This window comes from Micrasema longulum, unplaced genomic scaffold (assembly GCF_059751315.1).
Source record: "Micrasema longulum isolate JH-2025_06_02 unplaced genomic scaffold, ASM5975131v1 h1tg000206l, whole genome shotgun sequence".
NCBI lineage: Eukaryota > Metazoa > Arthropoda > Insecta > Trichoptera > Brachycentridae > Micrasema > Micrasema longulum.
Window position 1 is genome coordinate 311189 of NW_028277411.1, and position 54199 is coordinate 365387.

Genomic DNA, 54199 nt, shown 5'->3' on the forward strand with positions numbered 1-54199 from the left:
AAGTTTATTTTATTTAAGCGCTGTGGTTTCCTTGATAACACACTACGAGATTACCCTTGGCTGTTGAGAAATAACTTCGCCCAACTTGGCGGTAAACGTGATTAGAACGCGGTGTTCCGAACACAAAAATTATGCGTATTTTAGAATTTTGCCAGGATGAACATCGTTTTCCGTGCACGAAATGTGTCCAAAAACGTTATGGTGTATAATCGTGCATAATGCTATTATCTATTTTTCTTTATAATATAAAATTAAACGTAAAAAATGTATTTAAAATACGTAAAATAAGAATATATAAGAATACATAAGAGAACTCTTAAAAAAACAAAAAACACACAGTTTACCTTGAAGATGGCTCCTGCAATAATCGTCGGAACAAATCCAACTTACAGGGGATCACTAAAAAAAATATACATATTGAAAACAGTGACCGTTAAAGCCCACGCACCTACTCTAATATTTTATATGTACGAGTATATACTCTAAGGAAACAAGCGGTTAAAGTATTTCAAAATATTCTCAATTTTTTTTTGAGTTACAGTGAAAAATTAATTACTTTGAACTTGTTTTAATGTAATGAGAGGATTTTTTCACTTTTTTGATCGGGGCAAATAAAATGATTTTTCAGTAAAATGTCTGTAACGGGCGCACAAAGCATAACTAGAAAGGCATTTTCAGGAGTTTTTACCTAAGTTCCTACATTTATTTCTCATGGGATTTAAAAAAAATCAATTTAAAATTTGAATCTCTGTATACCTTAAATATTTACCAAATTCTCCGTATTCTCCAATCATCAATAATTGCTCCTGTTAGAATGGTGTGACGTAATGTTCCTAATATTTTTTATTTGGGAAAAAAACAACAGGTTTTACATATATTGTCTACAGAAAATAAGAATATATATGAACAAAAATTGTTAAAACAGTCAATACAATTTTACACAGTGATGTAAGCTATTGATTAAGTACATTATCGGCCTCAAAATAAAAGCAATTTAACAATTGAGCAATGTTATTCACTTAGAAGTTGCAAATAAAATAAAAATACATATAATGTTTATACAGTTATGAAAATAAAGTAAATAGAAATAAGATAAATTTAAATTTAAAGAATAAGAAAATAAAAAAGTTCTATAAAAATAATATAAAAGGTACAAAATATAATAATAGACATACGAGTATATACATTACTGAAATCGTGTTTTTTTTGTTTATTCAGAAAAACAACAGCAATACAAAAAAATGTACACAACATTATAAAAAAAAACATAAAATAAAGCCAAATCAGTTTTCCACATCAACACAATTATAAAAATCCAGTTCAGTTAGATATTAATTTATAGAAGTGCATATGTACGAGTTTTTTTGTGTGAGGATGCGTGGGTTGGTATAATTAAACTTATCTGACCCTTAAGTGCTAAATCGTACCAAGCTACCTTCTGTGGCTTATTGCTGAAAATCTTTTAATTCATATATTTATTTATTTATTCATATTTTTCGCTTACAAAATATACTTACTAATAAAAATAATGTGACGTCACTGGGGTTTCCCGTGCCGAGGACACTTAACAATATACTTTTTCGAAATTACATTTGAGAATAAACAAAGAAGACTAACTTAAAAAACAAAGATAATTAACAAATATTCAGACAGTTTTAAAAACAAGGTATTTATGTACATCTATATTATTTGTTACAAAACACACAATGAAAATAACAAAAACCTAACATAAGCTATACAGTTGTGGAGCAGTTGATTCAATATTGGTTTGGGCGAATGAGACAATCCATTTTACTTCTACCTAGTTCCACTATCCATTTTTTTATAGCCTTTTAAAACATTTTCTCGTTACTAATTTTTTATATAACATACATGAATATTATATTTAAAGCATTAACCTTGTGGTCAAACATTTTACTAAATGTTATTAAATATTTGTATATAATCACTTTTACCGACTTTTCTATGTCTACCGGTTTCGAGACGAAAAAAAACTGGAAAAAAATATGAATATTTGACCACAAAGTTAACGCTTTATGTATTAATAATATTAAATATATTTATTTACATTTTTCCATTTTCTATGTTTTCTGGCATTTCTTTAAACACTTTTATTCCCTCGCACATAAGGCAGCATTATTGTCGGCCTCGTGGTGCAGTGGGAAGCGCGTTTGCCTACCATGCAAGAGATCTCGGGTTCGATACCCGTCATGGTTGGTATAAAATATTTATTTAAAAAGGTGTTTTTACACTAGAATATTTCATAGTCCCTCGACTGGTACCTGAAGCGTAAGACAAATCATCTTATTTTTATGTAACAAAAATGATCGAGATACACTGCGATTGGTGTACTAATGCAGTGCCCTATGCACCATTAGGTGCGGGAAGGGAATGATGATGATGACATAAGGCAGTCCTGGAACATTGATTTTGATTTGTTTTCCAATCTTATATTTTTAGATCCCTTTGTTGCATAGTTATAAAAGAACTTAAATGTAAATAAAATATAATACATATATATATATAAACATAAAATTAATGGTAAAACTCTCTCTCTCTCTGAACACGAGTTTTCACTCTATTAGAGAGATATACTAATGCATGTACCAATCATTTTGTAATTTTGTATTTATTTTGTAAAGATTTCTCAATAAAATGTATATTTAAATAAAAAGTAGGTACCTACATACTGTACACTGTACATACATTATCTAAAATATATATATTATAAAACCGTCGACTTCATATTGCTATCCAAATTCAGTGGCTACCCTTCCAGGTTGTTGTAGATAAATAAATATATATATGGCCAAAACAAGTTCCTGCGTAGCAAGGGGGAAGCGGGCATAGGTTCTAACCGTCTGCAAACTTTGTTTTCAATTTGATCTGAATTCCAGATAACTGTAGTATTAGGTACAAACAGCTTTATCTTTAATGTAGGGTTGAAAACGTCCAATAAAACGAAGTGCACCAAACAAAAACACTTGGAGATGTATGACTGTCGTAGGTAAACCAAACTGATTCTCTTAATAATAAATTATTACAAATATTTAGTCGCTTAAATTGTGCGGGGTTCTACTTTAAAATGTAAAAAAACTCACACACTTAAACTCGTGACGTCACCGTCGGAGGTGTAGTTTCAAAATTTAGGGGGGGGGATTAAAAAATATATAAAACTTTAAAAAATCATAGCGATGATAACGAGATACATATTCTTTTTGCTTCCTTTAAAAGTCTTTTAACAAATTAAAAAAACACTAAACATCCTCATTTCACGAAAGATTACAAAATCGGTGTTTCTTCACTTGTATTAATTTAAAATCGACGGATGCTCTCATGTAAAAATCCAAAAAAAGGAAATCGAGAAGGGAATAGTTCAATCGTAGTGTAGTGGTAATGTCAGCCTCGTAGTGTAATGGTCAGCACGTGTGCCTCCCATGCAAGAGGTCTCGGGTTCGATTCCCGACATGGTTGGTATGAAATATTTATTTAAAAGTGTGTTTTCACACAATAATATTTCATAGTCTCTGGACTGATACCTGAAGCGTAAGACTGATCATCTTACCTTCGTGTAACAAAAGTGACCAAGATAAACTGCGATTGGTGTACCAATGCAGTGCCCTATGGAAAGGGAATGGAATGGGAAGGGAACTACCAATCAGCTTACTTTCCTGTAGCAGATGATCATTGCATCAATGATCATCAATGCGTATAAGGGTTAATAATCGGGTTGTGGTCCCGTGTTTAGTGTTGCGGACTCGCGGATCAGAGGTCTGAGTTTCAAACCACACTCTTTCCCAACTTGATAGGCATGTTTTAGTAGTGAGTTATTTACAACTCGTTGAAAATGGCCACCGAAATTGAAATATTTGGGTAAATTATAAGAACGCTTATATTTATTTTTTCCAAAAAAATAAAAATAAAGTTGGTTATGAGCTCTCCTTAAAAAATGATTGAATCACTATTATTATCGTAATACAACAGATATAAATGACATTTTAGAGAAGGAAAAACAGAAGTCTAGGCATCTACAGGGCTTATGACCTGTCATTGGCATTTTTCATTGAATTTTCTTACAAATATACACGTTTTCGTACGTAAATATTGATGTTAGTTTATACCGTCTTCTTCACTCCACTATCTGGTTATTTTTACCTTTAAGTTTGACTTTGTAATAAACTACTTGTAAGTAAAAAAATAAAAAACAATGTGGCCAGATATAAAGCAAAGTGTACACGAATTAATTTTTATTTTATTTTTAAATTTATCACTCTCTAGGGGGTCAAATAGATTTAAAAAAGCACCCCTGATTAGTTTATTTAAGTTGATTTCATAATATGCACCGTCTAGGTTGAGTAGAATTATTTTATTTTAATGTTATGGTTTAATTTATCGGACGATAGATCAATACAATGCACCTCTCAGTATCAAGACAAAACATCAACAATAAATACGTCTTATATTCTGATGTATTTAATTTATCGTTCCTAATTACATAAACAAAATAACAAATACATTTAGCAACTATATTTGGTATAACAAAATTGTCCAAATTTTTGTAGATAAGAACTGGATTCAACTCCCTGGGCAGCTGTTAATATTAACATATTACAACAGAGATAAGTAAAATAAAATAAAGAGAAAGTAAAATAGAAGTCTAGACATCCACAGGGCTTGTGATCTATCATTGGCAGGTTTAAGAGGCCACTTTATACACTGTGTAAATTTCACCTTTCTGCCTATATTTGAACATCTAAATTACTTTGATTCTTCCATCTGTTGACGTTTGTGAAGTAAACGAGCTGAAACCTTTATTGTTGCGGGTGAGATTCATATGATTTAATTATTTCACCTGCATACTAGGCAACGCCTGAAAATATTTTTAATTTTATATACTTCTTCTTGGACCAGGTGGATTTATCAATAATGTTTTGAGTTTGTCCAAATTTTTGTTAAAATGTTCTACATCTCTGTTGTATTATTTTAATATTAACATCTCCCTAAGGGATTGAATCCAGCCCTTGTCTATGAAAATTAAGACAAACTCAAAATATTGTTGAATCACTATTGATTATTAAAAAACTAAAATTTATTTATGTATCCAGTTATACAAATAATTGCATAATTTATTTTACAAATCATTTGAATAATGGGCATTCTTCCGCAACGTGTGAGTGAAAGTGTACAAAGTATTTTTCATTTACGTATAACTAATATTCAAATAGAAGTTATTATATAATTACAGTAAAATTTCATCAATAATTGTCAATAAATCGAATATCACGCTGTTAAATTGTGTAAATATGTAAACAAATATGAAATACTAAGTTGATTTGCCAATAACTTGCTAAACAGAAAAAATATATTAATTTCACATTAGATTTCGCTGTATTTAGGAAAATTCAGTATTTTGTAATACATTCGCCAGCCCTTAAAACAATTTAAGTTTGTGGATATACCAAATAATTGTTCAGAGTAAATAATATGACGCAATAAAAAGGGCACAGAGAATCGTTGAAATCGTTTTAGTTTCATAAAATAACGTGTGTTCACTTTTATTCGTGATCTGATTTCACTTGTACCTTCTTGGAAAGTAGATATGCATATACAAAGGGTGAGAACATTCATTTTCAAAGAAAATCAGTAGAAAAGAAACACGACTGGAGTTGTGTTGTCGTGAAAAAATATTTATGTCATAGTCATTTATTTATAAGAGAGAAAAAAATATATATTACGAAAGAAATAAGTGATAAATTACCGTTAAAAAACGACTGTTTAAGTTTTCAAAAAGCGTTTCGGTGATGAAATAAAGCCGTGTTAAAATAACCATTTAATATAATTGGGATTTAAATGAAAAAAAATATTTTAGTGAAAATAAGTGTTCAAATTCGGCCATTAAAATGGTAAGATAAACGCTTTTAATATAATTTCAGAATACCCCTTAATTAGTTATTTATATGTTAGCTTGAATTCACGAATAAAAGAGTCCATTTAAATCTTTAGAGCTTTTATTTGTGCGTAACAGAAAGTTTTGAATAAAATATTGAATTGTGCGTTGGCACTAGCTTAAATAAAAATAGCTGGTTTACTGGTTCACCGACAGACACCAACGCATTAATATACACTATTAAAAAATCTAACGCACTTTTCATTTGATGTATAATTAAAAATAATTTTAAAGTATAAAATTAATATTCAATTTAAATTTTTAATCTTAAAATATGTTCACGCATAACATATTCTAATATGTTTTCTAATAATAACTTAAAATGCCATTTAAGAATAAGTAAGATCGATGTTTTTTTATATTTTCTATATTTGATACTAGATTATCAAACTTGGCCAAAAATAATTTTATGTGTCGTATTATCAGCGCTATGATTTCTCAAAGTTTTGTAATTTTGAAATTACTCTTCACGTGACGTCACAAATCTTCGTCGGAGAGTTCTGCTGATTAATAAGTTGGCTTCCCGGAAACCAGAAATCTATCTCTATCATGGGTTCATCCGAATGAACTAGTGATGTAGTTTAAAGTACTAAATTTTCGTTAAGTGTTTCATACATTTTCGAGAAACTTCGCCAGACAATTAAATAATGCTCTTATGTTATGTGCTTTTTCATACATTTTTAGCTTGTATGATATGTAATTTTAATACGCTTTTGTCGATTTATTGGGTACATATATGTTGTCAATTTTAAAAACTTTTTCATTCTTGTAATTTTTTAACATTAGCACTCTCGTACTCGTTCAGCTTGTAAATCATGTAATTTTTAAACTTTTTATATTTTTTAATTTTTCTTGTACAGATTGTATTACGTATATATCATTTTGAATTCATTTCCATACCTTGTATTATGTTTATTTTGTAATTTAAATAAAAAATTCACACCCTTTTAATTTGTAGTGCATCATAATTTTTATTCTTCTTTTGTAAATAATGTAATAGTTTAAAATATAGAAACGTCTGTAAATAAATATTGTTATCTGCATGTCCCTAAATGAGTTTTTTACAAAAACTTTTTGGGAACATTATATAAAATTATAAACAGTATGTTTTCAATTTAAATATAAAAAAATAATTAAATGTTTACCGCGCGTAAGCAATCATTTTTTATAACGAAATTTTCGTAGCACTGAAGTTCCTCATTGCTTAACAGATTTAAAAAAATGTGTTCTACTCTAAAATATGTAAATGTTTTTTCCCCTTTCGTACTTTTTTAAAATTGTATATGTACATAGGTATATACGAGAATATCAAAATTGAATTTTGTGACTTTTTATAAACATAATAAATACGGTTATTAAATAATAATAAAAAAATATGTTGCATGACATGAACTAAATATTCCCATTCTAATTCCGCTCTTAGGAACTACACATCTGTTTTTGTTTTTTTTTGCTTAACCATTATAAGTTTGGTATTATATTCCTTTTATTACATTGCACAATTAGCAGACACCTGTTACTGGTTTTTAACCTAAGCTAAGACAATATTTACTATATATTAAATTATTTATATGTAGATTTGTTGGTATTTCAAATAAATGAAAATCACAGCTTTAAGTTACAATAATAATAGACTCTCTAATAAACTAGACGCATACCAACCGGTAGAACAGGCAGGATTTAGGAGAGGTTACAGCACGAACGATCATATACAGACCCTGAAAAATATCATCCAGAAATATAATGAATATAATATGTCACTACAACTAGCATTCATTGATTTTGAGAAAGCTTTTGATTCTGAGATATGGGCAGTAATGAAATATTTAGATAATTGTAGAGTGGATCACAGGTACTCAGAACTCCTAAAAAACATATACAATAATGCCACCTCTATTGTACAGCTCCATGAACCAAGCGAAAAGTTCCGCATAAGAAGAGGAGTAAGACAGGGTGATACAATATCCCCAAAATTATTTACACTAGATCTAGAAGATGTCTTCAAAACTCTTGACTGGAACGGCAAGGGAATTAACATCAACGGTGAACTCATTGGCAATCTCAGATTCGCAGATGATATAGTCCTATTTGCTAAAGATGAAAAAGAACTCGAAAACATGTTAAACGAAGTTAATACATCATCCCTGAAAATAGGCTTGAAAATGAATGCTTCAAAAACTAAAGTAATGAGTGATGCAAACCAATCGTGTAACATCTTAGTAAATGGAAAAATAATTGAAAAAATTGATAGTTATATATACTTAAGACATGAAATAAAGCTTGGCAAAGATAATCAAGAGGTAGAAAAAGAAAGAAGGCGAGGTTTAGCATAGGCCGCCTTTGGTAAGCTCTCATATATCCTAATATCTCCGAAGTATTTGATTTACTTAAATAAGAAACTTTTTAATGCTTGTGTTCTCCCTGTACTGACATATGGCTGTGAAACTTTTTTGTTCACGAAAAAAAATTTACACAAATTATCAGTGACACAGAGAGCCATGGAAAGGAGAATGCTGGGTATTTCGGTGAGAGACAGAAAAACCAATACATGGATTAGAGCGAGAACAAAGATCACCGATGTGGTCCATAGGGCTGCCAACCAGAAATAGAGCTGGGCTGGTCATATAGCCAGAATCACAGACTCTAGATGGACCATAAAAGTCCTGGAATAGCGACCCAGAACGGGTAGAAGAAGTGTCGGCAGGCCTCAGACAAGGTGGTCTGATGACATAAGACGAGTTGCAGGAAGTGGTTGGATGCGGTTGGCTCAGGATAGGGAAATATGGAGACTAAAGGGGGAAGCCTATGTTCGACATTGGACAAGAGACGGCTGATGATGATGATGATGATGAAGTTACAATTAAAAATAATACTTATGAATATTATTTATATTAACTGGCAATTTATAAGTTTAATTTAGTTTCTCATCTGTCGAAACAAAATATAATTTTTCAAGACCATACTCGTAATACTACGTACCTTCCTTTTGAAAAAAAACGCGTTGATTAATTCCTTTTTCATTATTTATATAAATAAACATATAATTTAGCCCTGTTATAGCAAAGTAAATTAAAATCATAAATACGCCGGTAATATTACATACGTGCATCCCTCATCACTGTCAATAACCGACTGAATCTGTTTCACACATACGCAGGCCACAGAACAGCGTCTCTGTCTTCCTTGATATGAGTTCTATCTTCGTGCTCTCTCTTATACAGGTTTATTTCTGTATTGGCATCACGCGTCACATTCATTCTTCGCGTAGCAAAGACAATTCATTTTTTGTATTACAATCCAGCATACTTTTACAAATTTTGCTTTCCTAATCCGGTGTGAAAATGACCGTTTGAAGATTACGAAAAATACAACTTAATGATGATTTAAACAAATCAGTCGGTCTCGTGGTATAGTGGTTAGCACGTTTGCCTACCATGCAGAGGTCTCAGGTTCGATTCTCGACATGGTTTACATGACATATTTATTTAAAAAGGTGTTTTTACACTAGACTATTTCATAGTCCCTGGACTGGTACCTAAAGCGTAAGACTGATCTCTTACCTCCATGCAACAAAAATAATCAAGATATACGGCGATTGGTGTACCAATGCAGTGACCTATGCCTCATTAGGCGCGGAAAGGGAATGATGATAATGAAAAAAAAAGAGACATATATCTAGTCTTGTATCGTATGTCGACTAGTGTGACATCGCATCCACACAAGAGTTTAAAAAAATCACAATCGGTTCAGTTTTAGGGTGCGGAAAACTAGGGTATAAGAGACCTCAAGTTTGACGATTTAAGATCGGCAAAATAATCTTTCTAATCCAATCTAATAAAATACTTATTTGTCAAACCGCTTTGCCTCGCATATATTCTTGAGTTTGAATTTAGAAATATTATACGTGAACATCCAATGAGTGTAAATAAAATGATTAGAGAGTGAATTTCGAAAGGTCAGCTTAATTTAAATTATATGATTTTTAGAGTACGGTGTTCGCAAAGCTTTTGCGCCATTGCACGTCCCCACCCAATAGCAATGGTATAATTATGTGGTCACCTGTTACCTATTTATATGCGAGTGTGTGCAGGTAGGTGCCTTACACACATAAATGCGTATTTGTGTGGGTATCTAATATAACGACAATACAAAATAATGTTCTATGGACCGGATATGCTTCCTCTATTGTGAAAAGCATTGAACAATGTCCGATTTCGGACATTGTATTAGGTACCTACGTGTGTTTGCCTAAGTACGCTGGTGTACTAGCAAAATTTGAATAAACTTATTTTGCTGGTTCATTAATATTAACTGATTATATCGATAATCTCTGTGTGTCCAGGCGGATGAAGAATACAGTTCTGCGTGCGAAACAAAGACAGAACCCTGGACGAGTGACGTGAAATATAAAATTTATAGGTTATTTGAACTGTGAAATTTAGTCGTCGAGGGTTAGTAATCGAATGGGAAGTTAAAATTTATCTACATAGTAAAATGAAGCTTTCTGTATGAAAAATAAGATATATATATTTTTTTGTCTAAACATGTTCAATTACAGGTACATTGTATCATAGGCTAGTTTCTGCCCTGCAGAAGTAAGCAACCATTTGGTTTTTTTTATATTTTATGTTTTAAAATTTTATTCGTTCTAAAAAATATTTTAATTTGACAATATTTCTTCTTGCTCATACTGATCATTGTGGTTTAGGATGTGACAGGGTTTAATGAACACCCTGCGTATTATATTTTGAATTTTTGACTAGTTTTATATCTAAATTTGTTGCAACAGAGAGGGAAAACATTTTTGAGAAGGGAATATGGAAGTCTAAGCATTTACAGGGCTTATTACATGTCATTGGCTAGTTTTAGTGGCCACTTTACACACTGTGTCACATTAATTATTCTGCCCATATTTGAACATCCACCTTTTCTTAACTGTGTGCCGTAAAAGAGCCGAAACCTTTATCACGTGGGTAAGATTCATCCGGCTGAACCAATTCACCTACTAGGCAACGCATAAAAACAATTTTTCATTTTTTATAATTTTTATACCGGTTAGTTTAATCAACGATGTTTTGACTATGCCCAAATGTTTATAGACATGCTGCATTTCAGCGTTTAGTGCAATTATTAGGTGAATTGGTTCAGCCGGATGAATCTCAATCACATGATAAAGGTTCCAGCTCTTTTACTTCACAAAAGTCAACAGTTGGATGAGTTGTAGATGTTTAAACATGGGCAGAATGGTGATGTTACACAGTGTGTAAAGTGGTCACTCAAACCAGCCAATGAGAAGTCATAAGTGCCTAAATGCCTAGACGTCCATATTTTCTTCTCAACAATGTTTTCTATCTCTGTTGCAAACAAATTTAGATCTAAATCCCTAGGGAGGAAATCCAGCATGTCTACAAACATTTAGACATACTCAAAATATTGTAAATAAATTTTTGACTGTTTTAAAACGGGGTTACTTATCCTAGTTAGATAGTCAAAGCAACTTTACAATACTATAATTATTTTTATGCATGCATATTCAGATTAAAAAATATGTGTGGAAGCTTCGAAGGTTCTAAAGAAAAATAAGACACGTGACTGAAAAATTAACTAAAGTTTAATTGGTAGACAATAAACACACCCCGTAAAAAGTTAATAAGCACGAAAAAGAATGTTTGTAATTTACATTAGAATGTGTAGTTAGGAAAATTGAAATAGTTTACAAGTTGGGGGAGTTTATAAGTAACGCAGATTCCATCAACACACATTTGAACTTTTATGAAAGGAACTGTCGAACAATGGAATAGAAATCGCGTGTGGCTTTACGCAAATTGATTTTAAATAGAAAAAAAAACATCATCATTATGCCTATTGGATCATGAAATGCTGCGTATCTCGATAATCTGTTACGTGAAGGTAAGGTGCTCAGTCTTACGCCCAGGTGCCAGTACAGGCACAGTAAAATATTGCAGTGTAAGACCTCCTTTTAACGAATATTAACTTTAATTTATCGCGACAAAGATATAAAACATTTTCGAGAAAAAAATGGAAGTCTAGGCATTCAGTCAGATTGATCTGACCCACATCAAACAAAGTCACCAGTGAAAGCACTCCCTCCACGTACCCGAAAATAAAGATCGTGGATCTTCCTATTTTTTGAGCCAATCAACCGGCTTATTACAAGCCCTAATAGCATTATTGAAATTAAAAAAAATAAATTAAATAACCCAAACAATCTTTACAATCTAGTTATCTTAGAAACTATCAAATCATGATTAGAAACAATCACGTCATGACGCTGATAGTCAATTTCACTAGCCACTGGACCACATTTCAGTTAGCGCGTTTGCCTACCATAATAGAGGTCTCGCGTTTAATTCCCGATATGGTTGACATGGAATACTTATTTAAAGAGCTGTTTTTACACTGCAATATTTCATATTTGTACAAATTGTTTGCAAATTTTGTACATAATTAATTTTTTAATAAAAAAACAGAGGCATTAAAGGGGATCTGAGGGGTGGAGACGACGCGTTGGCTTCATTCCATACACCCTTTTCCCTGTCATTAAACTGCATAGAGTTTTTATTTCTTGGGAATATGTGCAGCTGACAAGAGTCCCCCGGGACTATATATCAGCTGTGGGTGGATGGTGGGCTTTAGGATCCCCTAAATGCAATATTTCATGGTCTCTGGACTACAACCTGAAGCGTAAAACTGATCACTTTACCTTTGTGTATCAATAAAATGAAAACTTTAAGGAGCAAATAATAAAAAAATTATATGTAGGTATCAAAAGCATAATTATTTCATAATATATTCCTCGTTTAAGTTTGTATTTAACGTTATCATATTATTATGTAATTTTACGCCCGTCTTCAGGCAATCTTAGGAGCTTAATTATTATTGATAATGGAATGTAATTATTATAAAAATACATGATCAATTAAAAAAAAAAAGAAAAACAGTCGATTGAGAGGTATTACTTGTGGGATAAAGAACCTTATTGATTATTTAATCGAATTTTTGGTAAGGTATCCAAAATCAAACACTTTTATTGTATTTAATTCTACTTTAAAAAAATATATATGATAGTGTCCGAACAAGACAAAACGCCTCACATATATTTAAAAATAATAAAAGTACAACTTAAACCAACTAAGTGCTTTATTTTGGATACCTTACCAAAGTTTGTTATGTAATTTTACCAATTACCTGCATACACAATAAATTATTTAATCATTTAAATATGTCAATTTTATGTTATTGTTTAAGTGAATATTTTTTAATTAGAAGAAAATATTAACTATCGTAAATTATTCATAACCTTATATGATATCTATCTTAAGCCACAACTAGATTCTTAATTTTTTAACGTGAATAGTTGATTAAACAAACTGGTATAAAAATTAAAAAGTATTTTCAGGCGTTGCTCAGTAAGTGAAAACTCAGATGAATCTCACCTTTGTAAATATAGGTATCAGCTCTTTTACATCACAGAAATTAACAGATTGAAGAGTTGAGGAAATGTGAATGTTATACACTGTGTAAAGTGACCACTAAAACCAGTCCATGACAGGTCATAAGCCGTGTAAATGCCCAGACTTTTATATTCTCTTCTCAAAAATATTTTCCCTATGTACTGCATTAAAGTTTATATATATTCAAAACTTTTTGAAAGTGGCAAAAAATTGAAATATTTCGTTAATTTCATAAAAACGCAAATATTGTATTTTTTTGCACCACAACAGGCCAGGAGGCCCAATTACAGTGGTGAATAACATCACAGAACACCCAGGCTTGAGAAAAATAACTTTTTTTTTTGTTCTCACCGGGAATCGAACCCGTGTGTGAGTCAAGCGTCTTGACCACTACACCACGGAGGCCGCCTATTTCTATTTGTAATATAAAACACAACCAATGACATATGAAAGCAAATGTCTGAGATTTCATATTACCCTTTTAAAATGTTACTCATTTAGGTCTATACTATCATACTTTTTATTGATGTGCACACGTTATAAGCAAATGATTTCAACATTTATGTAAATAATACATATACAATATACATGTATTATAGTATATATGTTGACAACAAATCTGTTTGTATTGTATATGATCACAAGCCATACACTGACAATAAAAAAAGGTGAATTACCATGAAAAAGTTATCTCCCATTTTGAGTCAGAACTAACTAACTGCCGTAGTTATCGTTCGGTGTTGTGTAGATTACAGTATCGTTTTAGGAATGTGAACTTTTAAAAGTTTTCTCTGCAAAATCAATGTCAGGAGGCCATTTTGTTTTTTTATTGTGTTATTTAACAGTGTTTGGAGTAGATGCATGGTAAACTAGTGGATTCGTGGAGTTTTAATGGAAAAGTAATGTAAGTTTGGAAGTGTAATTATGTTTAATAATATTTATTTTGTAAAGTGTTTTTATCATATCAGTTAAAAGTGAAAAAACAACGAACATTTGTTTTGTATTTATTTATTTGGTATTACTAATTCTTATTTAACACAAAAAGCGATTTGGAAGAGAACGTTGAAATATTAATTGATGTTTGAAAGCACGTTGAAATTGTTTTAAAAAGTGTTGATTTGTTGTGAAATCATTTGAGGGTGTAAAATAACGAATAATCGGGAAGTTTGTATTGCTTCCCTCTAAATTGTTTTTGTAATTTTTTTCTTTCCTACAAGCTTGAATTTTTAAAAAATATTTTATTTTAATCGTACTTGCATATGAAAAAAACCTCAATTTTTACTGTTACTAAATGGACCGAATAAATCCATACACAACATAAAAATATGTTGAGTTTCTTGAAAAATTAATCAAAGCAAGAAAGTTTAAGTAAAATTTTTTTAATGAAAAAATAAAAGAAAATACACATAAACTAATGACAAAATTAAAAATATACTGAATAAAATTTTAGAATAATTAATTTTATTATTTATTCTAAAATTTTATAAAGTAGGTATAAAAATTGGATCTGCGTTATTTTCATTGGCAGTTAAAAAATTAAATAGGTTCTTTATGAAATTTTCTTATTATTATGAATAAAACTGCTGTGCAGTAAATATTAAAATGTTACAATTTATTTTTATACATTATTTAGCTTTGATACTTGAAAACATACGAGTTTTGTAAAAAAATATTAAAGTCAATTAAAACATAATCATAATACCAGAGAAAAAGTAAAGATCAGACTCCCATTTAGAAAGAAAATGAAGTCGTAGAATGAAACTTTATATAAAGAAGTAAAATAAATATTAAGAAATTGGATAAAACATTTATGAAGAACCCAATTCATAAAAAAACCTTAATGTTGAAAAATTCAAAATTATAAATATGTACACTACGTACATATAAACGATATTATTGTTAGAGCACAGTAATAATATAATATTAAAATAAATCAAGTAAAAAAATAGCCGTGATTTGGAATGTTTCATAGTGTTTTTATTATTTTTATTTTTCAAATAACATAATTATATTATGTAATCATAGCACATATATAGGTGTACTGTTCCAAATAAAAAAATATGTGTAATGAATTCAACAATAAAAAACAAACAAATTGTAATGATAACTATTTCCCGGCAGACGGAGCCGGAAATGGGTTGCTCAGCGAGCGCAGCGCTACCAGCTGACGTCACGGGCACCACGCTACACTTGCCCAACTCAAGACTCAAGTTCTCCCTCAAGCAGTTGAGGGCACTCAACACTCGCTTTACTAAACTGACCGAAGATGAGAGAGACGGTAAGGAAATACGTTTCGCATGCATACATCATACATGGTAGTACTTGCTCAACCGAGGTTTAAGTTCTCGTTCATGCAGTAATAAGGCACTCAATACTCTCATAATCAAACTGACTGAGAATTAGAGATAATTTTTTTGAGACAAGAAAGCCATTTGCTTAGCCAGACTTAAGTTCTCACATATGCAGATGTTGATATGATGATAGATAATCCGTAAAAAAACGTGAACATCAATTGGTTATAATGCACTTTAATTAGGTATTCAGTTTCAGTGCTAAAGTACGGCGTTTATTGACAAAAAAGTAAACGCAAAATTTAATTGTAATGCTAAAAAATAACACAAAATAAAAATAAGCGCTTACCGTATAAAGGTAATTAAGAGAGACAATTTAACATGTAAAATTTCAAGGAAGTATTCATAGCAGCTTCACTAGGCACAAAAATATCTGTTCTAAAGGTACATATGTATAATTTGAATTTGAATGCACGATAATAATAAAACGACCACAAAATATTTAAAAACAAATAAATTAAAATTTCAAAAATCAGTTCCATTAGGTTGAAGATATTTCAGCTCATTAGGTAAAAACCTGTGTTGAGTTAAAATGTTTTACATAAAAACATAAATGTGATATAATACTAAACTTGTTTATCATATATTTTAAATAACATTGATGAATAATAAATGTTAAAACAAAAATACATGCTAAAAAATATAAATACAAAAAAAACCCTGTTTTATTGAAATGTTAGTACATGTAAATATAATATATAAATATAAATGATAATATAACCCCAAACTGAGAATCAGAATATAATTAATGAAAAAATTAAACCCCATTAATAATTTTTTTTTAAACTTTGAATTTGAAAATAGTAAAAAAAACTTTTTTAAATATTAATAGTAATTAAAAAATATATGCAGGTAATACAATTTTATAATCGTGAAAAGAAATACAACAAAAATAAAAATTAAATAATTACCAATATTTTAAAGCGAAAATGTAAATCAAATAATAATTATCGAATAAAATAAATAAAATCTCGTTATTTATATCTAATCATTATTATTTTTAAATAAAATAAAATGATTTAATGTTTAGTAAAAATATTTCTAAGTATACATAGTAATTCAAAACAAAATTTTATATTATATTATAATAATAATTCATAAAAACAAAATGTAATTATAAAATAACAGTACAAAAAAAAACATGTGCCCAATATAATTTAAAAATAAATTAACATATTACAACAGAGATGAAAAACATTTTTAAAAAGGCGATATATATGTCTAGGCATCTACTGGGCTTAAGACCTGTCATTGGCTGGTTTAAGTGGCCACTTTACACACTGTGTAACATTCACCATTCTGCCCATATTTGAACATCTATATTACTTCAATTCTTTCATCTGTTAGAAATAGAAAATAAATAAGTATCATAATTCTGTCTAGAAATAAATATCATAATTCCAATCATATCAACACGAAATAAAAAAATGCATTTTAGGAAGATTTTCTTTATTTTATTTCAATTTATTCTACCATGCTCCACTATACATTATGTTTACAACTGTATTTATTTGATCTTATACTAGTATTACCGTAGGAAAAGCCATGTACAGATAAAACACAAAAGAGCCATGCTTAAAATGAAACTCTCGGACCGGATGAGAAACACTGAAATACGTAGAAGGTCGGGAGTAAAGAACATAGTTGAAATAATGGTGGGTAAGCTTAAACGGTCATTTGTGGGACATATTGCCAGGGAAAATGACTAAAAATGGACTAAAAAGGTAGTCAAACGGAGACCTCGTGAATGCAAAAGAAGCAGAGGGAGGCCGCCCACGGGATGGTCGGATGATATTAGGAGAACTGCTGGTAACTGGATGTAGAAATATCAATAATATCACCTTTTTTATTAGGGTTGGATTGTTTCTGAAATATTTTTATTTATGAGAATAATTTTAAAGTGAATAATGCTGAATGCTGTCAACCCACATGGATGTTTCTAACACGTTTCTTTTTCATATATTTATTGGTTGTGGGTATGGATGTAAAATTACGTAATTTTACCAAAAGACCCAGAAAAATATTTCAATCTAAATAAATCCAAAATTGCAACAGCGAGGTAAAACCTTTTTAAGAATGGAATATAGAAGACTAGCCATTTAGAGGGCTCAGGACTTATGTTGCAACTAATTCAGATTTCAATAACTCCCTAAGAAAGAAATCCAGCCTTTCTACGAATATTTGGACATACTCAAAACATTGTCAAATAAATTACATTAAAAATATAATTATTAAAATTTTTATCATTTTTTTATGTGTCAAATCTACCGGCGGACATCTTATATTTCACACTAAGAACTGTCTTTTTCATCCGGTAACAGAAAATCCAAAATTGAATGCATTGTGTTACAGTGTTGATAATACTCATGTAAAAATACATTGAAATTATGATTCGGTTATAAGTACTTTGAATATATGCAATTACGAAACTTCTCGTGCAATGTTGATACACTTCCGGTATTTAGGGCTACTCTTGTGATTACTTCCGGTTAGATGTTCAATATAGTTACGGATAAACAATGACCATAAATCTCGACATAATATTATCAGCTATCAGCTGCATGCAGCACACACAGTGTAAATTATCTACTAACTGAATCTAAATTAATAAATTAATCAACATTTGTAATTACTAAACTAAAATTAAATATAAATCTAAACCGAAAATGATTTGTTTTTTAAAACCATGGATATTAATGTATTATTTAAAAAAACATGTTTCAAACAAAATTAGTTCTAGTATAATAACTAAGTACATTATACAAAATTAAACCCGGTCTATTGAAATTGATTTTCATTTTTTTCCTAAACGTATCGTTTTTTTTGTTTATATACAAATTTGGGTAACGATACATTAAATACATCAGAATATGAGGCATATTTATTGCCAATGTTTTGTCTCATACTGATTGCATTTAGTTAGAACGGTAGTTACCGTCCGAGAAATTTAACAATAACAATAAAATATAGAAGATCTATTTAACCAAGACGGTACATATAATTAAATCAACTTCAATAAATTAATCAGGGGTGATTTTTTAAATCTATTTGACCCCCTAGAGAGTGATAAATTTGAGGATTCTTATTTTTTAATGCGTTTACACTTGTGGTTTATTACACATTTATTGAGACACAAGTCCCAACTCCATGGGACTAAAAGTCATGTGTTAAGCTAGGACGAGTAATTAGTTGACACAGATATACGAGTATATTATTACAAATATTATATTGGGCCGGAAACTAAATAAAAAAACTAAAACTAATAAATAAATAAATATATACGGGGTGTTGGTATCAAGACATTTTTTTTAATCACGTAAAAAAAAATTAAATACGCTGCAATTGGTGTACCAATGCAGTGCCCCATGCACCATTAGGTGCGGAAAGGAAAATATTATGATGAATTAATGAATTATTTTCATATTTAAATTTGTTGCAACAGAGAGGTAAAACATCCAGCCAGTCTGCAAGCATTTGGACATATTCAAAATCTTGTTAAATTATTTTCAAAGTTAATTAAAAAATGTTTAAATAGTTGTCATAATTTATTTGATCTCTAGGGATACCCAACTTAAAATTTACATATCTTACCAATTTCTTTTGAATTCTGCAAATAGACTCCCAGTAAATTATTAAAAACGATGACCATATTGATGAATTAAAAACTTTTTGACTTCTAACCAGAGATGTGTACAGATATTGATTTTTCGATACGAGTGTGTATTAGATATAGAATTTTCGTTCAAAATTGTAATTCTCATTCTATTGTTTTTTCCAGTTTTTTGTAAATAAAGGAAATTCAATTTATTGTTTTAATAGAACCTTTTAGAAGTTTTTGTACGCAAATTAAAATATAAAACGTTTTTAATATAATATTCTGATATTTAGAACCCCTTTCTGATGAGATGGAGACGATTGCTGAGCGGTTGGTACAAAGTATTGTCGCAGGAGCAGCTGAAAAAGATTTACGGTTCAAGTCCAAATACGTCGTATTTCTCAATAAACACAGAATGGTGAGTGATCAATATTGTTTACTGTGCAAGGTTATAAAATAGAAAAAATACGTTTTGGTAGTATTCAAGCTAGAACAATGTAGAAGTTTAGTGCTCGAAATGCTATTTGGAAAATGCTTTCCTGCATATAATTGAAGAGCTCGTTTTAAAAACATGAAATATTCTCCAAAATGATATAAACCTTAGTTTATGAGCTCAAACGATCGTTCTTTCCAAATATTACTTAAAAACTCTCTACCGGTCGGTACTTCTGGTACTCACTGTTAAAAGTACGGTGTTTTTATGAAAACAGCAATAGGGAAATATTACGTTTTTTTACAATTTTAAATTAATAAGGGTCAATGAAATACTATGATGTAAGAAATATTTTTTTTCAACTACTTATTAGTAGCATAAAAAATATTGTACAATTTATAATTTTGAAATCGGTCCATTGTATTACCCACGCCCTTAATACGTCACGATTCGTGTAAATTTTGAACTCCGTTTTCGTTTAAATTTAAATTGAAGATAGTCGCAAACTTTGACGTCGCAATTATCAAGGCCAAATAAGTCCTGTTTTTGTAGGGACATGTTTTTTAATAGTTTCTTTTTTAATGTTATGTATGAAAAAAATTCTCTACAATGTTCATATTGATTTTAAAAATACAATTAATTTTCTAAATCCGTTTCAAATATTTTAATCGGTATTCGTAGTATGTGATATTTCCCTCGCCAATTTTTATGAATGAACAACAAATATCCTTTAATTAGCATTTCTGCCATTATGTAGCGTCACTATCACTCGTTGTTTGACAGTTCAGAGGTGTTCTAGATATTATTTTATGTATGTAGGTATTTTGCAGTGTTTGCGGAATATTTTTACAAATCTAAATATGGAAAGTTCAACTAATATACACATTTCTGAAAAACCGCTATTTTATTTCAAATTTCAAAATTGTTTAGTTTGCACTAAAAACTACAACGGTCTAAATATAGTAATATTTAAATATACATAAATATAATAATCACATTTTTAATTTATTTTAATACAATGAACTTAAAGTACCAATATTCTATGATTTCATTAAATCAACTGTAAAATCATTCAGTTTGAACACTATTTTGAAAATGTTTTGGTTTGAGACATTTGAGGTTTTTAAAACAGGATCTTCAATTACAATACAAAAATTTCATTGTGTGTCGAAAATCGCACTTTTCAGTTTATTGAACAAGCCCCTTAATTTTAACTTTAAATGGAGAGATAGCGTCGTGCCATTTTTTATTTCAAAATTAGACATGGACAACGATCTAATTTTTCGGTCATGGTGATATTGTTGTATTTTATTAATTATTTTGATATTTCAGTTGAAGTCTCGTTCTCTGGAGTATTTAGTGGTCATGGAGTCTCTACGGGGCCACTGCGCCGTGGCGGAAGGCCCCCCGGGTTGCGCCCGCTTGCGCCCCTCCGACACAGTCTTATGGGAAGATTTCCTTACTTCCAGCGGCTTCCTTAGGAGGTAACATCTTTTATAAAATAATGTTGATGTTTTTTGTGGATATTTTTTGATAAAATACCATAGACAATAACTTTCATACAAAGTATAAATCATATATGTTTTTATTAATATTTTTTTTATTTTTAAAGAAAAATAAATATTTTCGTTCTTATGATTTACCCAAATATTTAATTTTAAAGGCCATTTTCAACGAGTTGTAAATAACTCACTCTTAGAAAATGGAAATAAAGATGGAGTAGAGTGGGATTTGAACCAATGGTCCGTGAGTCCGAGACACTAGCCACAGGACCACAACCCGATTTTAGTTCTTAAATACATTATTTAAAGCTAATTATTAAAGTCGATATAAAACATTATTTTTCATTAAATTTTTTTCTCTATTTGATGTATACTATCACAAAGTATTTTTTATTAAAAAAAATATTTTTAATATGTGTACCATATACATTATTATCTAATGCACTTACTGTAATTTAATTTTCATAATTTATTTTAAACGTTAATACCATTTAAAAAAATATATATTTATAAATTGCTTTTCAATTTTAACATTTTTTTTAATACCTACTGTTTTTTTTAAAGCATATTTTTATACCTAACTATCAATCTTACATTATTTCCGTATTTTTTTTTTACGCATAGTTTTACTTTTGATTTTGCATTGCAGCATGCTTTTTTGGATTTTTCATGTAATATAATACACCATGTTGTTGTTTATTTTTAAAATTATAACTTTGCTGCCCCTTGGGCGTATAGTAAAATTAAATAAATACATTTGACTTGATTTTATAATTTAGCTGTTTAATTCCGATTCTTGTCCAGATTTTTATTAAAAACGAACTGAGTATGATATTTTAAGGCTTATTGAAGGAGAAATATAAATCTTCAACAAAATAAAAAAAAAAAGTAATTTACAGTCAGTATAACGATTGACAAACATCGTCCACTTTCAAAACGAATTTTGTCCTTCTGCTCTCCAATTTAAAATAAGTCCATTTTAAGGTAACAAATTTGGTTTAGTTTTGTACTGATTCTTTGTTGTAATAAATTATAAAATAAACTTAGTCACACTTTCATCGCCGGACTTCTTTTGAAAAAAAATACTTGATACTAATTTATCTTGTTACTTTAAAACATTTCCAATGTACCAAGGTTTACAAAGGTTTTTTGGTGATACCGTGTGTGTTGGATTTGTTCAGACGTTTTGGCTACCATTGCAAGAACCATCTTCAGAGTAAACTGTGTTTTTGTAGAAAATAGTATTGTTTAACTACTAGTAATTTGTACCGTGTCGCAGTCGGCAATAGGCACATTCCTATTCGTTTTTGTAGTGTGTGGTGCTGGGAACCATGTTAAGTTTTATTTAAGCCCGTCGTCTTTATTTATGTTATTTGCGTGTGTATTTCTATTGCCTCTTTTATTATACGTGTACTGTACCATAAAACAGTTACAAAAGTCATAAAGTCCATACAACAATTACAAAAGTCTTTTCTTGTTTGTGACATGTAAATCTATAAATAATTAAAAAAATATCTCTTATATTTTACAAATTTAATGTTTTTCGTTAACGCCGTATTTAGTTCAATTTTATTAGGGATTTTTTATATTTTTAAATTCATGTGTTTTCACCTGCACATTTTTTTATGAATGATGAAGATGAACAAGATGGGCTTTGAAAATGGGCGATTCAATTATGTTCTGAAAGGCCAGAGGCATTTTTTAACGTTCAAACAGAATAAATTTATTTTAGATTTTCGCAGCCGAGTGAGTTTTTTTGGGTTATTGTGCCGTGTGTCGCTCATTTGTGCTGGTATTTAAGTATTTTTGTGTACTTAGGATTTGGACCGTGTTGTAGTCGTTGCATTTATGCAGCTCATTAATCTGAAATCTACATATGTGGTGTCACTTATCTAAGATTGTCTCGGAATGCCATGGGTCTTAACAGAAACAGAGATTTTATATAATAATCAAATGCAGAAGTCTTAGCATTTATTCGATTTAAAAGGATTTTGAATAATATGCTCGTTGAGGCAGGGAGCACCATTAGCAATTGGAGATGACAGAAGTAAACGGCGTTTTGCTTGGATGTGTATTTCTTACATGTTGAATAAAATTCAGTATTTGGTAATGAAGCTAGAGAGCAATGAGATAACTGAATGGAACTGATCTAATCTACTACATGTCCGAACAGAGCTCTATTGAACTACTGTTAGTACATAAAGGTGCTACTACTTTTATAGAAAATGACCAAAGTGTTCTCTTTGCTTCCAAAAAATGCATGAATCACCTTCTGCACTGTGCTTAAGACAATAGTAGGTCAGGCAATATAGAACATTGGTTTCCGGGTGATTCCCATAGGTTCATAACCAGTCATTGACTGGTAAAAATCACTAAATTATGTGTACAATGGTTCTATATCTCTGTTAAAACATCTGTTTGGCTTACCACACATAATAAATAATAAATAAAACTTGTTATTTGTTTACAGAGATTGGTATATATTTAAAATACAGTTGATGTAATTTTTAGTATGTGAATATTTTTTTTATGCTATGTTGATTTTTATACAATTATCAAAGAAATCAATAAAATAACCGCTTCACTTACAGAGACAAAGTGGTGGAAAGATGGGTAGAAGTATTGGCGTGGGCAGCTGGTGCTGGAGGGGGCGCGGGGGGCGGTGCCCCTGGGCTCTTGGTGCCCCCAAACGTCTACTCTCATATCAGGGACCTACCCCCTGAAAATCAATGCTACTATGGAGATGGTAATTAAATGCTCTTTACATGATTTAAAGCATTATTAAATTTTCTAATGGCAGTGGTTCAAGGGAGGCGAAATAGGCAAATGAGGTAGCTATCGGCATATAGTAAAGTATTAAAAAAAGGACGTTCTTCTTCGGTGTCTTGTAAGGTCTCTCCGACGTTGGTGATCACTACAGCGAAAGTATTTTTGTCCTGCGCTACTTTTATACTCGTATACCGCAACCAGGACGACTGCTTATTGACATACTCACTGTAGTGATTTCTGGTAAAAGATGACCAGAATGGTTTCCCGTTGCCTTCTCTGGTGGATTTTTTATCGGGGTTACCTTCCCTTAGCTAGTAGGTTCTAATTTCTAATCGACGGCCTCCGTGGTGTAGTGGTCAAGACGCTTGACAATTAGTTAACTTATTTCATTCATTATATTACATTAATTATAATATTAATTTATATCAACATTTTTTTGATATCAACATTTAATTCCGTAGAAACTTACCCACACTAATGTTTAACGCATATCTACGCATTAAAAGTGTCAAAAAATTTATTCCACGGATAAATTTTTTCTTTTTTCTTTTTTTTATCTTTAATTAAGATTTATTTACATTTTTTATCGTTCTGAGGTTAGAAAATTTTTCTTAAAAGCCTATAAAAATCATGAGAGAGAAATAAATCAATTTTGAAGTCGAATTAAATTACGACATAACAGTCGGTTTTAAAAGCGAACGCTTAGATGCGCAGGGAATGTGTCTAGTTTTTGCACTATTTCCATATATATATTTATTATTTATTTATTTAACACTTTATATAGATATACAATATATCTATACATATAAGGCGGTCTCAGTGGTGTAGTGGTCAAGACGCTTGACTCACGCACGGAAGGTTTCGGGTTCGATTCTCGGTGAGAACACAAAAATTAAAATGTGATTTTTTTCAAGCCTGGTTGTTCTGTAATGTAATTCACCACTGTAATTGGGCCTCCTGGCCTGTTGCCTGGCAAAAAAGAAAAGAAATTGAAATGAAAAAATGAATATAGAGCGCGACAGGAACTTGCCTTTCATCCTATATTTTTTTAATTATTTTTTTAAAAGAGAAATGCTTGTGTTTTTATTATTTACTAAAATATATCCTTCATTAGTGAGAAGCCAGCTAGAGTATAACTCTACAATATGGACTCCTTACTACACTGTCACCAAAATTCTCTTGAAAGAGTTCAAAAAAAATTCTTACGGTATATACATTTTAAACGTAGAATCAGTCATGAATTTTAAATTACGTTTTTTTACTAAAAACATTAAATTAGTTTAAACTCAACGATATAAGAAAAATTATAGACCTTTTAAATTTATTCAAAATTGTAAATTCAATATGGGATTGCCCTGAACTATTATCTCTCATCAACTTCAGGGTGCCTGGAAGAATGACTAGACAGGTGTTACCGTTTTGTAGCAACAATTCACGGACAGTGTATACTTGTAATGCCGTATTAAACTGACTTCATGAACTCGGCAATAGTTTTTCCCACGTATCCAATATATTTAGTGTAGGGTATTGTTCCTATAGAACAAACCTTTTGAACCTTTTCAAAGATGGTGAATGGTAAATATATTTATTTATTCATGCATTTCATAATAAACACAGTTTATTGTTCACTTTGCCTAGCTGTATGAAACAGTACTTATGATTTTCTTGTTGTATTACTGTATAATGTTTTATTATTTAAATTTTCGACTGAATATGCTGTATAATTTTTAGGTTAATTTTATAAATATAAATCTTGTAGAACTTTTAGGTTTAATTTTTTTAATATATATCTTGGGTAAGAGGAAATTTATGTTTTTTTAAAAAAAAATATATATTAAGCCAAATATGTAGAAGTTATAAATGTTTGTAAAAGGCAGATTTGACGTTTATGTTAATAAAATAAAATAAATAAATAAATAATTGCACTTTCAGACCATTTCCCAAAAGTCGTAAATAACCTGTGCTGGAAAAGGGAAATCGAGTTGTGGTAGAGTGGAATTTAAACCTGGGACCTTTGGTCCGTGAGTCCACAATACTGTCACGGGACCACAACCCGTTATCTGCTATGATCAAACCGTTATGAGTGTGATTCCATTCTCCAGGGTTTGCGACGTGGACGCTAACGAGTTAGACTATTCAGTAGTGTAGTAATGTAGGTAATGTAGGTGGAATACAACTGGGCGATTGCAGCATTTTATAGAATCACGCCCTCAGCAAAACGTGACTCACTGCGACCCCCAAAAAAAATATATGTGTAAATAATAATTACATTAATATGATTTATGTTTAAAAAAAGCTTTAAAAATAATATTCCCCTAATAAACAATCAAATATATTTTTAATACCGCTCCCTTTTTTATTTAAAAATAAACCAATCGAGTAACGTTTAACCGCTTAGCAACTCTCCTTCATATCCCCCCCCACACATTCTGCGATATATCACTAAATATTAAAAATTTAATTTTAGTGCATATTCGGACATGGTGGTGTTTGCATCCTCTTTAACCCTGCGTGTAATTTGTGTATTTTTTCGAAAATACCGTATATACTACGGTGACGGTAAAGGTGAAAGTGTATTTATATGTTGGTGTAGTGAGTGTCCTGACGAAGAGGCGGGTACGTCTCGAAACCAGTAGACGTAAAAAGGCGGTATGTGGTTAAATTTTAATATTTACTGATATTGATTCAATTAAATGGGAATTACCAAAAGCGTATTAAATAAAATATTCACTTTCATATTTCGTGGATTTTTTTTTGCTAATTTTAAAACTTATTTAACCAAGACAATAATAAAAGAGAGACGTATACAATACCGAATAAAATTCAGCCACGTTAAATGAACGCGAATCGAATTTACATTTACGATGAATGTCTCTAGCTGTGTTGTGTCGGTCGACCGGTACCAGTGCTTATCAAAGAGAGTCTGATTTGCGTTTCCTTATGTTTATTTTTATTACTTTAATTATGTTTATTTTATTATAATATCAAAAATTTTAATTGGTCAACTATATTATGAAAATCCTTCTCTTCCACTTCTCCACTCTATTTCCTCATCCCTTAACCTTCTTGCGAGCTCTTTTTTTCTCTCATGTCTTATATAATATATTATTTTTCTCTTTACTGTGTAACATGTTCTCTCATTATATTTGCGAAAAACTTTAACTGGATGTATGTACTATTTTTTTTAATTTCTCATTCTTATATAACAACGGTTGTTTTTCCTTAATAAATAAAAATAAATAAAAATTATAATATAATTTATCACGAAGTTACATCGTTTGAGTTGATTTCATGGATGAGAGTTGTTGTATCACACAGAACCACAGAAAAATATAAATTCAAAGTATATATTACTTACATTATATTGTGTACCTCCTATGTAGGTACAAATAAATGATATTTTTTTATAGCTTACCTGTAAATAAACTCACCATTCGCCACTGGTACATGCGGCTCGTTGCATTGCTGTAAACTGTAGCTTACTTCGTAGTTGATAATCATATAATGGCTTTTTTTTCATATGGGCGACTCTATTAGCCGGTTGCGTATTATTATTCTAAGCTTTTAGAGATATTAACTTCAAAGTTCAAAATGATGACATAAAGAACATTATAAAGCCACTAAAATAAATCTGTCATTTACTTAAAAATTATTAATTTTCATTTCATTTGCCGTGCGCGATTTTCGTATAAATTTGTATGGAATTAATCGAGTAAATAATTAAATTATTTACTATCGAACGCAAACTAAATCTTAAAAAAATATAGTTTGAGAGAAACATTTGATCTGGATGCACGTTGCGTCGGTTAAGGTATTGTTGATACATCTTTTTAAAAAAATATTATTTTCTTTATTCCAGTAAAATGGCTACATAGTGCATACATCTACCTACAAAAAAATGTACTTTTGTGCACCGTATAAAATATCAAACTGACGCGTGGTAGCTAGCCAACATTATCATCATTATTCCCTTTCAGCTCCTAATGGTGCATAGGGCACTGCATTGGTAAACCAATAGCAGCGTATTTTGATCATTTCTGTTATGTGTAGGTAAGATTATCAGTCTTAGGCTTCAGGTGCCAGTCCAGGGACTATGAAAAATTCTAGTGTAAAAACACCCTTTCAATAAATATTTCATGTCAATCATGACGGGAGTCGAACCCGAGACCTTTTGCATGGTAGGCGAACGCGCTGGCTACTATATCACGAGGGGGAAGAAGCTGGCCTACCGCCTCTCCTTTAATAATGAACTGGATAATCGATGTGTTATTTTTGTATGTTCAACAGTGAACGAAGATTCGCCTCCGGAGCAGCGCGGGTACCGTGTCGCAATCGTCGAGGGGGTTCCCTGGGTCCGGGTGCGTATGGCAGGGGGCGTGCTGGGGGCGCGGGGGGCGGAGGCCAAGCTGGCCCTAGCCGTGCCCTACAGCGGCTGGCCCTCGGGCAGCGACTTCCCCAGCAGGGCTCCTCTGGGACACCCTGACGCGCTGCTGTTCTATACTGCAGCGCAAACGGTAATGTTTTCACCAGTATTTTGACCGAGATGGAAACCTTTTTGAGAGCGGAATATAAAAGTCTACGCATTTACAGGTCTGGAAACTTATCATTGCCTTGTTAGTGATAATAGATCTTTATTAATGGATTAATATACATTGTGATACATATGAAAAGTATGAAAACAAAGGTCAACACTTTATTGTGGATTTGTTGCCAATGGCAAACTCTTAAATAAATTAAACAGAAAGTTAAGAAAATAAAAAACATAAAATAACATTGAGGTTTATAACTATAGTAAACATAAGCGTTCGAAATATGTTCCCTCAACCCACCGCCAATTGGCATACGTTTGATATAATAGACTTTAGTCTATTGCGAGCATTTCCCGGCTACTTTTCTCCTCGCAATTACTAAAATGCCTATTTGTACGCTAAAATACTGCACAAATTAATCTGGAAAAGCGATGGTTTAACCTTTTACCGGAAAGTAATGTTCTTATCTTTGTTTTTAATTTGCTTGTCAAAGTCGACTTGATATGACGTGACGATACTTGCTTCCTCCGCTGGTCAATTTCTTTCCCTTGGGAACGACTTTTTGGCTCGAAATTGAATGGTGTGTTGTCTCTTTAGATTATATCTCAATGTAAAAATAATAATTTTATAGTGAAAATACAACAATAATTGTTTTATTTAAAAATTACTTCTTGATGTAAAGTTAGGTTAGGTTAGTATTGATTAGGTTGAGTTTAATAATAAAAACAGTTAGTTAGTTTACCTATCCTAACCTAACACGGTGGCTTTTGGTTCAGCCGTTTTCAAAGGGTTAGGTTTCAGCCTGGCAACACGTTGAAAGTCTTAATTCATTTTACGAACGACCTGGCCATTTAATTTAATACCGCCATTTAATGGACAGCCTAGCCGTCCGATACAGTGGCGGATTTAAACAATTTGGCGATGACATTATTTATTTATTTAATTTTACAATACGCCCAAGGGGCATTTACAAAAATTATACAGGTAAGTACAAACATAGTAAGTAATAATTTTTAAAATAAACAACACTTTTTTGGTATAAATATAGAAACAAAAAAGCACGCTGCAATGCAAAATAAAAGGTGAAACTTTGCAGAGTAAAAAAGAAAAAAATAATAATTTGGATATAAGAAAAATGTTTGAATTTAAAAGCAAATTGTGGGCATTTTTTCCAATTTATGTTATAGCTAAATTTTAAGATGTATTTTTCTAAAGTGTATTTTTGTAATTATATTTGTAAATAATGGCGGCCTCCGTGGTGTAGTGGTCAAGACGCTTGACTCACGCTCGGAAGGTTCCGGGTTCGATTCCCGGTGAGAACACAAAAATCAAAATGATTTTTTCTCAAGCCTGGGTGTTCTGTGATGTAATTTACCACTGTTATTGGGCCTACTGGCCTGTAGTGGTGCAAAAATAAATGAAAATGAAAAAAATATATATTTATGAAAAATAAACAAATAGAAAAAAAATGAAAATAATAAAATGGAAACATATAGAAATAGAGAAACATGGTTGAAATGAAATATTTATTGAAAAGGGTGTTTTTTCACAAAAAATATTTCATTGTCCTTGGACTGGTACCTGAAGCGTAAAACTGATCATATAACCTTCATATAATAAAAATGATCAAGATACGCTGCGTTTGGGTGTCAATCTAGTGCCATATGATCCATTTTTTTATTTTTCCTTTTTTTATTCTATTTAATAGCATAATTATGCATTTTTACAATAAAAAAAAATACACTTGTTATATTTTTACTAAAACTAAAATCCCATCAAGCCACTTTTTGTAGCTTGTTGGTGAAGATTATTTTATACTGACTTAATAATATTATATACATTTATAAAAACAATGAATAACATATAAAAATTAACAGCCGGAAAGATCAGAATAAACATGTTTATACAAATATTAATATATAAATTTATTTTTTAAATACAAGAAAATATATGAAAAAATAAAATATTTACAGCTAAGCTACTATTCATATATAAACTCTTGATCGAGTAGCCACTCTCTTATTTTGCTCTTGTTACAATGTGAGTTAAATTTAAGTTCTTTTGGTAATAAATTAAAAATTCTAGGTACTAAATATTTGAGAGTTCTATTTCCACATTTGTTACATACTTTTGGTACTACCAAGCCATCATTAGACGTGGAACGTGTATTATGGTTATGTTTGAGAGGAAACTTGAATGTATTACTATTAAATTGTTCCAAAATGATGCAAAGTCACAGTAGTCCTCAAACAGGCAGAGTTTTGATTGTTTTGTACAGGAGATCATTATTACTTATTTGTTCGTAAATCTCTGCAGGTACAATTCGCTTAACTATAGAATACTGTAGACCCTAGATCATTTTAATATTAGTTTTAGTCGAATGTCCCCACGACTTTATACTACATCTTATTATTGATTCTACTAAAGAAAAATAAATAAAGAAAGAGAAATTGAAAATAATTTGTAAAGAATTTAAGCAAAAAAAATGGTATCAACAAATTAATGTTAAAAAATTAGTTTACAGTAAGTATATATAAGATAATAATATAATATATGGTACACAAAAATATTTGATAAATTAATTTCAGAAATAGATAAGATAATAATAATACACAAACAGAGAAAAAATTGCATGGAAAAAAAAAGTTTTATTATGACTTTAATACTTAGTTTTAAACAATGCATTTAAGAACAACGTATGAAAAAGGATCTAGAGTTACTTGGCAATGTAAACACTAGGAAGTTACAGTACTTCGTCAATGTAATGAGAGCTGAAAAATACCTGCCACTACAATTAATAATACAAGTCAGAAGAGAACCGGGTCGTCGAAGGGTTTCCTGCACCCGAAATTTAAGGTAGTTGCATGGAAAGATTACCGCATCACTATTAAAGGCTGCAATCAACAACGTGGACATAGCTATGATGGGCGTCAACCCATGCAGAGGAATCGGCACTTAAAAAAGAATATACAATATTATGTTTTATCTATTTTCAGGGTTTCTATATTGTTGGGGGCGCTCCAGCGAGTGGAGTTCAGTGGTCTGAGCGTTGCGCTGGTTGGCAGTTGTGGGCAGAAGGCGCGCGCGCCCTCCTGGGGGCGCGAGGGGAGGGCGCAGCCCGCGTTGCTGATACTTTAAGCGCCGTACTCAAACATCTCAGAGAACGCGGACAAGTAAGAGTATTATCAAGATAAAAAAAAAATTATATGACGTTGGATATACTCGTAGGTATTTACAACAAAGATGGAGTAAAATTTCGAGAACGGACTGCGGAAGACCAGGGCCCCGATTACAATAAGAAAATGTGTTTTTTTGTATGATTATTTTTCGAAATATGCTCAATTACAGATTACTGACGAAGATAATCAAGTATTATATTATATTTTGATATTTTTCGTAAAAATATTAATATCTTCGTACAGAAAATTCGGTTTAGTTTACAGGAAATTGAAGATCTCATTCCGTTAAAATAACGTTAACTTCCCAATGTAATCGGGACACAGGTATTTATGCCTATGAACTGTTATTGACTGATTTGAGTGATCACTTTACACCAGTGGCAAACGGTGATTTTATTTACAGGTAAGCTATAAAAAATATCACATATTTGTACCTACATAGAAGGTACATAATATAATGTAAGTAATCTTTACTATAAATTTATATTTTTCTGTGGTTCTGTGTGATACAACAACTCTCATCCATGAAACTAACTCAAACGATTTAACTTCGTGATATATCAGATTATATAGATATATTATCCATTACTTTAATACATAACTCATTAAAAAATTAATAAAAAATAGCACTATGAATTCAGTCGATATTAGGTATTCGTATTAAAGTGAATTAAGATTCGCTGAAAGAGCAGAATTGCATACCAAAAATTGCTTGTGACGAGAGAATTGCGAAGATCCGCCGAATATATGTACAATGTAGTAGTATAGTTTTGTTTATTTCATTATTATTTTAATCTTTTAATAATTTATATTTTGTTTATTGATAAATTAATTTGTTTGACCAGCCCCCAATGAGGGCAGTCAGCAGGTTCATGATGGAGGAAGCTCTTCTCTGGAGGCTGGAACGACCTATAGCTAGAGGACCAGCTGGGGACCTCCGTGCTTGGTCTTCCACTCATCTGGCTCACCACGTACTTTGCATCATAGATAAGTAAGATTTGTTTGTTTAATAGTATTTATTTTATTTATTTATTGTATAAGACAAAGTGTATTACAATGTATAATACAAACGAATTATATTCCCCGGATATCATTTTGATTGATGTACATATACTTAAAAAAAATGAAAAACATTATTGAGAAGGGAAAATGGAGATCTTTTGGCAGATTCACACGATTTGTACAGTTTCATAAATTCGAAATTAATAAGAAGAAAGTTATTTAAAAAATACAATATTTTTACGGCACTTAGTGCCTTTTACATATTAGTTACATATACAATTAAATATACATACATGTAAGCATAATTATAAGTAATACAGAGCATTTAAAACAATATTATTAATCAACAAATTAGGAAAGTCTAAAAAAGATAAACTATATAAAATAATAAAATATTACCAGTTATAGAATTATCGATAAAAAAAGATAATTTGGTATTAGAAATACTTCGAACCAGTTAAAAAAAAAACTAAGAAAACAATTTTGAATAACATTAAACGAAAAAAAAAAAATATATGTATTATTATTTCAAACTAATACTTAGGTAAATAGTATATATTTATGTATAAAAATATAGAGTCATGTTATGTTTCTAGTTAGTAAAGATCAGATTCAAAATTTGTCTCCAAAATACTTTTTCAAGTAGTCAGGTAAGTCACTGTAGTGTCCATTGTACAGTATTTTTGACTGTCCTGAATTTGTCGTTGCTTTTTTAAAGCGATACAAGTTTTGTCTTGTGTTATAATTGTGTATGACAGTTTTTTTTAATGTTATGTTGTTATCGTCTATTTTATTTATATTAATTTTTGTCAAGTACTTAAGTCAAACTGCCGTGTTTTCCGCACTGTTTAATCGTGGGAGTCGAGGAGAATAACTTGAATATTAGTTTGGTGCATAGAATTAAGAATAGTACAGAAGGAGCGTAGAATCATATTTGAATACATCGGACTGTGTCCAATAATTTCCCCACTCCGGCTTACGTCGCCGGGTAATGTTTCTTGATGTGAAAAAAAAAATCATAACACAAATGTAAGGTAAAAAAAAAGCAATCTGTTAATTTCTAAAAAATTTTATCGGGCACGTGGAAACATTGATTGACACAACAGATTATATAAATAAAGGGCCATTTAATAAGAGCAATTGAATTTATGAACTTTAAACTTAAAATATAAAACAAATTTTATTTGACATAAAACGGATATTTTTATATCATGCTAAATAATATTTGATGTTTTAAAGATAATGTCGTTCAAATGTCCCCCACGGCGTTGTTTAATCCGAGGTCTAATTTTCATTAGTTCTTTTATTAGATGAGCAAAGTAGGATAAAAAAAAATTCTACCCTGGCAACACTAACGAAATTTCCATTTTGTTTCTTTGACAATCTGACAGATGGAAAAATAATTCAATATTTAAGTAATTCATTTGCTACTTAAACATTCGTTTGTTAATGAAATGTGATGCCATCCTGTTTCTTTAAGATCCTAGCAGTATTTCTACACTTCAAAAAGACACAACACGGCATAGTAGAATTCAAATCAGGAGCTGCGTACTGAGCGACGTCTACAAAGAAACTAAAGGGGCAAAAGTAAACCTACTCATTTATGAGTAGTTTAGTCGCCTTCTCTTTGATGTGCGTATGCGGTTTCTGGACTATTCTTAATTCTATGGTTTTATATCTCCAAACGAACTTAATTAACATATTTTTATCAACACTCTTACCTATGAAGACAAAGAAACGGCATTTAAATTTATTAAGTCGACTTCTTTCCAATTTGCGTTTACGATTTGCTCAAACAATCTTTATTCTTAATTTACTTCGGCCATGTAAAAATCTGACGTAATGTCGCATTCTTGGTTTTATCTGTTTTACCGTCTAACTGTGAAATACTGCTTTATCGACAACGCGGAACGCTGTATAATTCAAAATTAAAGAGAATACATTTCCTTTACATGTATTATAATTTTGTACAGAAATATGGAATTTTATTCATATGAAATATAGAAAAATAAAAGAAACTGATAGTTATAGAAAAGTAGTTAAGTGGTCGTATACAATTAAATACTAACATTTCGTTATTTAATTGCATTTAATGAAGCATGTTTTATTTTTACGAAATTAAAAGACTCAAGTTTAATTAATACAGAATAAGACAGAGATTTCATGTATAAAAATCAAGGCATGTTTTGTTTTTACCAAATTGAACAGAAGCAGGTTTTAGGCAAATAGAATTAGACAGAAGCATGTTTTATGCATACAAAGTTTTAAACCCGTGATTTTATTTTAGTGTTTTAGGTCAAGTAATTGCAAAAACAGGGAGGCACTACTTTTTTCCTGGCTGCGACGTCATCAAGCTGTCTGTGTGGAGGGGCTCCAGGGTTGGGGAGAGAGATTGGAGAGGGGATGGAACCTCCCTGGCGGGGTTCCTAAGTACAGTGCATGCGGAAAGTGCACTCTTAGCAAATGGTGAGATTCAATCTATTATCTCCTCTAAAGCACAATGCATCTATTGTTCACGTGAATTGAAGGTGCATGCATAAAATGACATTATTTAATCAGCAATATTTTATTCGTCGAGGACCAGTTGCACAAAAAAAAATAATTGAAAAATTGTTCCGTCTTCTGCTTTGACAAAAGCGTAACAATTATTTGACTTTAAATTATTTATTATGGTTCTGTATCCAAGCGGATAAAGAATACAGTTCTTTGGGTGAAAAAAGACCAGGGCCAGCGTCCGTATTACAGAATGTTAACATAGATATCTTCTTTAACGTGAAATTAAGTTTTCTGTACGAAAAATTGAAAATTGAAATAAAATATATTTTAAGACATGTTGAACAACAGATTTTCTACGGTGGTACTTAAACATTTCTTATTATGCACATTTTCGTACAGAAAGTTAGATTTAACGTAACTTTATAGACAATTCGGGGCCCTGCCTTTGGCGGGATATTACAATGGGAAGCTGTTTATAAAGTAAATTCTGTATGTATTCAATTACAGTTTACCGACGAAGACGCCTTCAAATTTTATACAAATATGCAACATTTCGATTCGGTTTTACTTTGAACGCAATAGGAAAATACCACGTTTTTATTTTATTTATTTATTTATATATCAACGGTTCAAAGAACCTTTTACTTTAAAAAGTTTTACAGAAATAATCACAGCAGTGAACAATTCATTATGTAATATATCATATGAAATATTCAACTAAATAATTAAAACTAAATATAACAGTATATTTTTTTGTTTAAAAAACTTTAAAAAAGTAAAAAAGAAACATATAAATCTAAGATGACGAATAAAAGATAAAATTAAAGTGAGAAAACCTTTTGTTCTTAATATAAATATAGCAAATAAAAATTGAGAATAATTTAACATAAATATAAAGTGACTAGTATTTAGCTAGGTAAAAAGAAAAATAATGCTACAACTAGATTTTATAATTAATACGTTTTTTAGATCAACATGAAAGCTTAAATAATCTTAAAAACACCTTTATTTTATCAGTTGGTTGGAAGATGTTGGAATTTGGCAATAAATCCACAAATGTATAATTTATATATAAAGAAATAAACAAAAATACGTATCCAAAAATTTAAGGGTATTTGAAGTTCCATCGTGTGAAAAAATAATTGTACTTATTAGTAGCACAAAAATATTTTTAAATTTATCATTTTCAATATCCGCGAAAACGGTTCATTGTATTGACTACGCCCCTAAATACTCATGTTTCGGTTAAATTTTGACATTTGTTCAAATTTAAAAAGAACGCTGTCGTCACGAACCTTGACGTCACAATTGTCAAGGCCAAACATGTCGCGTTTTCGTTAAGACGTATTAACAATTAACAATTTTATTTTAAAAATCATGTTTGAAAACTTTTTTTCATTATTTCCATATTGATTTTAAAAATACAAACAATACTATAAACATATTTTACATATTTTTATCGGTATTCGTAGTGTGTGATATTTATCACCGTTCGGGCTGGGCGTGAAATATAGTTCCTCTCCAACCGCAGCTTATAATTTTAAAATAAGTTGTTATATGTTAGAAAACAATGAGTTAATGTTTATAAGTCGTTAGTGTGTAGTAGTGTAGTCATGTTTTGGACAAACAGTGGAAAAAAGAAGTCTTTTTATTTAATAGCATTGTTTTATACTTTATTCTTAACAAAATATGGAATGGAATGGAAACTTTCAAAAAATAGTGCGCCTGTAACCTTAAAATCATAAAATTTTATATGAATCCATTAAAACCGTTAAGGAATGCATCAGCTTCTGACGCGAAAGTACCTAAATTTTGATATTTGGAACACTACACCCATAATTAATAAATTACAACAGTGCTGCTAAAAGTGAACTGACATTTATTGATAAATACAGAATATTTCAAATATCTGCCTTCTAATAACATACAAAATGATCAATCAAACCGCTCATACGCGCGTTTTTGTAATATTCATGTAAAAAAGTGAATTGAACAGGAATGTTGCGTCTCATAAAACGAAATAATACGGACCAAAATGGACACCAAGTCATTGAAACAATAGGCAGAATCTCCCAGTAACTACACACGTGCGTTTCCAGAAATTATTAAGTTGCCAGTGCCCCAATGGGCCACATGGCGACGGTATCTACCTACTGTCTACAAAACCTTCTCTTCGGACATCTTTCTCCCTTTGTTAACCATGGAGTTGAAACAGTGTTTTGTTTATTTAGTTTTTTATTGCTTACTTCTTGGCATGAACACTTGACAAACTTACTACTATGCTCTATTTTTTGTAAATTTATTGATATTATTTTAACTTTGCTGGAATTCCACTCGTCCATGCGCTTTGTAGCTGCACGATGATTGGTTATCTAGCTTTCATATATCAACTTAAAAAATAACCTAAATTTTGTAAATGGGGTCTAGAATTTCAATTGTCTACACGCTTAGTAGCTGCAAGACGTGTTGTAATCTTACTCCTTTTTATTACTCATATTATTATTTTTTTAAATATCATTAATACAATAAACTTATATGTCAATTATTAAAATGTGTAAATAAATTTCTAACTGTCTATGCGCTCTGTAGCTGCAAGACGTCCTGTAATCTAGCTCCTATCTGTTATAATTTTTGGTTGATCTTAATTGGAAACGAGGAACTAGAATCCCCAACCGTCCATGCGCTCTGTAGCTGCAAGATGTACTGGGATATTTATTAATTGTACAGCGCCCTTGAGGTGATTTTCATAAAAATGGCGCTATATAAATTATCCAACTATATATATATGAAAGTAATTTTGTTTACTTCCCGTTGTAATACGTGCCCAGATCACTAGATGAGTGTTTTCGATTAGATGACTACACTTAGGTAAAAATCCATACGAAGATAATTAAATGGAGATAAGTCCGCATCGTTGCGTAGTGGTTAGTGCACTGAGACTTGAGTGGTGACTTGAGATTCTGGGTTCGATTTCTGGTATTTATTAACTGCAATGTTTCGTTGTTCCCGGACTGGCAAATGAAGCGTAAAGATTCATTACCCTACCTTTTTTTCAAGAAGAGGGTTGTTACGAACAACCCTCTTCTTGAATATGCCTCCGTGGTCTGGTCTCCATTCTACATATGTCAATCGCATAAATCACATTGAATCAGTCCAACATCGCTTACTTCGAAAAGTAGCGTGGATGCTTGGACTAGAGAGGGGTAATAATTCTTATACTGAAATAGAGTCAATGTTAAATATTTCTAGTCTACAAAAACGTAGAACTAATATTGACTCCATATATATGTTCGGCATACTAAATGGTATAACCGATGTTTCATCATTACTGGGACAAGTAAAATTCAATATTCCGACTCGTAGGATGAGAAACAATGAAATACTGTTCATCGATCAGCATAGAACAAAGTATGGCCTTAATTCTCCAATGACGTCTTTGTCGTATTGTTAACTCAAGACAAGATCTGGACTTTTTTGGTTTAAGTTTACAACGATTTAAACGAGCACTAAATAAATAGTCCAGGTCTTAATGTCCCTTGTGTTTGTCAATGCTTCTTTTCTTCTTTTTTAAATGTTTTTAACTATTCTTTTATTGTAATATTTAAGCCCTATAAATTGAATACATGGACAATGTCCGTCAACAAAAATAATCTAGATAAATTTAGAGAAAATTTTGTGAACTCGTAGAATTTTTTTTGGAGTTTTTATTTAGTTAAGCCAAATGAAATAAACCGATATCTGTTCACAAGAAAATGTTCTTTGTATAAAATATTACGTTGTTCTTGTGTTAGAAGAAGACTCGTCGTGGGGCAGAGCCCGCCTCGAGGGGGCTTTAGTTACTCGTTGGGGGCTGCTTCTTCAAGAGTTGTCTCCGGCTGGGGGCACGCGAGGGGGGCGCCTGGCCGGTGGCGGAGCCGCCCCATATTCCCCCAGGCAGCTAGCCTACCTCGCCGCCGCCGCGAGAGGACTGCTGACAGCCAGGAAAGTTGTCATCCAGGTAAACAGGTTTTAAAAACATGACCTAGAACTTTCCACTGTTAAATGTAAAATTTATGAATGTGACATTTTGGGAAAGTGGTCACTTACATCAGCCAATGACAAGTTATAAGTCCGTGAATCGACTAATTAACTGATTGCACAAGTAGATTCACATCAGCAAGAACTTTTAAAATTTAGACAGAGTATTTTCGTTTTAAAATCTCTATATCTTTTATAAACTAATACTCATATTTTTTAGGACTCAAACGAATGGTTCCAAGGTGGTCTTTCAACGACAATAACCCAACCTCTAGACCCGATTGAAGATTTGATACATCTTTTAGCGATAATATTAGATCAAGCAAGAGATTACTTCCTCAAAAACCACGTGTCAAACGGAATATTTGACGACACTATCGGCAGTAAAGATACAAAAAAACCACAAGGAACAACCAAAAGCATATCATCTAAAGACACCTTGAAACGCAATAAATTAAAGAGTTGCTACGATGCATCCGCAACATATTTAATCGACGCAGTGCGAAGAGATTCAGAAACTCAAAAAGAAGATTTAACTGATGATTGTATACTAATGAGAACCTTGCTCAAATGGCTTTATAGAGCAGTAGACGAAGATAAGAAATATCTCTGTCCCGTACTCAAGCCTTATCTTGAACTATTGTTTGTTTCGTCACACGAAAATAGTTGGCATTTGGAAGAATTCAAGGCGAGGATATGCGATAAAGAGTTCGAGAGCATTTCTCTCTACTGCAAACTTGTCCACGAAGAAAGCATTAGCCCGGCTCAAGGATTGGTGGATGCGGCTTCCAAAGGTTGGCAGTGGGCGGAAAAGATGTTGGAAATTTTAGATATCACAACAGATTCTGCCACAGGTAACACAATTTATTAATAACGATGGAACATATTTGATTTGAATTATTTTGTATTTTTGTGTATGCTTTTCGTTTAATTTTATCTTTACAGTGCTTACTAAAAAGTATCGTTTGTTTTAGTCCAAAATAAAGCATCCCTTTTTTCTTTAAATCAAAATATATTTATATTTTGTTACTAATAAATGTTTTATACTATAAATTGCTTTAACTATGAACCTGGTATTTGATTTTAGTGCCATATAAAATGTACTAAAATTTAAACATTTAATAATAAATTACTTTTATTTTATTTTATTTATTGTGCGTTGGCGGATTATTGTCAAATGGTAATTTCTTCCAACCAACATATAAAAAAACGTTTTATTTTTATAATTTATGTTACAAAACATATTCCATAAAAAAAATTAAAGATTTATCAAATTAATATTTATAAAATATAAATAACTGTATTTGTATATAAATTATCTTAAATCAATACTATTACTCAGTGGGGAAAATGGAAAGAGAGGAAAGAGGAAATGAGGAGAAATTAAGGAAGAGAAAGGAGATGTTTCTTCAGATGTGATTCAAACTAATATTTAAATTCAGGAACGTAACATAAAATTTAAAATTTACACTAAATATTAATTTCACGAATAAAATTCTTAAGTTATCTAAAAAGCAGCTATTTCACTAAAAATAAGGTATTTAAGTACTTTCACAGTGTATGGGTCATCTTCAGATTCCTGTATACATAAATAAAATGCTAAGAGTATGCTTAGAAGTGAAGTTTTAATAACGATCTAATAGCATCTTATAACAAACGCATTTCAAGAACTTAATTAAATGAATTTAAAAAAACTTTTTTGTTTTAGTTCTGCGATTAGTATTTCCTAAATATCCCGGCAAAGATATGAAATTTGATTTAAGTCTACCAGAAGATGCCCGAGAAAGAGATAAATGGAATAATTTTAATGCGACAAAGAAGAATCGACTAGCCACAAAACTGAACTTGGCAGAACAGTGCGTCGTAGAAGCTTTCATATGTAGTTTGGATAATGAAGCGATGGGGTTAGTAAAATTAAAGCTATCATAGCATTAAATTAAATTAAATAAAAAATTAAATAAATATAAAAAAACCTTTTTTTAAACCACTTTTTTTTATTGTCCGGTTTCAAAGCCAAACAAGCTTCTTTATTATGGTATAATTGATAAAGAAGCGTGTGTAGCTTTGAAACCGGTCAGTAGAAAAAGAAAACAAGTGGTTAAAAACAAAGTTTTTGTTTTATTTTATTTTTACTTAAACGGCATAAATTGCCGTTAACATATATTGAACATAAATATGAAAAAAAATATGTACATATATAAATACATAACAAAAAATTATAAAATTTCATAACTTTAACAATAATAAAAAGTAGATAAATGCACAAAAACAGCCAAAAATATTAACGAAATATTTACATAAATATGAAAAAGAAAAACATTTTTAAACATAAAGAAAAGTTTAAGAATTATATTGCGAGGGAAAAAAATAAATCAGACTCGTTTTATAACTATCAAGTCCACAACCAAATATATCAGCCTTGTCCTTATACTGATTACTATATTTGTGGAGCCCAAGGATAGGCAATTGCATGTGATAGTTGGTCCTAGAACTTGCAGAACAAAAAGGAGATCTGTGGCGGGTATGTCGACCAGGTACACGGAAACACACCAACTCCAGTAAATCTGGACAGTTAATGAATGAATTGATCACTTTGTAAAGTAATATTAGGTGAGTTAGGGTTCTTCTGTCAGAAAGTTTTAAACGGTTTGCTAAAGGCAGTAATTGATTTTAATTAAATAAAGCAGCTGGAATATGTAATAGTTTAAAATTAATAAATTTAAGAAATTTCTTCTGGACGCGCTCGAGGGTATCAGAATGTACACTATAATGTGGCGACCAGACTGGATAAATATATTCTAAATGACTTTTAACCAGGGAGCAATAAAGTGACGTGATTCCTTGATTGGTGTGATATTTTGAAATTTACTAGTAACCCTGCAAATAAATTCCAACATACTTAGCGCCTTATTTGAGATCTTGTCAATATGTTTGATAAATGTAAGATTATCTTTAGTGTACACGGCACAAATGCCTTATATAAACAAAAACATTACATTAAACATAACAGTGTTCTACTACAAAATTATGAAATAATACAAGAACAATACATTTTTACATATTACACACTTCTTTTATACATTGTACCATATTATAACTATTCGAATATTATACATAATGAATCGAATTAGAAATAGCAAAAATCATAAATTCTTGATTTGTTGGTATTTTTGCAATGTATATTGAATGCCCTAGGTATAATACAAACTGCCTTGTGCTCAGAGCTCAGGGGTTCTCAACAATTTTGAAAATAAAATTACCTATTATTTTCTAATATTTTTGTACCCTTTTATACAGCTAAGTATAAAATATGTAGGTGTTTGTTTATGCATATGTACGTATTCATATTTCATATCTAATTATAATTTTATAAAAACTCTTTATTTATTTTACAAAAACGGCATAAATTGCCTTTAACATATTTTGAACATTAATATGAAAAAAAAAATACACATAAAAACATAACAAAAAAATATAAAATTGCATAACTATAACAAAAGTAACAAGTAGGTAAATACACATAAGCAATAATATACAATGAAAATGGCAGAAATGCCGTGTATAAATAATAATAATAATTATTATTGTGGATAACTTACAAAGTGCCATTTTCGTAATATAATACCTCAAGAACGCTTTACAAAGTGATTATATAAAGAAATAAATATAATTAATTTAATATGAGATTTAACCTAACTAAACGAATCAATTTTATTATTGTTTGTAAAATTATTTGGTAATGGTTTTAGAACATGTTTAAAACATATCTACCTGCTCCAAAAAGCGTGGTCCCGATTGCTTTTGATTTTCAATAAAATAAAAGTGAAATTTCTGTGTGAAAAAACAAAAATTCATATAATTATTTTTCTAGACAAATTTCATTACAAGAAATAAATTAAAATCAAACGTTTTTTTACAATGTTTTTTTATTAAACGTTTTGTAAATAATGTAAATTGTACATTAGCGGGTTTATTGCCAAATGGCAATTTCTTTAAATCAACTAATAAAATAAAAGTTTTATTTATATAATTCAGCGTACAAAATATATTCAATGGAAAATAAAAAACCTAAAATTATACAAAAATAGAAATAACGGTATTTTTATATAAATTACCTTCAATTAATACTATTACTCAATGGGAAAAATAAATAAAGAGGAAACAGAGAAGGTGGAGAGTTTAAGGAAGAGAAAGGATATGTTTCTTCAGACGTGATTTAAACAGTGATACTGTAGTAATATCTTCGATAGTGGATGGGATATAATTCTACAGTCGACCCGCATGGACGCCATGTGAGTTAGATAAGAAAGAGGAACTGTAGATGGGTATTAATAGGGTGCTTTGAGAATTAGAACGAAGAGGTTAACCATGAACTGATAAGCGTTGAAATTTTTCCCGGAGGTATATATTAGCTACAGAGTTCTTAATTTTTAAAAAATCAAGGGGTTATTCATTGATTCATCGTAATGAAATACATAAATATATTTGGTTAGCTATTCACTGAAACCACTTTGATGAAGATAAAGGTTTTCTTGGAGTTGATGTGGAATTGCGAACCACAAAGCTTTCAATAAAGACTTTGCAAATTGGTGTTTGGGTTAAATTGATTAATCTCTTGCAGAAAGCAACCATAGTGACCATTAAAGAACTTGAATGTATGTATCAAGTCTACTATATTTTTTAAATTTTTAAATTATGTTATTCACAGTGCCTATAAATAATATATTAGTGAAGGGTATTCTTTTATGCATATTAGGGATCAAGAAGCGCATCCATTTCTTCAAAAGCTAAATATTATTTGTTCATTTTATTTTTTGTAGTTTCGAAGGATTGGTTCAAACCAGCAAGAGTGAAGAATTACTTTCTGGTGGTAAAACTAATTGCAGTGAGTCAAATGGCGACCTATCGAAAACACATACGCTAAGAAGTACTACGGGAACAATTGATACAATAACCACCTTAGACAGTAAATACCACACGATGCGAAGTATCTCTTCAAAGTACAGCACATTGAGAAATTCTGAAATCCTCTTTGGTTCCTGTTGGTCGGCAGGAGATACGCTGAGGTTGAAACATGGAGTACTAAGGCCTACTGTTTTGGAGAAAGCTGATCAGAATGCCGATCAAAGGATTCTAGGACATGGTAGGTGAAGCTTTGGCGAAATTCTCTATTTTTTTCACGTTTATCACGTTTGAAAGTTACTTATTAGTATCGGTATGAATCTGGAAGGATACCAAAATAATTTGTAATAAGAACAAAAAAAAATAAAGTAACATGGTATTTTTGCTAATCATATTTTTTTGGAATTTAATAACATTAAATCCATATTTATGTTTTTTTTATCTTTGAACACTGAGGTATAATTAAAACGAGAAATGGTTTATTTATTGTTTATCTATTTTATACATTTATTGCATAAAATTAGTATACATATTTAATAACAGGGAATCTATATAAAACTAATTAACATAAAATGACAACGGAGTGTTCTCTGTTTCTGATAGTCTCCATCTAACATGGCTCAGCCTGTTTTAAGATGGAGATTTTTATCTTTTCGAGCATAAGCAGTCCTATACTAATGATACAAAAGCATAAAAAAACTAAACGCACTTAATTATAAATACCTAGCTAGTCAAATGTAAGAAATAAATAATCGTTTTTTACATTTATAAAGTATATATATGTGCAAAGAATACGTGTTACTTAAACATAAATAATATAGTATAATATGTAAAAAAATACATATAAAGCAATGAAATACATAAAAGTATAAATAATATGTGTACCAATTATATAAAGTAGTACGTTTTTTGGTTTATATATATTTTTCAAAAAAATCTCTCCCTACACTATTTATATGTGAAGTTATTTTTAAAGTTATTTTTAAAATTTGTTTTACATTTCGAGTCTTTTATATTTGGCCATAAATCATTAAATATTTTTGGAGCATTACATTATATTGCTTTTTACCAAAGGCGGTTGATACAAATGGGACAATACAGTTAATTTGTGTTGCTGAACAAGTGTTTATGTTTTGTTGGGTTCTTTTGACCTCACTCAATTTATCATATTTTTTTATAACGATTGTTTAAAATCACATTCCAAAAATACGCGTTGTCAGTGGAGTAAAAAAGACTAACTGTCCATGCCAGTTTACTGTGAATTCAAATCTGCGTGACAATAAGTTCGGTTCCGGAACTTAGGTTGAATGGAACACAAGACGGTGCTTAGTGTTGCATCTAGCGATATATTTATCAATGTATTTTAAACGTTTTTTTATTGTTAGCAAACAACTGGAGATCTTGTTTTAAAAACCCATAAATGTCACAAACTAACAATTTTTCAAGAAAGTTATAAACTGAATACCACGGTTGTACTATGGTATTTGTGGCATTTTATTTAATAAAATCAAAACTTTACTTTAAGTGCACTGAATATAAATGATTTTATATATACAGAATAATTTTAAAAATATGTATTTAAATATTATATGTTTATTTAAATATGATTTAAAATGTCATTGTATTTTATGTTTTTAGACAATATTGGTTTTCAGTGCAAACTAAGAAGAAATTAGTATGAATGGGTGAAATAAAAATAGCTTTTTTTTAGAAAAACGTTTTTGGTATAGTACGCAGTGAACTCTCCTTATTTAGATTTGTCAAAATATTCAGTAAAAACTGATAAAAAATATATATTACAGACTATTCAAAACTATCCAGGAGTGATATTCCAAACGCTCTCGCGGCCGTAGAAAAAGCTTTTATCTCCCGTATTTATATACAAAATACGCGAGATAAAAGTGTTCTCTGCGTCTGCAAGAGTAGTTCAGAATAGCACCGCAGAACACCTTTTGAACGGTCAAACGTAATAGTGTCGCTTCATAATGGTAGAATGCTAAATAAAGGATATTTTCTGTTCTTTTGAACAAATAACAAAAGACTGTATTTTAAATAGTGAATTTTGGGTACTAATGATTTAAAAAAATATATTTGTATAAACCGATTGACCAAAAAATAATAAAATCCAAAATATAGATTTTTAAATTTAATTTTTAATTGAGGATATTTGATGTTTTTAGAACGAGGTCTTCAATTTGCTTGAATTATTTAATCATCATCATTCCCCTTTCCGCACCTAATGGTACATAGAGCACTGCCTTGGTACACTACTCGCAGCCTATCTTGATCAATTTTGTTACATGAGGGTAAGATGATCAGTCTTACGCTTAAGGTGCCAGTCCAGGAACTATGAAGTATTCTAGTGTAAAAACACCTTTTAAAATAAATATTTCATGTCAACCATGTCGGGAATCAAACCCGAGGCCTCTTGCATAGTAAGCAAACGCGCTGAACACTACACCATGAGGCCGACAAAATGGGTGAATTATTTAGGAAAATTTAACCTAAGAGGTCTTGAAGAAAAAAGTTATATTTTTGCAAATGATCGAGTTTGAAAAAAAAAATAAGCGTATACATATTGGGAAAAGTGTTTCAAGTTTTTTAACTTAATTTTTTATGATTTTATGCATATTTTTAAATGGTTCCTAATAAATTTAGATTAAGTGTTATTTTTAGATTAGGTGTTATTATATAATATTATATACTTAATAATGCCAACCAGTTAGGGTTTTCATAAGCCTGTTAATTGACTTAAAAAAAAAACTGTGCCAGGAAAATGGGAAGTGGGACGGGTATGGATAGTTAGAGATTTATTTTGTTGAGAGTTGGTACGAACAATATTAGAGTTGTTTTTTCTGACATTCTTTTAGCTAATTACATTTTATTTACGTATTCTAAAGGCAATAGATCTTAAATAATTATAAAAATCGTTTACAACATTATATTTGTGTAAGGTGGGTGACACTTTCTGTCAAATAAGAACTTTTTAAAAGTACAAATACAATGAAATGATTAACTTATTTTAAAGAATGAAAAACAAAAAGGCGTATCGTCAAAATAAGCTTTGTTACATAAGCTTTGAATATTTGACGAGAATTTGCATGATCCGTATTAAAAAAACCATTTTGTATTGAACGGTGTTGTTTGCATTTGTGTTAATGATACGTTTTGTTGCAGATGACGTTGGCAACAGTTTACATTGTTGTTTACGTGATGCCAGTCCATTTACCCTCATTCTGGAGCGTAGGCAAGCCTTGGCACCTCACCGCGAGTATAAAGGTGTCATCAGGGCACTTATCAACATGCAACGCTACAGCGTGAGTTTCTAAATGTAAACAAACCTTAGCGAAGTACGAAAACATAGGTGCACGATAAGATAGATGCTTCAGTAAATATATATTACATTTAATGCTTTATTAACTAATCGTTGGTACTATATTATAACTTTATCGAGTCTTTTTTTTTTAAATCAAAAACTTTGTTCCAATAAAGGAAAAAATGTATAAAGCCTGTGTAAAAACTAAAATATGTTATATGCAACTACTATGGGGAACAGGAAATCAAAATGACATAAACAGACTACAAAGACAGAAAAATAAAATATTCAAGTTAGTATTTGACCTACCCTATCTAACAGCAACTAAAGAACCCTTTTAAAACCCAATTACAGTGGTTAATTACAGCACAGAATACTCAGTTTGAAAAATAAATATTGATTTTATATTTTGAGTCGGGTTGTGATCCTGTGGCTAGGGTCTCGGACTCACATATCAAAGGTCCGTGATTCGAATCCCACTCTACCCCAACTTGATTCCCATTTTCTAATAGTGAGTTATTCACAACTTGTTAAAAATGGCTCTCAAAATGAAATATTTGAGATAATCATAAGAACGCAAATATTTATTTTTACAAAAAAAAACGATCTCACCAGGAATCGAACCCAAAACCCCCTGTGTGTGAAATAAGCATATTTTTCACTACACCACAGGGCTGTTTACCTGCAATCAATGAGGTTACTTGTTATTTGTAGTACAAATAAGCCCTGAGGTCGGAAGATATTATTTCTTATCAGGCATAATGTGTTGATTAAAGCCCATTTTTAATTATTTTGACCAAGTATTTTAATCCAACAGGTTTTGCAAGAATTGGCCGGATGGCTTTCCGGAAAAGAAGAAAGAGCGGGAGCTTTAAAAGCTCTGCACAGATTGGCCAGAGGTGGCCGAAGAGCATCAGGGCCTCTACCTCAACCCCCTCCTTCAGTGAATAGACATAATTATACACTCAGGTATACAATTGTACATTATTTACAAATACACAACAACATCAAATCAACTGGTGTAGTGTTGTGGACTCATGGATCAGAGGTCCGAGGTTCGAACTTCCCTTTACAATTTAAGATAAAAAAATTCAGGGTAAATCATAAGAATGCAAATAATACATTATTTAAAAATAATTTGCATTCAAATGCTTAATTAACCTATGTTAATTTATTAATTAATATTGCTGTTGTTTTTCTGAATAAACAAAATTAAATTAATGTGTTAATGCCCGTCGGTGAACCAAGTAAACCTACAATTTTTGCATGAACATTGAAATTATCATTATTATTTTTTTTATTAAAAAAAATAAATAAAAATATTAGCGTTCTTATGATTAACCCAAATATTTAATTTTGAGGGCCATTTTCAACGAGTTGTAAATAACTCACTATTAGAAAATGGAATCAAGTTGGGGTAGAGTGGGATTCGAACCACGGACCTTTGGTCCGTAAGTTCGAGACACTAGCCACGGGACCACAACCCGCACATAAAATATAAAAAACATTTGGTAAAGCACACACACGCAAAGTTTATTTAAGATTTAAATGGACTGTACAATTTTATTCTATTTTTTTAGTGTGATGTAGCAAATTGACATTTAACAAATTACAACACGGATGGAGAACATTTTAGAGAAGAGAATATGGAAGTCTAAGCATTGACAGAGCTTATGACCTGTCATTGGCTAGTTTAAATGGCCACTTTACATACTGTGTAACATTCACAATTTTTTCCCTATATTATAACATCCACATGTCTTTAATTCTTCCATCTGTTGATTTTATTGAAGTTAAATAGCTAAAACCTTTATTTTTGTGAATAGATTTATCTGATCGAATTATTTCACATGCTAGGGAACGCCCGAAAACAATTTTTCAATTTTTAAACTTCTTCTTGGACCAGTTGGTTTTATTAGAATATTTTGAGTTTGTTCAAATGTTTGTAGGATAAGACTAACGAACTACGATATTAACAAATCCACAATTGTTTGGCGATATTTTTGTTCTTTTTATTGCACCACAACAGGCCAAAAGGCCCAATTACAGTGGTGAATTACATCACAGAACACTCAGGCTTGAGAAACATCACAATTAATTTTTGTGTTCTCACCGGGAATCGAACTCGGAACCTTCCGTATGTGAGTCAAGCGTCTTGACCACTACACCACGGAGGCTGAATGACAGACCTTCTGTTTCAAGCTCATATCTAATTATAAAACGTTATCATAATCTCACAATGGCGCATAGGGCAATGTATCAGCATTTCAATCTGGTGACCGACTGGAGTTTCAGTTTCGGTTTCGGCCAGTTCCGACCAGTAAAATGAGTTTCTGGCAAAAATTGGCCGAAACTCTCACGGGGGTAGAGAACGTGTCCTTAGCGCGTAATTTACGTAGTAATTACGAGCTAGGAAAGCTGCCACCTGAAGCACAAGACTGATCACCTACCTTCCAAGTACCAAAAATTTACTAAGATACGCTGCAACTGGATTACCAATTAGTGCCCTATGCACAAATGGGTGCGGATAGAGAAATAATTATGACAATGAGCATTGACTAAAAAAAACCTATAAGAGTAGAGTTCCGATTCTATTTCTCACACATTACAGTAACTATTCTAAATTTATTTTGTTGTTTAATCCTAAAGGTTAAAACGTACTACTGCGTTGCTGCACTTCAGCGGCGCTCCGCGACATAATTTCATATGTAGAGCCGCGCAGTGTAGCGCAGTTAAAATATTCGTGTTGCCGTGATGCGCCGTGCCGTGCTGCTCTAGAGCGTTATGACCTTAAGACAGCAACATTTTAAATAAATTATTAGGCAATGAAATGATTATTGTTCGTCCATTTTTTATTTTAGTCCCAAGAGAACCAATCTGCAGCATAAAGTGAGAGCGTCTGTTCGGCAATATTACAGAAGAAGAAATATTGATGCCATGTCTGGTGACGAGAGTTCTAGCAGGAAAAATGATAAGAAAGCTTTGTCTGGTTCAGAATGTTCTGCAGGAATTGAGGTAAAATAGTAAAAATAGACTTTGGAATGTTTTGTAATTTAAAATAGCAGCTTTGACCACACCGTACAATTATAATGTTGTTTTACAGAAGTCCTATTAAGCGGATTTATGTGATCACTTCAACCATTTCGCCTACGTTCAAACATGCAATTTATTTTATTTTGTCATAATATCATATGTCATAATATACATGCATAATATATCTTGGTTCTTATTGCATAAAAAAAACTTTTTTGATATCCAGATTATCATCGCCATCATTTCTCTATTTACACCCAGTGCAGTATAAAATTGTTTTTTTTTTTGGACCAAAATAACTAGAAAAAAAACCGGACAAGATATATGAGGTCAAAAACCCTCGAGGAATTGCCCGATATTATAAAGACACAATATTCTCCAATAGTAAGGTCATTTGCCTCTTAAACATTGTTTCGCTGCGAAAGATGTTTATCTTCAAAGTGATCATGTTCAGCTGCCTGACCGCTTTTCCTATCGGCATGACCAGAGGCAGGTTAGTTCTGGAAGTAAGGATGTAAAACAGACTATGTTGGTACTGTTGTAGTTATTTATCCGGAACATTTTTTTTGTTTATTATTTTTTAATTTTTTTTTTATTAATAATAAATAAAAATACAATAAGACAACTAAATACAATTTTTGACATTCATCAAATACATATATTTACATTAACGTTTCCCAATTACGTAAAAGAAATAAACAATTCTTGTGTACATAATGGGGAGTGACGTATTACAATAGTTTATTTTATTTTATTTTATTTATATATTAAACGATATTATCCAAAATGGCCGAGTTCTCGTATATATTAAAAGAGGACAAATCATCAAGATACGCTGAAATAGCATTCTAATTGCAAAGATATACTGAAACTAGCCCTGAAGTTAGTTTGTAAACATTGACGCATATTTTAACGATATAAAAAAAAGTATTTATTGGGGATATCAACAGTAATATGTGCATGAGAAAAAATATAACAAGCAAAATATACAGAGAACAAAATCAATGACAGGCCCACAGAAAAACATGAAATATACATCAATCGTTTTCTTTGCGTGTGTAAAAAATGCTTTAGAAATTAGTTGTGAAGGTTAGTGGGTGGGGGGGTGTAGTTATAGAATGAGAGTGGATATGTGTGTGTATATTATTGCACAAGTGCCAAAAGTATATAAACTATTAAAAATAAGATATAAAATAAGATTTTATTAATATGAAATGGAGAAAAAACTAAGTATAAGAGAAAATATGTGTTTTTAAATGCGCATTTTAAATGTTAATTTATTACATTTATAGGGATCAAGCGACAAGTTCAAATTATAATTATAAGCTAAACGCATAAAATGGGCATTTATTGTACAAACTGCTAGAACATAAAATAGAAAGCTCGACGCGTTACAGGTGCGGTAGCTAATAACCCTGACAAGAGCAATTCAAATCCATTTTAAACGTCTACGCATTTAGATTAAAGAAATATGAAATTGTTGTTTAAGCGTAAAGTTTAACATTGTATATTTCTTCTATTTGCAATTCCTTCGTATAATTTCGACTTAAACATTTTATCTAATTTTAGTGCCAAAGTCCATCATCTAGAATGAGAGAAGACCAGCTTGATCTTGAAATCCAAAAGGAATACTTACAAAACAGTGCCCTTCGTGAGCTGGGTCAGAACGCTACCCTGTCCGACCATTACATGAACTTATGCAGGGAGGCTATCAGAGACTCAAACATGAACCGCTCTCAAGCAGCTTTTATGGAATTCAACAAAGACATAAGCAACAAGGCAAAACCGAGGAAAGACAAACACAGGGCATCGTCAGTTGGAAGGAAATCTGGGGCCGAAGCAAAATTAGGTTTGCAGAATAGTCATGATAAGTACGGAATTAGTACTCTTGGAAGAAATACCATGGCTGATCTCAGAGTGTCTACAGATTCGCTGCTAGGAACTTGCAGAGAAGCCAGATTACATCATGCAGCTAAAAGATCAGCTTTGCCAGGAGCGAGCGCTTCAGATTCACTCTTCGGAGACGCTTTGAAAGTGTCGCCACTTTATTCTGAGGCTCATTCAGAGTATGATGTGGTAAGGCACATAATTCTATTTGTTTCATTACCTCTTTCCTTTGTAAGACGAATAAACGAAAATATTATAACGAATAATATACACTTAACCATATTTAGAGTATTTCCAAATATTTTTGCATACATTTTCTGCCTGTCAAGATTGATAATTTATTCAATTTCAATATAAAACATAAATTTATTATATACAAAGACAATTAATAGTGACACAACATGCCTGTGATCTTGTAAAAAAAATCCATGTTAGGTCTGCGCCTGTTTAAGTTTACGAAGTCGTAAGCCTTGTAAATATCTAGATATCCATTATTCCGTATCAAAAATCTTTTTCATCTCTGTTGTAACATAATAATTCGAATAGTATTCTGTTAAAAGACCGAAAATATATTTTAAAAATCAAACATCACATATCATTCTATTAAATCAACGACAAGTGAAGCAGAATCCTCCTCTCTATATTTATTGTTTTTTTTTTTCAATATAAAATGTTAAAATCGATATATTATTTATAGTAAATCTGTTTCTAGTCTATATTTTAAAAATATGTAAGAGGTTAATATCGAGCCGCGCCTATTTCTAACGCGCCTGTTCCTGTGAACGAACTGTTAAAAAAATATGTTGAAAATAAAACAATTATTGAAAACAGTAAATACTCTCTTTAAACTTTACTCGGCCGATTACTCTGCCACTTCGTCTTCAATCTTTACTAGAACATTTCTGAACTCTGACGAATCCAGAAACTGATTTACCACCCGCCAATCGCCGCCACTGTCAGCCGACCAAATTTTGAAGAAATCTTCATTGCTATGGGTTGCCGATATCTATCGCAGCTCGCAGTGACAATACCCCAGCGCCTTGCCGAGATTTACGGTTTCACGATTCTTTATACGAGGCGAAAACGCGTCTCGTACTCCACATTTGATGGATAAACCATGTAGTTTTTTAACTAATTAATAGTCAACTAAAATGGTATCTTAACTGCATAGGTATTTGGACTGGTACCTGAAGCGTAAGTGTGGTAATTTTTGTATTAGGTGCGGAAAGGGAATGACGATGATGAGTACTTACTAGAAGTGTAAAATTATTATTTTATTTTTCAGATGACCCAGTCTATTTTACAGGGAGTTGTACTACACGCTGGACGAGATAGGCAACGACATCTATCGGCCCCACGGGATAAACTCTATCCATGACTCGAACCCATTTTCCAAAAGGCTTCAAGATGCGGAAAATAAAAGACACACTTAAAAAAATTGCCAATCTAATATTTTTATGTAAATTAATGTAAACACCGTAATTTGTTGTTTTGATTGGGAAATAAAATATTTTTAACTAAAATTTATTTATATTGAAGCAAAACCTTTTAAAAAATGATACGGTAAAACAATATTTATCGATGTCTTCAATTTGAAATACTCAAATGTTTAAAAAAAAATAAATCGACACATTTCTTGGTTCAATAGGGAAATGTCACATTTTTTATAAAAACAAATATTAAATATTTCTATTATTAATCTAATTAGGTGTATTAATTACTGCCAAGTAAAAATTTTTTTTAAACTTATTAAAAGCATGAAATTT

At 31.0% G+C, this 54199-nt stretch overlaps 1 protein-coding gene across 1 annotated transcript; it reads left to right on the plus strand.

Annotated features, from left to right (window-relative positions):
- The first annotated feature begins 14160 nt into the window (after positions 1 to 14160).
- On the plus strand, positions 14161 to 53956 carry LOC148283742 (uncharacterized). The gene is made up of 18 exons (XM_088243352.1): positions 14161 to 14326; positions 15544 to 15700; positions 19662 to 19786; positions 21134 to 21285; positions 23895 to 24049; positions 28360 to 28586; positions 31598 to 31774; positions 32626 to 32771; positions 35070 to 35248; positions 39070 to 39275; positions 39516 to 40149; positions 41004 to 41199; positions 44116 to 44438; positions 47375 to 47514; positions 48331 to 48482; positions 50375 to 50528; positions 52116 to 52622; positions 53719 to 53956. The coding sequence occupies exons 2-18, from the start codon at positions 15556 to 15558 to the stop codon at positions 53809 to 53811; spliced, it is 3711 nt and encodes a 1236-aa protein (XP_088099478.1). The 5' UTR covers positions 14161 to 14326; positions 15544 to 15555; the 3' UTR covers positions 53812 to 53956.
- The last annotated feature ends 243 nt before the right edge of the window (positions 53957 to 54199 follow it).

Excerpts from the sequence above, each read along its gene's own strand:
- LOC148283742 (XM_088243352.1), top strand. The coding sequence starts at position 15,556 with ATGGGTTGCTCAGCGAGCGCAGCGCTACCAGCTGACGTCACGGGCACC. Across the intron at positions 21,286-23,894 it reads TCCAGCGGCTTCCTTAGGAG|AGACAAAGTGGTGGAAAGAT; the intron begins GTAACATCTTTT and ends CTTCACTTACAG. Across the intron at positions 47,515-48,330 it reads TCAACATGCAACGCTACAGC|GTTTTGCAAGAATTGGCCGG; the intron begins GTGAGTTTCTAA and ends TTAATCCAACAG.